Below are 72,089 nucleotides of genomic sequence, written 5' to 3'. Positions count from 1 at the left end.
CTGGACGTGAGAACTGCCAGTGGACAGGTTATGCGCATGCCAATGTCACAGCCTGTTACTATTTCTGACCCCAAGGGTAAAACTTGCAAAGTGTCAATTCTCATCCATCCAAACTGCCCCTCTAACCTCCTGGGACGAGACGTCATGACAGCACTGGGACTCAGTATCATTGCGACCCCAACAGGCCGAATGATTATTAAAAGACAAGATGAATTAATGGCAGGAGATCTTTATGTGACAGAAGCCCTGGGGTTCCCGCGCTATTATTGGTCCTTTGACATATCCCTGGGGCCCCCACATTGTGTCCCAGATACATTATTGAGACAAGCCAAAGCACTTCCACATCCCATTTACCGAGTTTATGCCAAATGATGGCCTGCATGTAACCATGCACAACAAACTGTCCCCTGGATTTGATCCGCAATATGATCAAAGATTACAGAAATGCTCACCAGCCCTGCTGTCACTGTTGTACATGTTTTCTGATGGTCAGGGCATGATTGGGGTGGGGGTGCGTATTCCCAGGGATGCTATGATATGTTTTGTCGGTTATTCTGACCCCCACATTTCCCTGGCAAAAACACCTGATGCTTCATGGTATGACGTAGGGCTGTTTGTGACATGATGTATGGCAGCGAGAGACTGGACTCTGACAAAAGATGGAGAAGAATACAGTTCAGGGCAGGATGCTTACCGATACAGACTAAACTGGATTGTTCCAGCACATGCCGCAACTCATATGCAGAGGGAAACTACACAAAGATATATTCGCTGTCAGAAAGTGACAACAATGACCTAGCCACAGTTCCTGAATGTCTGTGGTGTCAGAGACCTGCAGAGGTAGGGTGATAACAGGAATACAACCAATTCAGATACAACCTAAAACTGAATACAGACCTTGTATGCAACAGTATCCCTTAAAACCTGATGCTGATGAAGGAATAAGGCCTGTAATTGAGGCCTTGCTGTCTGCAGGAGTGTTGATTAAATGTCCACATTCACCTTGTAATACACCAATATTTCGAGTGAAAAAGGCACCCCTCCTCCATAGGATGGAGAATGGTGCAAGACCTTCAAGCGGTCAATGCTGCTGTGATCCAAAGGGCCCCATGTGTTCCGGATCCACACACACTGCTGAACTCCTTGAATCTGCAAGCCAAATAGTTTTCAGTAGTAGATATAAGCAATGCATTTTTCTCTATTCCCATTCATGAAGATAGTCAGTTTTGGTTTGCGTTCACATTTGACGGGAAGAGATACACATATACCAGATTGCCTCAGGGCTTTGCTGAAAGCCCTACTATTTTTTCACAAGCTATGGCGAGCAGTTTGGTGAAATTGATTCCATCCCATGGAAGCCACATATTGCTGTATGTTGATGATATTCGAGTTGCATCAGAAACAAAACGGGCCTGCACTCAAGACACTTTAGCCTTACTGACCTTTTTGCCACAGAACGATCATAAAGCCAGTAAGAATAAACTCCAGTATTGTCAATCACAAGTAAAATATTTGGGACATAATCTCACTGGCCACACTGTTCTTGAAGATAGAAAAACTACCATTTTGCAAGCTCCTAAACCACTGACAAAGAAACAAATGATGTCCTTCTTGGGCCTAGTCAACTCTTGCAGGCAGTGGATACCAAATTTTGCCGAAATAACAGGGCCGCTGTCAAACATGATTTATGAGGAAAATCTTCCCATGTCAGCTGTTTTGACATGGACGGAGCAAACTGAGCAGGCCTTCTGTGATGTTAAAAAGGCCTTAACTTCTACCACAATGCTGGCCTTGCCAGACTATAGCAAGCTTTTTGTTCAAATGTTGATTGCAAAGGAGATTTTATGACATCAGTTCTCACACCGCAACATGGCAGTAACCTGCGACCGGTGGCCTTTTACTCCTCCAGGCTGGACCCTGTGGCTAGAGCCTTGCCACCTTGTCTCCGTGCGGTGGTCGCTGCTTTTCTGGCTGTTCAAGCCTCTGCCAGAGTAGTTTTGTTTCACCCGCTGACGTTGAAAGAGCCACATGCTGTGTCTGCACTTTTGTTACAGACAAATATGACTTTACTCTCTCCAGCCAGACATTTGTCATGTATGACTATTTTGTTGTCTCAACCACATCTTACTGTGGAGAGATGTTCTGTTTTAAATCCAGCCAGACTCCTCCCTGTTGAGGGTGAAGGTGAACCACATGACTGTCTTGCTGACTCTGAGAAGATTCATAAGCTCCGTTCAGATTTGAGGGACGTCCCACTGCCAAATTCTGAAATTATTTTTGTTGATGGTTCTTGTAAGAAAAATCCAGATGGTACTAATGCTTCAGGCTATGTTGTAGCCTCAGCCGACAAAATCTTTATTGCTCAATCTTTACCAAACCATTTGTCGGCCCAGGCTGCAGAACTCATAGCCTTGACTGAGGCCTGTAATTTAATGAAGGGAATGCGAGTGACTATATACACTGATAGTCAGTATGCCTTTTTGACAGTCCATGTTTTTGCCCAATATTGGAAAAATAGAGGGATGATTACATCATCTGGGAAACCGGTTTTGCACAAAGATCTTTTGCTGTCTTTGCTGCAAGCAGTTCAGCTTCCTGCAGCTGTTGCTATTTGTAAGTGCGCTGCACATACTGCCAGTCACGACCCCGTCTCCTGTGGGAATCGTTTTGCAGATGAGACCGCTAAAGCTGCAGCCCAGGGTACACTGATGGTCCTGCTTTCTGCAACTGACAGCATAGATTTACAAATTCTTAAAGATATGCAATATCATGCTCTGACATTTGAAAAAGCTCTCTGGGAGCGTCACAATATTCACCAAAATGCTGACGGCGTATATGCCTGATCCTCGGAATAAACCGGTCCTGCCCCGCAGCTTTTTCAGTTGGGCTGCTGTTTTGAGTCATGGGTTGTGTCATATCTCAACGGGAGGTTGGACTGGATGGTTGGACTGGTTAATCATTATTTTTTAACATTCGGGTTTCAGGCATATGCAAAAAACTACTGCAGAGCATGTTTAATTTGTGTAAAACATAACCCGCAGGGAAATAAGAGGCCAAAATGAGGAGTAAAATTTCCAATATCTTAATACCCATTTCAAACAATCCACATGGATTTTATTGAATTAAACCAATGTGAAGGGAAAAAATATCGCTTAGTACTGATTGATAGTAAATGGGTGGAGGTATTCCCCATTAAAAATGCAGATGCTCTGACAGTTGTGAAGATTCTTTGTAGAGATATAATCCCAAGGTATGGGATACCTGAAACGTACAGTGACAATGGCATACATTTTGTAAATAAAATCATCCAGCATTTAGCAGATCACTTGAGAATAAATGCTAAAACACACTGTGCTTACCACCCTCAAAGTGCAGGTTTAGTGGAAAGAACAAATGGGACAGTTAAAAGTAGGCTTAGGAAATGCATGGAAGAAACAAGGAGAAATTGGGTTTATTGTTTGGATTTGGTGAAATTATACACGCACATAACACCCAGCTCAGAAACTGGCCTTACACCATTCGAAATTTTGCACAGCAGGCCCTATAGGTTTCCAGTCTTACAGAAAATAGCGTGGCCTGATAGTGAAGATGAGGGATTCGTTCATTATATGAGACAAGTGTTGTCCCATGAGAATGTTATACACACTAACACGATACCAGACTCTCCTGTTTCTGTGCAGGACCCTGTGAATCAGATCCAGATTGGCGATTGGGTGCTGATAAAGACCATTAAGAGAAAGAACTGGTCATAGCCGAAGTGGGAGGGTCCATTCCAAGTGCTGCTAACCACCCCCACTGCAGTGAAAATAGCAGAGAGGTCATCTTGGGTGCATCTGTCCCACTGCAAAAGACAAAGATACCTGAAAGATCCTGAATCAGACAAGTGGAACGACATGTAACAGTGTTGGCTGATGGCCTACGGGTTAAGCAACGGGTGGAGGCGTGTCTAACAATAAAGACCAAAAGGTGAACCAAATAAGACACCCGAACTCATCCAGGGTCCTGAGGCAGAGGAGAAACCAGCTACAACCGAGGAGAATCCTATCAACACAAACCAGGATGAGAAGCAGATGGACTACAAGCTTGAAATAGACCACCGAAGCAGACGGTGACCAGACCAGGAAGAGAAGTCGACGAATCTGAGTCTTTGAGGACAGGAGACGAGGGAGTCCTGTCCTATTCCTGTGTACCTGTGTTTAAAGAAATGTCAAGAACAGGACACAGGACAGAGCATGACACATTATTTTATTTTCACTTGCAGCATGCCTTACACATACTGATGATAGTACAGATTTATGCATTACATCTGAAGGGAAACAACATAAAAAGAGTTCCTGATTCACTCAGTCCCCAAAACCCCGAATTGCTGAACTGAGACTTTGAACTGTCGCTTTCAGTCCCTAAGCCCAGAACTGTCAAACTGTCAAACTGAAATTCTGAATTATCCCCAAAGAAAGAAGATAACCCCAAGACCAGAACTGTTGTCTCTCTCTCACAAAAACAAAAAAAGAGAAAAGAAAAAGAGAGAAAGGGAGAGACATATTAACAGACTGTTCAAAGCCTGTTTCAGCTATGGAAAGATTTGCTACTAGAGCAGGGTGCAAACTGCGCACTCTGCTGATGATTTTGACGATTAATGCTGTAATTGTGGTATTTACTGTGTGGTGGTATGAAAAAATATATGAACCGCGTTACAATTCAAATCAGAAACAAGTGAAACCACAAAGTTTTGAGTGGATGTTTGATACAACGCGTAACCCATATCAGATGAACATTTGATACAGATATGCTAAGTTTTTGGCTAATGAGGTGAAAGTGAACAATTGCTATGTGTGTTCCTTGATGCCTGTCTCTGTTGCACACCCACATATAAACCACTGCTGCTCCTGAATGTCAGCCTTTTGTTTCCATGTGTAGCATCAGCAATCGATCCCATGGTACTCAATCAATCAGTTCACCGACATACAGGCTCTTATATAACTACCAAGACACCAAAATACATATCGTTTAAAAATTTCTTACCTGCAGAAGGGTCACTTGATACGCCTGTGCACACAAATCTTTTCCTTGATCCCGAAACTCAACTCACCTGTTATGCAAACAACCAGCTGTTGTTTTCTGGTCCAATTACCAATTTGGGAAAGATAGCTAAGCTGTTGTGTGGAGTCATTTTTGGGCCGTGCACTCACCTGTCGGATGGAAGCTTTAATCATACCCAAGCTCCCTATGGGAGTAAATGTATAGATTACTTCCAAGCACTGGACCTGATGGGAACTTACGCTCAGGAGAACATGTATTGACTGTGTGGCCACAACGCCTTCATAGCCCTCCCAGTGGGATGGATGGGCAGATGTGCCCCAATTACCACGGCTCAGCACTCCTACGCCGTAGCCGCTCACCTCTCGACCAGTCATTGATTTAAGCGTGACTTGGCTCCCCATGACCCTATATGGGGAACAAATGTGCCCCAGGACGCAAAGCTGTGGTCCACAGACCAGAAGGTCCTGCCTGTCACTCTTCCCCTGGTAGGGCATGGGCAAGGTCATGCTACACGTGGAGACTCTAAATTACCAATTTAGCTATATGGTGAACTCCACTTTTGAGGTTCTTAGGGGCATAAGGGTGGAGTTGTCAGCTCTGAGGATCATGGAAATGCAAGATTGAATGGTTTTGGATCAATTAACTGCGGCCTCGGGAGGGGTGTGTGCCATGATGGGAGAGAGCTGTTGTACATTCATCTCTGATAATGATGATGGTGAGTCAATTGGTTTGGCTGTTCAGAATTTGACATTGTTAAGAAGCACTGTGAGTAAGGATTTTATTACAGATAATAGCTGGACCTCATGGCTCTTTTCTGGATCATGGTATCACATCCTGTTAAACCCCTGCTTACCCCAATTATTGTTCTGCTGAGCTTACGGAGTGTTAATTTATTGCATAATTCGTCTCGTTCGATCATTGGGTCAACAGATGATTTCCACCACAGTTAATGGCTTCCTGCTTGACCATGATTATATAGCTTTATTGCAGTCTGATGCTGATTCATGTCACCCCATTCAGATGGGAAAAAAATATGGTTAAGTATATTGCTTCCTCTGAGATGTTTCTAAGAAAATGACCGGGTCACTGAAAGTCCAGGTATGGAGGTGGTGACTTTGTGATGTTGAGACTGTAGACATTAATTTTGATAAACAGGTGGAAATGATAATTATTAATGTTTTTGATTCTGTCTTTGATCCTGTTCTTTATATATATATATATATATATATATATATATATAGGAATAGGAAGATATATACACACACGTGTGTGATTTCACTTAATATTCCTTTTCTCGTTAATTACTAAACTGTCTCACACTGTGAAATTACCTTTTGCTTGCATGAGAAGTGTGAGAGTGTAGACCATGTTTTTGCTAAAGCACTGATGTACATTTTAATTAGCAGTACAGCCTTGAGCAGAAAGCGATGTGACCTGTACACCAGCTCAGGGTTGACGCTGTTTTCTTCATGTTATGAGAAGATCTGTCTGAGAACAGACCGTGAGACTGGAGGTGGAGAGTCATATAACAATTTTCATATCAATGTGAGAGCAGACTACAAGTTGCCGCTGTGTTTTTGTATATTGTCTCTTCCATAAGTCTGTATGCAACTTTGTTTCAATATATACAGGAGGTGAGTGGCGGGGCCTTCAGAGCTGTCTGACAGACAGTGAAGAGGGTCATGTCTAGAGGTGGGCAATACCGGGAATTTTGGTATAGATCCGATACCAAGTAAATACAGGCCCAGTATTGCCGATATCGATACGATACCAATAGTTTTTCATATTTAAGCTTCATAGATCCAAAGAATCCAAAAGACCTAGGATAGAATTTTGCCAAACACTGTACGTGACAACAAAATACTTTATTATCACAATCAACATTTTTGTTTAAAAAAAAATCACTCAAAACAACTTAAAACAAAATCTCCTGAGGTAGAGGGCTGACAAACCACAATACAAGGGTGCGCTACTCCGTGTTGTGTGACACAGCGCATCGCTGCTCTCACAGACAGAGAGTAGACTTTGATGAATCTGCGTGCGCAGCAGTCAGTGCGTGTGGGAGATAAAAAAAGCTTGAGTATCAATCTTTGTACACAAGGATCATTCAATATCAATACCAGTGTTGGTATCGATACTATCGATATTAGGATCGATCCGCCCACCTCTAGTCATGTCTGCTGGCTCTCCCCGATTCAGGAAAGAAATTCAGTGTCTCCGTGTGATTATTCTCTGCAATAATTTGAGTTGTCTCTTTTACCAGGTTCAACTCTGATACTGATGAAGTGGTGGAGAAGAGGATTTTCTTAAAAAGAAGACTTGAAAGTTCAGCTACAATTTGCCAGAAAATACATCTGAGATGAAAGCCGAGATTTGATGTTTTGGTGAAAGAATATTTTTTATTTCTTCATAATTGATGTAAAGTCTAAGACATATTCAGTGACTTAGAAATGTTCATGTATCCATCTCCTGACTTGTGTGAAGAAAACTGGCAATAAAACTGATTATTCTTTACAGGTATTACACCAAAGAGTGGTATAATTAATTTATATCAAGGACGCCAATCATTGATAAAATGATCCGCACAGCCTGCAGCGCCTGTGATCCAACGTGCGCGCGAGTCTGGAATAAAATGTTACGCACAGCCTGCAGCGCCTGTGATCAAACGTGCGTGTGAGTCTGTAATAAAATGATCCACGCAGCCCGCAGCGCCTGTGATCGAACGGCCACGCAAGTCTGTACTGAAGTGATCCAGGCAGTCTGCAGTGCGTATGATCCAACATGCTTGCGAGTCTGTGGTGAAGTGATCCATGCAGCCTGCATCGAGTGTGATCCAACATGCGTGCGAGTCTATACTGAAGTGATCCATGCAGCCTGCATCGAGTGTGATCCAACATGCGTGCGAGTCTGTACTGAAGTGATCCATGCAGCCTGCAGCATGTGTGATCCAATGTGCGCGCGAGTCTGTAATAAAATGATCCATGCGACCTGCAGCGCCTGTGATACAATGTTTGTGTGAGTCTGTGATAAAATGATCCATACAGCGTGCAGCGTGTGAGCATCATCTGGCAGGGATCCATCCATTAAAATGCAGATCACAAAACATGGTTATATTCTTTCAATTTATATAATGGATTTCTTTCTAAATCCAGATAACACAAACAGCAGGTCTTGAAAAAAAGAGCAGAGAGACAGTGCTTTCTCGCAGTCTCTCTCTCTCTCTCTCTCTCTCTCTCTCTCTCTCTCTCTCTCTCTCTCTCTCTCTCTCTCTCTCTCTCTCTCTCCCCCCCTGTGTCTCGTGCTCAATGTTGAAACAAGAAATGGGGTGTTTAAGTATGATTGTGCATTTAAATGGCAATATTTTCTTTTTTGGGGAGGGGGGCACAATGGACTCTAAACTTTGCAATCTGATGTTCCCAGCCCTGATGAGGCAGCAGTGTCTCACTGTACATCTGGAAATGTGAGTGCCATTTGCTTTTCACTGTTTTGAGAAGGGCGCGCATTTTAAACAATGCAAAAAAGAAAAGGTAGGCAGGAGTGGACTGTGAAAAGGCAAAAAAAAAAAAAAAAAATACCAGCTAGGGTTACATACATGGCAGTAAAAGCTACAGTAAGCAATCGTAAGCAAGACTAGGTGTTGTGTGGGCCGCTGAAGAGGAGGTACTGCTGGCCCACTACCACCAGAGGGCGCCCTGCTTGGAGTGCGGGCTCCAAGCACGAGAGGGCGCCAGACCCAGAGGAAGTGACAGCTGTCACTCATTACTCCAGCTGTCACTCATCTACACCACCATATAAGCCGGACTGCAACTCCACCTCCCCGCCGAGAAATCGACTACCAGTACTAAGGTAATTTCTCTGCTGAATTTAAACTGTGACTTACGTCTGATCTGTTTGCAGCCGTTGTCCTGTGGTGCCCTTTCAACTGGGTTGGCGGTCAGTGAGAGAAGCGACGTCTTCGCCTCTCACTCCATCCAGATAAGTGGTTCCAGGAGCTGCTAGTGTGTTCCTAGGTTGGAGGTGGAGGTGCTTCCTCCCAACTGTGTTTGGACTGTTAATTACTGAGTGTGCGGACTCACACTCACACATCATCTTTCTGTTTTCTGCCAGCAGTACCAAGGTCGACAGCCGAAGACAGAGGCCACCTGGGGACTCGGGACTTGGCGGCTCCGGTGTTCTTCAGGCCGTTGGTGGTGGAGGCCGTGTGGGACGCGGCTTCTCTCTCATCGGGCGTCTTCTATCTTCAAGCCTGCCCACACGTCACCTGGTGTTTATTGACTGTGAATATTAAGACACGTTTCGTTGTGTAATATCACAACATTAAATTGTTACCTTTTGGCTTACTCATTGTCCGTTCATTTGCGCCCCCTGTTGTGGGTCCGTGCTACGACACCTTCCCAACAGGATTTCTCGGCCATCGTCATGGACTCCGAGGGGCGTCAACTCCAGCTTGAACGGCCAATGGAAGAGCCAGGAGCGCAGGCGTCAGCGGGAGGCGGGTTGAGTGAGCTGCAGCAGATCTTAACCGCCTTCAAGGCCCGGTTAGAATTAGTGACCGAGCAGAGTGTCCTCCTTAATCGGAGGGTGGAGGCTCTCACCGCCAGGGTGGAAGCGCGCGATCAGGGCGCTGCTGCAGCCACTCCTCTGGCTGGTCCTGGGCCTGTATCAGACGTTCCACTGGTCGTTCAACGAACCCCCCCACCGTCCCCTGAAGCATACATAAGCCCTCCGGAACCGTACGGGGGCTGTGTCGAGACGTGCGCGGACTTCCTCATGCAGTGTTCGCTCGTCTTTTCACAGCGCCCCGTCATGTACGCATCAGACGCTAGCCGGGTGGCTTATGTTATTAATTTGCTTCGAGGAAAGGCACGCGCATGGGCTACGGCGCTTTGGGAGCAGAATTCACGGCTCCTAACGTCTTATACTGGGTTCGTACAGGAATTCAAACAAGTGTTTGATCATCCCAACAGAGGCGAGACCGCTTCGAACGTGCTGCTGTCGATGAGACAGGGGCGCCGTAGCGCAGCCGAGTATGCAGTCGACTTCCGCATCGCGGCAGCGAGGTCCGGCTGGAATAACGTTGCGCTCCGCGCCGCCTTTGTAAATGGACTGTCCCCGGTCCTTAAGGAGCACCTACTGGCCAAGGATGAACCGCGGGAATTCGACGGGCTGATCGATTTAGTTATACGTTTAGACAACCGTTTAAATGAGCATCGTCGGGAGCAGGCCGGGGGGCGTGACCGGGCACGAGCCGTCCCTCCCCCTTCCGGTTCCGACAAGGTGACGTCGTCCCCACGCTTCACTGCCAGAGAGCTCCGTGTGGCTACGGCTCCCCCTGCTGAGGAGGCTAGGGACACGAGCAGGGCCAAATTAAGATCAAAAATCAGACAAAGGAGGCTGGCCCGCGGGGAGTGTTTTGTCTGCGGCTCTTGCGAGCACATGCAGAGGGACTGCCCTAAAACGGTCAATCTACAACGCCCGTCCTTAGAAACTGGGCTAAGGGTGGGTCATAACACGCACGCGGGAAAACCCCGCAAATCTGCACGAATCCCAGTAACAATCCTTTGTGGGGATTTAACCCTTCATGCCCCAGCACTGATAGACACAGGGTCTGAAGGGAATCTGCTGGACAGCAGATGGGTAAAGGAAGTAGGGCTCCCTCTGGTGGCTCTGCCGGCACCATTGCAGGTGCGAGCACTAGATGGCACCCTGCTTCCATTAATCACACATCAGACACAACCAGTGACTTTGGTTGTGTCTGGGAATCACAGGGAGGAGATAGTGTTCCATGTAACACCTTCTACCTCCCGAGTGATTTTGGGCTTTCCATGGATGGTGAAGCACAATCCCCGGATTGATTGGCCGTCTGGGGTTGTGACGCAGTGGAGCGAAACCTGCCACCGGGAGTGCTTAGGATCCTCGGTTCCTCCCGGCACCACGGCTAATGAGGAGGTCAAAGTTCCCCCCAATCTATCGGCGGTGCCAAGGGAGTACCACGATCTTGCTGATGTTTTCAGCAAAGATCTGGCACTCACTCTTCCCCCGCACCGACCGTATGATTGTGCCATCGATTTGGTCCTGGGCGCTGAGTACCCGTCCAGTAGGTTGTACAACCTCTCACGTCCGGAACGCGAATCAATGGAGACCTACATCCGGGACTCCTTAGCTGCCGGGCTGATCCGGAACTCCACCTCCCCGATGGGTGCTGGTTTCTTTTTTGTGGGCAAGAAAGACGGCGGACTCCGTCCATGCATTGATTACAGAGGGCTGAACGAGATCACGGTTCGCAACCGATACCCGTTACCTCTGTTGGATTCAGTGTTCACGCCCCTGCATGGAGCCCAAATTTTCACAAAATTGGATCTTAGAAACGCGTACCACCTGGTTCGGGTCCGGAAGGGAGACGAATGGAAGACGGCATTCAACACCCCGTTAGGTCATTTTGAGTACCTGGTCATGCCGTTCGGCCTCACTAACGCCCCCGCGACGTTCCAAGCTTTGGTAAATGACGTCTTGCGGGACTTCCTGCATCGGTTCGTCTTCGTATATCTGGACGATATACTCATCTTTTCCCCGGACCCTGAGACCCATGTCCAGCATGTACGTCAGGTCCTACTGCGGTTGTTGGAGAACCGGCTGTTTGTGAAGGGCGAGAAGTGCGAGTTCCACCGCACTTCTTTGTCCTTCCTGGGGTTCATCATCTCCTCCAACTCCGTCGCCCCTGATCCGGCTAAGGTTGCGGCGGTGAGAGATTGGCCCCAACCGATAAGCCGCAGGAAACTACAGCAGTTCCTAGGCTTTGCAAATTTCTACAGGAGGTTTATTAAAGGTTACAGTCAGGTAGTTAGCCCCCTGACTGCCCTGACCTCCACCAAGGTCCCCTTCGCCTGGTCGGATCGGTGCGAAGCCGCGTTCCAGGAGTTGAAACGTCGGTTCTCGACTGCACCAGTTCTGGTGCAGCCTGATCCTGATCGCCAGTACATAGTAGAAGTGGACGCCTCTGACTCAGGGATAGGAGCCGTGCTGTCCCAGAGCGTGTAGGCTGATAAAGTCCTCCATCCTTGTGCCTTTTATTCCCGCAGGTTGACCCCAGCTGAACGGAACTATGACGTCGGCAATCGGGAACTTCTTGCGGTGAAGGAGGCTCTTGAAGAGTGGAGACACCTGCTGGAGGGGGCATCGTTGCCCTTCACGGTTTTCACGGACCATCGGAACCTGGAGTACATCCGGACCGCCAAGCGGCTGAACCCCAGGCAAGCCCGCTGGTCTCTGTTCTTCGGGCGCTTTGACTTCCAGATCACGTATCGCCCCGGGACCAAGAACCAAAAACCAGATGCATTGTCCCGGGTGCACGAAGAAGAAGCCAAAGCGGGGCTGTCGAACCCCACCGAGACCATCATCCCCGAGTCCACTGTCGTGGCCACCCTTACCTGGGACGTGGAGAAGACCGTCCGGGAGGCCCTGACAAGGAGCCCGGACCCGGGAACTGGCCCCAAGAACAGACTGTACGTCCCACCAGAGGCAAGAGCTGCCGTATTGGACTTCTGTCACGGGTCCAAGCTCTCCTGTCATCCCGGAGTGCGTAGGACCGTGGCAGTAGTCCAGCAGCGCTTCTGGTGGGCGTCCCTGGAAACCGACGTCCGGGACTACGTCCAGGCCTGTACCATCTGCGCCAGGGGCAAGGCAGACCATCGGAGGACGACGGGACTCCTCCAACCCCTGCCAGTGCCTCATCGCCCCTGGTCTCACATCAGCCTGGACTTCATCACGGGCCTCCCGCCGTCCCAGGGCAACACCGTTATTCTCACGATAGTGGACCGGTTCTCCAAGGCGGCCCACTTCGTGGCCCTCCCGAAGCTCCCGACAGCCCAGGAGACAGCAGACCTCCTGGTCCACCACGTCATGCGGCTGCATGGGACATTGTATCAGATCGTGGTCCCCAGTTCTCTTCGCAGGTGTGGAAGAGTTTCTGTAAGGAGCTGGGGGCCACCGTGAGTCTCTCGTCCGGGTACCACCCCCAGACCAACGGCCAGGCAGAGCGGGCTAACCAGTAGTTGGAACAGGCCCTTCGCTGCGTCACCTCCGCGCACCCGGCGGCCTGGAGTCACCATCTGGCCTGGATCGAGTATGCCCATAACAGCCAAGTCTCGTCTGCTACCGGCCTCTCCCCTTTTGAGGCATGTTTGGGGTTCCAGCCCCCATTGTTCCCGCTGGTGGAGGGAGAGGTCGGTGTGCCCTCGGTCCAGGCCCACCTCAGGAGGTGCCGCCGGGTGTGGCGGACCGCCCGCTCTGCCCTGTTAAAGGCCCGGACGAGGGCCAAGACCCATGCGGACCGCCGACGTTCCCCGGCCCCCACGTACCAGCCCGGGCAGGAGGTGTGGCTGTCAACAAAGGACATCCCCCTCTGTGTGGACTCACCCAAATTAAAGGACAGGTACATCGGACCATTCCCCATCCTCAAGATCATCAACCCGGCCGCAGTGAAGCTCCGACTCCCAGCTTCACTGCGGATCCACCCTGTCTTCCACGTGTCCCGTATTAAGCCACACCACACCTCGCCCCTCTGTGCACCTGGACCTACTCCGCCTCCTGCCCGGCTCATCGACGGGGAGCCTGCTTGGACGGTCCGCAGGCTCCTGGACGTCCGTCGTAAGGGCCGGGGGTTCCAATATCTGGTGGACTGGGAGGGGTATGGACCTGAAGAACGCTCCTGGGTGAAGAGGAGCTTCATCCTGGACCCGGCCCTCCTGGCCGATTTCTACAGACGACACCCGGACAAGCCTGGTCGGGCGCCAGGAGGCGCCCGTTGAGGGGGGGGTCCTGTTGTGTGGGCCGCTGAAGAGGAGGTACTGCTGGCCCACTACCACCAGAGGGCGCCCTGCTTGGAGTGCAGGGCTCCAAGCACGAGAGGGCGCCAGACCCAGAGGAAGTGACAGCTGTCACTCATTACTCCAGCTGTCACTCATCTACACCACCATATAAGCCGGACAGCAACTCCACCTCCCCGCCGAGAAATCGACTACCAGTACTAAGGTAATTTCTCTGCTGAATTTAAACTGTGACTTACGTCTGATCTGTTTGCAGCCGTTGTCCTGTGGTGCCCTTTCAACTGGGTTGGCGGTCAGTGAGAGAAGCGACGTCTTCGCCTCTCACTCCATCCAGATAAGTGGTTCCAGGAGCTGCTAGTGTGTTCCTAGGTTGGAGGTGGAGGTGCTTCCTCCCAACTGTGTTTGGACTGTTAATTACTGAGTGTGCGGACTCACACTCACACATCATCTTTCTGTTTTCTGCCAGCAGTACCAGGGTCGACAGCCGAAGACAGAGGCCACCTGGGGACTCGGGACTTGGCGGCTCCGGTGTTCTTCAGGCCGTTGGTGGTGGAGGCCGTGTGGGACGCGGCTTCTCTCTCGTCGGGCGTCTTCTATCTTCGAGCCTGCCCACACGTCACCTGGTGTTTATTGACTGTGAATATTAAGACACGTTTCGTTGTGTAATATCACAACATTAAATTGTTACCTTTTGGCTTACTCATTGTCCGATCATTTGCCCCCCCTGTTGTGGGTCCGTGCTACGACACCTTCCCAACACTAGGAACGCAACCATACGCAATCAAACACCAACCTAAACAGGGACTACATCAAATCTGCGCAATTTTCCAGCATACTCCATATGCATTTTAGCACAACTGTACGCAAGCCCGTGTGAAAGGGGCTGAACATAACACACAGAGATAAATAACTAAAAAGACAATAACTGGAGACAACGGGTGAGTAGGAAAATAATAAACAAAATCCAACGAACACTGCAGATGAAGTGAAATAAACACAGAAATAAAAGACAACCTCGGACAAAAACATAACGAAAACAAAGAATGAAACATCCAAGATAACAAACACAAGACAATCACTACGAAACCATGAACAAAACCAAAACCAGAATGCAACAGATCAAAAACGAGGAACTCAGAATAAATCAAAGTACACACATAATGCAGGTAGAACACCGGGGCAACAAACCAGGAACTGACACAGACACAAACACAGATGATCCAAACATCTCACAAACACAAGACATGCAAGTGGGGCACATCTCAGACAGAGAACCAGACAGACAGACAACAGATAAGACCGGGGCTGACATGGATGATAGACCACAGTCTGATCACACGGACACCGGGAAGAGACCACGGAGGACCCACATGCACACATCCGACTCCCAAGAAGTATTTACTGAAAATAAAGTGTGAAGGACCTAAATGAGATAGTGAGGACTTTCCAGGCACGTAAGACCCAAATAAAGAAAAATGCTTAAAATGATGGGGGATTAATAAGGGCCATAGTTGGGGAGTCTGGGGGCCCAAGCTGAAAGCTTTTAACCATGCTAATGCTCCCCAGAAGCATTTACTGAAAAGCAGTGCTGAAGAGCTTCGCTCGTTCATGTCCACAGCATATACATATTAATAATAATAATAACTTCAGCTATTCATGTATTGCTTTCCTAGGAATCAAAGAACAATACAAAAGAAACTCCAATAATAAAATACACTACAACAGTGCACAAAAATTCCAAGATAAAGAGCTGAGTACAAAAAAAAAAAAGACTTGTTTTGATTGAGTGTTTCCAACACTGTGGATCAGCAGTCCATGTCCATACTGGCTGTTTTCTGTTCAAAGTGCATCAATAAACCTCCAATATGTTGTCCATCACAAGTTTATTTGCTCATAGTTATTATTTTTGGAAACTGAATGCAACCCCCGAGGAAATGCGTTAAAATGTGTGTTCAACATAAAGAAAAAAGAACGCCGGTCCATGAAAAATACCACAAAGTCACATCACAATTCTGATTCTCATTAAGATATTCCTGGTATTTTATATTCTGTGATTTTCACTCCATATTTACTAAAAATGCTTGATTTTTGGAGGAAATATTTTAAATTCTGAATAATTTTGAGAAGGATTTGTGGATTTCTGAAGAATGTATTCCATAAATGATGGGGTTGAGGCTACCCTGGATCAGATGGAACAGAATGGCAAAGACCTTCCTGTAAGAAGAGAACTGTGGGAAGCAATGCAGAATAATGGTTGTAAATCCACAAACTATCATGATCAAATAGACGGTGAGATGAGTGCTGCAGCTCTTGAAGGCTTTCTTGTCCAGAGATTTGTTCTTACTGGTCAGACAGACGACTGTAATCTTAGTGTACGTGAGAATGATGCTGCTTATAGAAGATGTAAATAAGACCACAGTGAAGGTGAGTCCATAGACATTATTGATTAAGACGCTGTCACAGGATAGTTTGAACAGTGAGGCGTTGTCACAGTAAAGATTTGTTATCAGAGTCCTGCATCTGTTGAGTCGGACGGACAGACCGATCAGAATCCCGACCAGAACAAAACCCACTCCCCAGGCAAAGAGCGACAGCTTCCAGACCATCTTACTGGTCATGATGGTGGTGTAGTGAAGAGGATTACAGATGGCCACGTATCTGTCAAAAGCCATAATCATGAGCACAGTGGGCCTCATGTATCAACGTGCGTACGGCGATATTTGAGCGTATATGGGGTGTACGCCAAAACGGCTGCGCTACTTGGCATTTATCAATGTGGTTGTTGGCCTACGCTGCGCTGAAAATATACACCAGGTCGAGAGGTGGCGTAAATTATACGCCAAAATGAACCAGCGCTGGAATCCACATAAAAATGAAAATGATCGGCCTGATAAACAGTGCCATCATACAAATCAATGCATATGTTACATAAATAACACTTTCCTGATTATACTACATAATAATTAATACAAATCCCGCTTTTGCGGGATTGCTGGTCTATCGAGCACGATCCGTGGCCAGAGCGCTGACTGCAAAGAAAGCACTGCACGCCTTTTTCTCCACAACCTGGAGCCACAGCAGCGCTGAGCTTAACTTTATGTGGTGTGATCGTGTTAGACTATGGAATTGATAATAACAACTGTAGTGTTCTCATTCCCTTCGCCCGTGCTGCAATCAGGTTGCGTCGTCTCCATTCGTTTGTTACAATAAAATAAATAAATGAAATACATTTTAAAAATAAAGAAATCTGACAAATTAGGTGTGTCTTATTAATTGAGCGAGCAAATATCCACATGTCAAGAATTACTGACATGTGAAAAGAGAATACAGTGGTCCCTCGCTATAACGCGGTTCACATTTCGCGGCCTCGCAGTTTTGCGGAGTTTTTAGTCCAATTTTGCATGCCTTTTTTTTTTTTTTTTCTTACAGTGTTCTGTGTTCTGCGTGTCTGTTTATAAGAATCTTCTCGCCCAGAAGAAAAAAGAGCGCCAACAACTACTCATAACTGTGTTTGTCACACGGAAACAGACACCTGCTGCAGCCAGGTGTGAGTGGAAAAAGGCGCGGCGCCACGATGAAGAGGCGCGATCTGTGAAATACTGGTCAGTCACTATTAATAATTTCTTATGTGTCCAACCTCGTACGTTGATCGTTAAAATTAAATTCGTTAGTTCTAAAAGCCATCATAATTATTTATAGGAAAACGTTCTATTTTTATTTCTCAAACAAATGTTTGGGCCTGAAAACAGTTTGGTCTTATTTTTCTACTAAGGTTTGAACTTTGAGAGTGTTTATGTTGTGTGTTGGGGGGTGTGGCTGGACATTTTGGTGTTCTTTTCTTTTCTTTGCTCTCCAGGTGGCATGAAAACTGATTTGTCTGTGGAGAAGGTGCTGGCTGAAGAGTCCTTCACCCTCATCAACATCATGTGCAGCACCTGTGAATGGTGCTCACGTGCAGCCTTAAAGACTTTCAGCTGAAGCAGATAATTGAATGGCGTTCTGCATTTAAGTCATGTGTGATTCAAGCAGAACTGCCGGGAACTCGACCTTGTGATGTTCGTTTGTGAGACGCTGAGGACCGCGCCTGGGTTTGACACATCGAGCCCGTGAAGGAGGAAGGGTGAGGGACACATGCTGTCAGCACACATCAGAGGTGATTAAGTGTTTGACTAATTGTTGATAGTAACTTGGTATTTTGTTACGCAGTATCTTTGAATTGTGATGAGAATTGTGCAGCTTGCTTCTCACTGCTGTGACGTGCGGACAAGTGATCCTCCACCTGTTGTGAGAAGCTGCTCATTTGCATAAAGCTCAAAATACAGACCTGAATGTGTTGCTGATAGTGTGTGTCTTTTGAAGGATATTAGTTGTAACTGCTGACTTACCTCACCTCTTCTATCCTTCGCAGAGAGTCGGTTTGTCGTGTCCACCTGGGGGGTGGTTGGCGGTGATAGTGGGTCCAGGAGCGCTGGGCTTCGATCCTTTTTGGCGCTGGAGAGCGTGCCAGCCTTCACTCCACCAGAAGGATGCTATTTCAGTTTTTACACTTTATTATGCACCAGCGGGTGAAATAAATAAATTGTTTTTGTTATTGGAACCGCTTTCTGGTTATTTTTAGCGCTGGGTTCCGTCTGACGCAGGTCCGTTCCTCAACCCGCGTCGACACATAACAGTAGTTCCCGGCCATTCCATAATGGACCCAGCGGCAGAGGCGGTTCCTTTTGCCGAAAAAATTCAAGAACACTTGGAGAAAATATGGGAGCAATTACAGCATCTCGCAAACCAAATTAAACAAACAGTGTTAGGTTTAAAACCACCTAAACATCATAAAACTGTAACAGAGAAAGACACAACAGTCAAATAAGAGTCAGAGAGTAGAATTCAATTGTAAATGCTCGCGAGGAGTGCAGCACAGAGACAAACTCTTCTAACAATCTCCAAACTGCACTGAACTCTGGCTACACTCTCGCTCTTTTTATTCAGGATGTCATACAGGTGCGGTTGTCAGCATACGTGGCATAAACAGTTGAGCAATCATAAACAGGTCTTGCAACTACAGTTGAGCAAGTCTTAGCAACTTCTGGTTTCTGCGATCTCAGGCTGCTGGTTTGGGGAAGGTGCGGTCAGGACTTCTCTCCTGGGCTCCGTTCTTCAGGTGTTATCTTCAGTCAGCACATGTCGGTTAACCTTTTGTTCTTTCCTGTGGTTGAAACCACATGCGTGCAGTAGAAACATCATTTGGCAACACAGCTAGTAACACAATTTGCAATACAGCATACTTTCTTTTGGAATCATATTCAATCTTTCCATTACAACTCTCTTTTGCACAAAAGCAATTCATATGATCATATACAAACATTTTCATTCCTTATTATTTATTTTATATTTTATTATATTTTTAATGGTTTGATAAGTTGTTTTGGACATCAACTCTTCTGACCTCGCTTTGCGACATCACATAAGTTCCTTTTTCTCTCTAACTGCAAGGATAAAAACAACTCATGTAATCATTCATTTGTAACATACTTTATCAAGAGGTCATCAAGAAGTCAGCAACAGACTTCTAACAGATACAATGAGTTTATTTCCATTACTAAAGTATTAATAAAAGAATGTATAATATAAGGAATATAGACTAGAAGAATGTATAATAAAAGAATGTGTGATAACTGACATATCCATATATACATAAATCCAACATTTCCCCCCTGTTTATCATGCATTCTTACGGTATAGAACATTCACCCATGAACAAAATTTATTCCAACAACCACTTCTTTTCAGATTTTCAGTTGTGGGATCATCCAACAGTGGTAAGGGTGCATTTACACTCGGGAGGCTTGGAGGTCATTGTCGTCATCAGGTTCACCGTAGTCACCTGGGTCTGGGAACAGGTCGGGCAAGTGCACGCTGTCATCAAAGTCATCATGACCGCAGCCTTCTTTATCATCTGTGTCAGGGTTGTCTCCTAAGAGGGGGTACATCTGAGCATTGTCTTTTCCTGCTGGTGAGATAGCAGTGGTGATCATTCTAGTGATTAGAGATCATAGACAGGGTATACAACAACATCCACACAAGGTCAAAATAGCAGCAAAGACAGCAATAGAGATGAGTGCAGATGAGACTAACGTGCGATATCTCCCAAACATATCCAACCACGAGTCCCAAAACGCAGTGTTAACTCCGCTGTGCTCCTTCATTTTATGATTCAGGGTGCGCAGACCCTCGATAGCCAGGGTCAGGCTGCCATTAGCCGCTGTATTGTTTGGAATGAACGTGCAACACTGCTCTCCAAACATGGCGCAAACCCCACCCTTTTCAGCCAACAGCATGTCAAGGGCTATGCGGTTCTGGAATGCCATCAAGGATGTGGCGGCTAGTTGGGAGCGCACTGCTCGGAATCCTTCCTCAGTCCAATTGCTTAATCTTTGAACATTGTAATGGATGTAATTGATCCTATCTACATTTTTGTTAACAGTACACCACCAACAAATAGAGGATTCAAAACCAGCTGCGATCTGATCAGCTAATTTATACTCATCTGGAACCCCTCTAGGGACCCCTATGGCGTCAATGTAAGTTGGATCTCCAGCAGTCTTCCATGCGTTTCGCTTAGTGCGGGTCCAATGTTCAGGGACGACTGCTTTGGCATTTAAAGTTAGTTCTTCAACAGTCATGGGCAACACTTATACAGGCAAAAGGAATGATACTAGAGTACAGTGACCCGAGGCATTGTTTGGTAATCTATCAAAAATCCTATTATCTCCACACCACCACCACACATCGCTTCTAGCAATGGGTTTAAAAGGGCTTGGTGGTGTGAGAGTGTGGCTACACCACACGGTCTCATTTAGTTCCCCTAACTTTTGACCAGTACCTGGAAGCTTAACACAGGTAAAATTTCCCTCTGCCACATCTTCAGAGAACAGGGGTTTATTCTTGGCCATGTTGGCCACAGGATAGATGGTATCCCAACTTATGCACCTGTGATTCAAAGGAATGAACGTGTTCACCATAATTTCAAGCAAACAATCGGAGGTCAAAGGGGCTGGTACTACACGCAGTATTGGACGAGGCCCTAAGCACACTACACAGTCTTTTTTGGCAGGTTTTGCTGCCTGCTCTGCCATGAGCAACCAATTGTTTCTTTGTCCACTAATTCCTGTGGTCACCAAAAACCAATCATCGGTTTCAATTTTCCCATTTATGATCTGAATTTTTGTCACAGACGTTTGTGGACCCAATGACAGTCCTACCGCTGTGGGTGTCGTCGGAGAAGAGTCAGTTCGTTTTGTTATGTTAGTACAAATTGAGAAGTCGGTATGTGGGTCAGTGTAAACACCGGGCCTGTACACAAATAATGTTAAATGATAACAAGATGCCTCTGTATATGAGTGTATTCTGGGAGGTTTTTCTAGAAGCGGCTGATCGGTAGTATTGAACGACAGCAGGAGATGGTTATCATGTCGAGTCAGAGTTAGTCTACGCTTCCACTCTTTGGAATGCTGGGTGGTAGGATATGGTGTCCAGTCACTACCAGTATACGTAAAAACTGTTCCCCAATCTTGATCCCAATCAACACTGGAGAGATACCATTCATGCCATTTCCAGTGAGTGCCGGAACTCATTTCTGGAGTAGCCTGTCCTCCCACCCGTATGATTGAAAAAGGTATAACAATTTTTGAAACAAACTGAGTGGCATTGTAACAGACATAAAGATCTCTGGTAATGACTGTATCAGTTGTAGTCGGGGAGCAAGGATTAGTGAACTGTCTGGCCCCAGCAGTCCCAGTACATCCTCCCCTACAAAAAGAGCGTCTCACTCTGTTGCGATTATAATTATCAATTGCAGGGTCATAATCATAATTGTTAACCGTAGGATCATACTCATGGATCACCTGTTCAGTTCTATTTACAGTGTCAATTGTCCAAGTTTCAGCCAATTTCCCCCTTAGGGGTATTTTTTTACACGAGTACCGTTGTGAAATACATGAGTACCATCCCCAATAGATAAGTAACAGGAGTACCACCTGTATACTTCCTGTGATACACATCAGTTTAGGTAAGGCCATCTTGTCAAAGCCGGTGTCAGCCTAAGTTCAGGTCAGTGGCAGTAAAAACTTCACTGGCTTTCGTGTCAACCCTGGATCTTAACACCAGAATCCCACACTATTACCAGACTTTGCTTCACTTCCCTTACTTGATTACCGGGTTTGCCCAGATGACCCTTTTAACATGTGTGAGGTGTACCCAAGTTCCTCTCTCTGCTATTTTAAGAGCTGTTGGGGTTGTCAACAGGACCTGATATGGTCCTTCCCACTTAGGTGAATGCCAACATTTCCTCTTGATGCTCCTGATTAGAACCCAGTCACCCGGTTTCACCAACAGGTCGTCCTGTGGAGAGATGGGGGTTTCTTCGTCAGTGGGTGTTTTCTGTTTCTCGAGCATTTTTCTCATATAATCTGCTAGGTTAGGTTCATCTTCTATGTCCCAGGGACTTTTAAAGTGAGGCAATTTAAATGGTCTTCCAAAAAGGGTCTCAAATGGTGTCAATCCTATAGTACTAGTGATGTTCATGTACAGCTGTACTAGTTCAAGACACTGAGTCCATGGTCTCCCTGTTTCTTCCATTGTCTTTTTGAGTCGGTTTTTTACTGTTCCATTTGTTCTTTCTACTAATCCTGCGCTCTGAGGGTGGTACGCACAGTGTTTTTTTTAGTTCAATGCAAAACATAGTTCCTATGTTTTTAATAACTTCATTTACAAAATGAGCGCCATTATCACTATAGATTCGTTCAGGTATGCCATAGCGGGGTATGATGTTTTTGCATAACGATTTGGCTACAGTCAATGCATCAGGTCGTTTGGTTGGAAAAAGTTCTACCCATTTGGAAAAGGCATCCACAATTACTAAACAATATTCTTTGCCCTCACTTTTACTTAGTTGAATGTAGTCCATATGTATAACCTGAAAAGGATATTGTGGAGTGGGAAATTTTCCTCTTTTAGGTCTCAAATTGCCTTGGGAGTTGTGTTTGGCACACGTGAGACATGCTCTGCAAAAATGTTTAGAGTACGTGTTAAATCCAAAGGTTGTATAGATGGCATTAATCTGGCTCATCATCCCCCCTGTTGAGACATGAGAAATACCATGGCTCAATATGGCAACCCATCTATACAAATTTTTAGGTAAAATGGGTTTCCCCAATGGTCAGCAATAAATGCCATCACGGATAGTAGCTCCGCGTTTAGTCCATAAGTCCTTTTCTACATCTGAACTCTGATGTTGCATATCAGAGAGAACTTGAGAAGATAAACTGTTTTTGTCAACAGGAAGTGTGACGTCCTGTACTGGGTCAACATGGAGTACACTAAGCTCTCCTGCTGCAGCAGCCTTTGCAGAAATATCTGCATAATGATTTCCTTGAGATACAGAGTCAGATTTCCCTGTGTGAGCTGCACAGTCCGGTCTGGATTTTGCTACAGTCTGAGTCGAATCTAGACAGTCATGTGGTTCCCCGTCATCAGGAAGTGGAATCAAAGTTGCAGGATTCAGTGTGGTGCATCGTTCGATTGTGACATGCGGTTGGGACAGCAGCGTGGCCATGCAAGACAGATGGCGTGCCGGTGATAAAAAGGTCATGTTGGTTTGTAGCAGCAATGCCGACACTGCGTGTGGCACTTTGAGGATTAGTGGGTGGAAGAGGACTACGCCAGCACTGCATTCCACAGCCATTGATGCTGCCACAACAGCACGTACACAATGGGGGAGGGCGCAAGCCACACTATCCAATTTGGCAGAGTAGTACGCAACTGGGCGGAGTTTGGTTCCATGTTGCTGTGTGAGTACGGAAGTCATAAAGTGGCCCTTACAGTCAATCATTTGTACAAAAGTTTTGTTATAATTTGGAAGTGCCAAAGCAGCTGCAGAGGTTAATGCTTGTTTTATTTTTGAAAATGCGTCTTCTGCTTCAGAGGTCCATTTAACAGTTGTGTTCATTGAAATGTCTTCAGTGTACATTAATCTGTTTAAAGGGTGCACAATTTGTGCATAGTCAGGCACCCAACTTCTGCAATAGTTTGTCAGGCCCAAAAAGGACATCACTTGTCGTTTAGTCAGTGGTTTGGGGGCCTGTAGAATGGCTGTTTTCCTGTCTGCTACGATTGTTCGTCCTTCACAACTCAAATTGTGACCCAAATACTTTACTTCATTTTTCCACAACTGCAATTTATTCTTACTGACTTTGTGACCTTCTTTCGCCAGGTGGAATAATAGAGCAAGAGTGTCTTCTACACATGTTGTTTTATCGGGTGAGACCAGCAAAATATCATCAACATACAGGAGAATTTGACTGTTTCCTGGTGGAACAAAGGATGCCATGCTGGCAGACATTACTTGCGAATAAATTGTGGGACTTTCACAATAGCCCTGCGGTAGGCGAGTAAACGTGTATCGCTTTCCCGCAAAGGTGAAAGCAACCAGAACTGACTATCCTTGTCTACAGGAACGGAGAAAAAGGCATTGCTGATGTCCACAACTGTGAAGAACGTAGCATAAGGTCGAAGAGAATTCAGCAATGTATGTGGGTCAGGTACACAAGGTGCCCTCTGGACTACAGCATTATTAACAGCCTGTAAGTCCTGGACCATTCTCCAACCAGTGGAAGGAGCTGCCTTTTTCACCGGAAAAATTGGAGTGTTGCATGGTGAATCAGGACACTCCACAATGACCTTTGCTTGAATAAGATCTGCTATGACGGGTTTGATGCCTTCCAATGCATCGGTTTTAATGGATATTGTCTGATACAAGGTCTGTATTCAGTCTTTGGCCTGATGACTACAGGTAGTGCTCCCTTGACTAGTCCAACATCAGTTGGCCCTGAAGACCACAAATGTGGCGGTACTTCCGTAAGGAGTGACTGCTCTTCTTGAGTTAGTACAAAATTTCATGCATCAGAGCTATCATCAGTATGAACTCCAACAGGAGTGTCGATTGGAAGATAAATTTGAGTCCTAGTCAACCCTGTCTGAGGGCTTTCCCAAATATCCCTAGTTTTCCTCACCCAATTGGTGGTTTTTTGTCCCATGTCCACTAGTGCTGATAAGCAATGCCAAGGGACAACAGAATCTTTGAACAGGGAAACGTGTGGTGGCCCGCTTTGTTTGTACAAATGCATCACAGCGTCCGATAACTGTTCCACTCCGCACGCCGCGTTGGAGATCCCATCACTGTAGATATAGGTCACCAACGGTCGTGGAGTAGGAAGAGTGCGTAAGGTGGTTTCATATTGCAAGTCGGGACCTGGCGTATTTTTGTACCACATAGTTATGTGGAGTTGTTCTGCTGACATTTCGTCCTGGACCTGTGTTAGGGTGTCCCTTCCCCAATTTAGGAGTAAAGAAGCAAAGTTTTGCGGTTCAACATTTGGAATATCCAATGTGTAATAAAACTTATCAGTTGCATCAGTGGTCAGGACATTAAGATCTGTAGGTTGTAAATCATTTTTTCGCTTCACAATCATATTATTCCCCTGAGGCACCAGTGCTAGTCTCAGTTGACAAAGTCCATCTCTGCCCAACAGATTAACTGGACATTCAGGCATCAGTAAAATAGGCATGTAACATGATTGTCCCTCAGGGTCCCGCAGCCATATTGGGTCAGACAGTGGGACTGGTGTAATTTTCCCATTTGCTGATCGAACCCAATATATTTCGCTTCCGCGATGGACACCAGGAATCTTCACATTACAGGTTGTCTTACAGGCACCTGAATCGCACAAGAAGGACACAGAGTGTCCATTCACCAAAAGCGTTATTTCTGGTCGGACACTTTCAACTGACATGAGTTCCTGCAGATCAAGATCAACAGGCATGTCTGGACCTAATTTTGGTGATTGGTCGGTTAGTCATTTACTCTGATGTGTGTTTTGTCCTCTGCGAGGACAGTCCCGAGAGATGTGTCCTTCCTCATTACAGATCCAACACTGTCGCGGCCCTGTTGGTGGTGGAAAGTCCTGTCTCTTCTGATTTCCCCTGTCATTGAATCTGTCGCTATTTTGACTCCAACGTGGAGGTCCACCTCTCTGTTCTATGTGTCGGCGTCCTTCCTGAAATCTTCCCTTGAAATTCCCTCGGCCTTGTTGACCACGATCCGGGTATCCTCTTTGATAATAGAGGTCCTCGTTTGGATCATCGGTCAGGTCAGCCAGGAAAACAGCAGGTGTTTTCCCTGTATTTTTCTTCTGACTTTGGACCTTATCAGCATGCATAGCATGGTCAACATAGTTATCTAACGTGGATGTGGGAAAATTTATCATGTGTTTTTCAATCCAATGTTTAACTCCCTGTTTGCTGTTTTGATGGAGGGCGTTTTTGAGTTGTTGTTCGTATACTCCTTCTTCCTGCTCTGGTACTAGACCACTGTTTGCACGGAAAACCTTTTCCATTCTTAACTTGTAATCTTCAAAAGGTTCATCGTCTTTTTGTTTAGTACGATTAATATCAGCATAATTAGCTTGTTTTTTGAATTTTTCTTTGATTCGTTTTTGTAACGCTGTCACTCGCTGGGTCAGTATGTCGCTATTATGTGGTAAAGCTGTGCCGTCGCCACTTGCAGGTGACCAATCTCCTTTTACAACCCCCCAGTATTTCTTTAAAGCTCCCATATAAACCTGCTGGACCTCCGTGCCATCTAAATTATATGAACCACGGAGGTTTTCTAAATCTCGACAGCACTGTTCAACATCTTCCTGAGGATCCGCCACCCCTGTTAATGCGGACTTTATGTCGTCCATTGTCCAAGTGCGGTAGACCAAAAGTGTAGGTCTTTGATCCACCGCCACATTTGGATTAGCTACTTGTATCATGGGGTACTGTTCTGTACCATCAAGTGAGTATACGGGTGGTGATTTTGAGCCCTTTAGTTTAACCCAATCCCACCCTGATGCTTCAGGTGCACTGGGAGGGGACAGAATTTCTCGTGATCGTGTCAAGGACCTTGTAACTGGTCTCTGGGGCGGCGGTGAGTGATATGCTGGTGGTTTGTCATCCGTTTGTTGCTCCAGGTCTGGATACAGACTTGGTTTTGTAGAATCAGTCATTTTTTCAGTTTGTTTTGATTCTGATTTGGTGTCATTTATCTGTTCCTTTTCTCCGCGTCTTTCTTCAACATACACTTGCACTCTTATGGGTGGACAGGTGGTTTCATCGTCCTCCTTTTTGTGCAAGAAAATTTCTGAATTTCGTCCTTCAGTCTTGTTTTGTTTTTCCCTGTCTTTCTCCCTACTCTTCCTCTCACCTTCTCGTCTTTGATCTGCAGCTTCCTCCCATGCAATAATTTTGTTCCATCCCTCCTTCATCATTTTCCACTCATCATTTTTGTTTTTCTTTTTAATAGATTCTCTTAATTTTGACAATGATGGTCTGTTTATTTGGCCGTCGAATCCATGTTTTGTAATCCATGTGTCTAAATATGAGACATGTGTAGGATCTTTTTGTTCCATAAATTTCCAATCTTTGTTACCTAGACGGTCCCGCGGATCCTGCCTTTGTGTCTTACTGTTTGACTTCCCCATTTTTACGTTATTTTTATCTTTTTTTTTTTTGTTTTTATAAAGATAAAATTTAGACCAGTGGGGTTTCAACACCTACAGTGTTCTAAACACTGGTTATGTGCTTTTTACGGGACAGCAAATTTAATTTTCCACCAGTCAGTGAGTTCCCTTTCTCCTCCCCGAAGGAAGCGGGAAATCCTTGCCTCTGCCTCTGACCAGTGGTCGCTGTTTACTTTCCCGTAATTTTATATAGAGGAGGATCTAATGACCCATCACTCTCATTCAGTCACCTTTATTACACTGTCACACTTTTTCACCGGTATTAATTTAGACGCCAGAGGAGCCCGTGCCTCCTAATACAGAGTTTAACTAGTTTGATACTAGAGGATTCTGTTCATCCTTACGGGGTTTAACTGCGTTTAACATTACCTGACATTGTCTAGAATTCTCAGGGTTTTAACATGACTTCCTGTCACTATTCACTGTCCTGTCCGTTTATGTGACTACCTGTCACGACACATACTTATAGTTTTTTTTTTTCAATTAAAATTCTACTCACTCAACCGCTGTCTTCCCCTCACGGATTAGTCTTCAACCTTCCGGATCCCAGCCGGCGGACCGAGCCAGTCCCGTCAAAGGGTCTCAGTACCTTGGCCAAGGATTTTCCTGGTGTCAGTCTCGTCCGCTGGAACCCTTCAGGTATGTTGACCTCCGGCTCGAAGGACCAAAGTAATGTTAGGTTTAAAACCACCTAAACATCATAAAACTGTAACAGAGAAAGACACAACAGTCAAATAAGAGTCAGAGAGTAGAATTCAATTGTAAATGCTCGCGAGGAGTGCAGCACAGAGACAAACTCTTCTAACAATCTCCAAACTGCACTGAACTCTGGCTACACTCTCGCTCTTTTTATTCAGGATGTCATACAGGTGCGGTTGTCAGCATACGTGGCATAAACAGTTGAGCAATCATAAACAGGTCTTGCAACTACAGTTGAGCAAGTCTTAGCAACTTCTGGTTTCTGCGATCTCAGGCTGCTGGTTTGGGGAAGGTGCGGTCAGGACTTCTCTCCTGGGCTCCGTTCTTCAGGTGTTATCTTCAGTCAGCACATGTCGGTTAACCTTTTGTTCTTTCCTGTGGTTGAAACCACATGCGTGCAGTAGAAACATCATTTGGCAACACAGCTAGTAACACAATTTGCAATACAGCATACTTTCTTTTGGAATCATATTCAATCTTTCCATTACAACTCTCTTTTGCACAAAAGCAATTCATATGATCATATACAAACATTTTCATTCCTTATTATTTATTTTATATTTTATTATATTTTTAATGGTTTGATAAGTTGTTTTGGACATCAACTCTTCTGACCTCGCTTTGCGACATCACATAAGTTCCTTTTTCTCTCTAACTGCAAGGATAAAAACAACTCATGTAATCATTCATTTGTAACATACTTTATCAAGAGGTCATCAAGAAGTCAGCAACAGACTTCTAACAGATACAATGAGTTTATTTCCATTACTAAAGTATTAATAAAAGAATGTATAATATAAGGAATATAGACTAGAAGAATGTATAATAAAAGAATGTGTGATAACTGACATATCCATATATACATAAATCCAACAACAGACGCCCCTGTTACGGAGCTTGCAGCGCAAGCCGTTCCGCTTCCTGCTGCCCCAGCTGCGGCACCATCGATACCGGTGCAGATAACTCCGTCACCCAGAGATTCGGCGTCCGAACCGATTATTTGTCATCCGGAGCCTTATGCAGGAGACGTCGAAGCCTGTGCTTCGTTTTTGATGCAATGTTCTCTGGTTTTTGCTCAGCGACCGGCTTCCTTCTCTTCTGATGGGAGCCGTGTTTCATATGTGACTAATTTGCTCCGAGGTGACGCCTTAGCTTGGGTCACAGCGTTGTGGAGTAACAACTCGCGGAGTATTCCGTGGACTTCCAGATTTTTTCTGCTCAGTCAGGTTGGAACGCCGCAGCTTTACGAGGAGTGTTTGTAGATGGGTTAAATGAGTCATTAAAAGATGAGCTGGCAGTCCGTGACGAGCCAAACGATTTAGATGAGCTAATATTGTTGGTGATTCGTCTAGATGATCGGATGAAGGAGCGTGGACGCGAGAGAGGGCGGCCATCAGAGCGGGTTTTTTCGTCTCGGGGCTTTCCCCGACACAGATCTGGGCCGCCTCTTCTTCGCCCCACTGAGGCTCCTCCGATGGGACCTCTGGCTCCTCTTGCTGACGAGCCCATGCAGCTCGGACGAGCGGAGGTCACTGTATTGCCCTGACATATAAGCGTCAAGAAAAATAATGGTGAAGTATCTCCAGGTGTTCTGGGACAGGCAAAATAACACACACACACAAAAAAAATCTTGTATGAGTTAATGTTTTGTTTTTTTTAAATAGGGGTTATAATTTGTTTTGGGAGTCAGAGGCGTGTCTGGTGGAGTGAATGTTAGGCGGTTAGAAGCCTGTCTGGGCTCACTTGATTGTTGTTTTTTATGTGTTTTTAGGTATTTTCTGTTTGGGTTGTTGGGTCGTTTTATTTTGTTGTTTTTTATTTCCCTACATCCCTAACCCCAACCTCACTTGCCCCAAGACCGTTCGTCTTGTGGGTCGTGGGGTGGTGCAGGTTGGTCACGCTGAGCATTCTCAGAAGACCTCTGCACCGGGGGGGGGGGGGGGGGTGTTAGGGGCGTTTTTCTTGATTTGGTTAGGGCCCGGTTCCACTCCAGCCTCGGTGAGCCTTTGTACCGTTCGTCATTGGTGTTGCCGGGGTGTGGTGCAGCGGGAACATACCTCAGTTGGAGGGGTGGGCCGATCTGTTGCCGTTCGCCATTTCGGTAGTTCCACCCCTCCCGAGAGGCTGGGGTATGGTCGAGTTGGGGCACCGGACGTATTTCCGGTTTTCCGCTGCGCCTTGGGGTTGGGGCTGGGTTAGTTTTTTTCCTGTTCCCTTCCCCGGCTTAATGTTTTGAGCTGTTCGCCAAAATTGAGCCGCCGAGGGGCTCTGGGAGGGACCTGGGGTCTTTCGGGGTGCCGGGGAAGGTGACAGGGTTTACGGTTGTTTTATTTTGCCCCCAGGGTTGTTTTTGGTAGTCCTCCGGGGGTTGGATTTTGATTTTGTTTTGTTTCCTTCCGGGTTCCACCTCCAGGGTTGATGGGACGGTCCTCTGGGGGGGAATTGGCTTGGGGCCGACTAGCCAAGTGTGGCCGGGTCTGGGGTTCCGGGGTTGTGGGGAGGGTACCTCCTGGGGTTGATGGTACGGTCCTCTGGGGGGCACCGTTTGCTCCATGTACACCTGGGGACCTTTGTGGGATTCTGGTTCTGGCTGTTCCTCCTGGAACTGGCGGTAAAGGCCTTCTGGGGGGGGTTGGGCTCTGCAGGTCGTTCTGGGGGGGTTGTTTGTTATTTTTCTTTTATGCATTTATGTTTGTATTGTGTTTGTGGGGCTGTGTTGGGTTTTTGCGTTTGGGTGTTTTTCTTTTCTTCCCGGGGTTGGATGGGACGGTCCCCTGGGGAGGTTTTGGGTGGGTTTTGTGTTTTTTCTTGTGTGTTGGATTGTACTGGGGACTGTTTTGGGGTTTTTGTTGATGCCAGCCGGCCTTCCAGCTGCGGTGCCCTGTCCTGCTGTCTGTGGTGGACCTTGGGAGCGTTGTGCTGTCTGCTTCCTGACGAGGACCCCGGAGGGAGGTGCTGTTCTCGGGCCTGGTCTGTTCGGTTGCCGGGAGGCTTCCCGTTGATGGGGGGGTACGGCTGGACATTTTGGTGTTCTTTTCTTTTCTTTGCTCTCCAGGTGGCATGAAAACTGATTTGTCTGTGGAGAAGGTGCTGGCTGAACACTTGGAGAAAATATGGGAGCAATTACAGCATCTCGCAAACCAAATTAAACAAACAGACGCCCGTGTTACGGAGCTTGCAGCGCAAGCCGTTCCGCTTCCTGCTGCTCCAGCTGTGGCACCATCGATACCGGTGCAGATAACTCCGTCACCCAGAGATTCGGCGTCCGAACCGATTATTTGTCATCCGGAGCCTTATGCAGGAGACGTCGAAGCCTGTGCTTCGTTTTTGATGCAATGTTCTCTGGTTTTTGCTCAGCGACCGGCTTCCTTCTCTTCTGATGGGAGCCGTGTTTCATATGTGACTAATTTGCTCCGAGGTGACGCCTTAGCTTGGGTCACAGCGTTGTGGAGTAACAACTCGCCATTGTTAGGATCCTTTAAGGATTTCTCCCGGGAGTTCCGACTGGTTTTTGACCATCCAGTGAAAATGAATACCGTTGCTCAACGGTTGCTGAATCTCAGGCAGGGGAGGTGGAGTGCGGCGGAGTATTCCGTGGACTTCCAGATTTTTTCTGCTCAGTCAGGTTGGAACGCCGCAGCTTTACGAGGAGTGTTTGTAGATGGGTTAAATGAGTCATTAAAAGATGAGCTGGCAGTCCGTGACGAGCCAAATGATTTAGATGAGCTAATATCGTTGGTGATTCGTCTAGATGATCGGATGAAGGAGCGTGGATGCGAGAGAGGGCGGCCATCAGAGCGGGTTTTTTCGTCTCGGGGCATTCCCCGACACAGATCTGGGCCGCCTCTTCTTCGCCCCACTGAGGCTCCTCCGACGGGACCTCTGGCTCCTCTTGGTGACGAGCCCATGCAGCTCGGACGAGCGGAGGTCACTGTATTGCCCCGACATATAAGCGTCAAGAAAAATAATGGTGACGTATCTCCAGGTGTTCTGGGACAGGCAAAATAACACACACACACACACACACAAAAATCTTGTATGGGTTAATGTTTTGTTTTTTTTAAATAGGGGTTATAATTTTGTAGAAGAATTTTTAGGTCCTTATTTGAACTATGATGAACTATCAAGTGTCCTGATCCGAACTGTATGTCCTCTGGTTGAACTAGCAGGTGTTCAACCCAAAAAAAGGGCTCTATTAGTCATTCAGTCCGTCAGGGGCTTTCCAAGGCCTCTTAGGTGCTTTCCCGCAGGCCACGTGCGAGGGGCCTCGGGCCAGCTGCACCTGTGGCTGAGGCCACGTGCGGGGAGCCTCAGGCCAGCTGCACCTGTGGCTGAAGGTCTTTTAAAAAAATCAGTTGTAAATCCTTCACGTTTTAATGGGAGCGTTTGTCACATTGAAATAATGGCCTAACACCTGCTTAGGGTTCACTAGAGGACGCTTCCAATAGAAAACCATGTCTTGGGAATGAAATAAATAAAAAAGTCGAAGGAGGAGCGATGCCCGCGGGTCTCCAATAAATAGATGAGCGCGGTTGTCACATATTCAGTCTCTCTAGTGGACTCAGTTTGTCTAAGCTCTGTGTCGAAGGCTTGAATAAACTTAAAAACTCTGTGCATTTTATCTTGCTTAAGGCTGAATTATTCTAAAGTGTTGTGTCCTTTTCTAGCATATCACTTGCAATTAGTTTGTGTTATCTAAAAGACGACATCCCGAGAAGACTAAAGACGAACCACGACAGAACTTGGCGAGCCAGCTTCAGGAGGGTCCAGGGGCATTCCGGCAGCCTGGGGCAGTCCAGCTCATCCCTCCAGACCGTAAATAACAGTGATCACGACTAAAAGGTAAGCAGAAACCTTTTATAACTTCTGCACGATCTGGAGGAGTGAGTCGGGATTTCCGCCCAAGTTGACAGGTGATATTTTTAATTGCCTCTTACCCAAAAGAACCTGGACTAAGAAAATTGATAAGAGACTAAAAAAAGATAAGATTGAAAATTATCAGGCCTTGTAGATAAAATGCTCAGAAGGTGTGTGTGTTCCCGGGAAAAAGAATGTCTGTGTGAGTGAAAGGTCAGGAATGTTCATGAACTCTGGTGCGGAAAAGAGTGCATGGAGAACTAACCTGGATGCTTGGGGAATAATTGGTGTTGAAATTCGTTACTAACGTGCCGGCTGATAGCATGTGCTGTAGGGGTTAATTTAGGGGAGTATACTGACAAATAGATACAAGGTAATACAAGGTTATTTAAAGGGTTTAACAGAGACTGAAGTGAAATAAGTGAGAAAAAGAGTTTAACAGAGAATACGTGCAGAGGAAGCACAAGATAAGCGCCTGAGGGGGCGCAGTAGAAATACCGTACGTGATAAAGAGATTTAAAGAGAAAAGTGCAAAGTAGCACAGCTGACAGTAAGTAAAAGAGCTCAATAAAGGACGTCATTTTTTAAGAAAAGAGAAAAACTATAAAAAAAATAAAATAAATAGAGAGTTAGTGCAGAATACATGAGAGTTAATGAAGCAGAAAATAGTGCAGTAAGGCACCAAATACACGCTTGTGGGGCGTGGGAGAAGAATAAGTAATTAAGTACACAGTAATATGAGTTTTTTATAAGAAAAGAAAAAGAGAATATTTTCAGTGCAAAGGCACATTAAGCTCACGAGGAGCTCAGTAAGTGGGAAAAAAGTAGAAGAAAGTGCAGAAAGGCACAGGATACGCACGCGAGGTGCGGTAAGGCGTAGAAGTAAATGAAATATTGTATGCTCAGAGAAGAGCTTGTGAAAAATAATATATATTAAGCACAGGATACGCACGCGAGGCGCGGTAAGGCGTAGAAGTAAATTAAATATTGTACGCTCAAAGAGTAGCTTGTTAAGAAAAATAAATAAATAAATAATATATGAGTTGCTGGCAGCGCCGGAGAAGCTGTCTAACGTGAAGAAGAGATACATACTTAAACAGAACACATTGGTGTTAAGTGAATAAAAAGGTTGTTTAAAGCCGCGGAGTAAAGGGTGGCAGAAGTCTAGATAGAGATATATAGAAAGTTGTTTTTAATAATTTTTGTGTATAAAGCTTTTGAAAATTGGTGTGTGGGAGAGTGGAGAGTAAGCGGGGAGTTGCAGGCAAAGCTGTGAGGGCTTGCAGGCTGGTTGACATACAAGATTAATGTAAAGAGTACGAGAAGGAGGAGGCGTTTAGACCCAACAGGAGGACTTGGGAGGTGCATGACAGGCAAAGAGAAAAAGTGAGAAACAGAGACAGTGGGGAAAAAAGACAGGAGAAGAGACTGCTATGTAAATACAGAGAAGGTAGATATTATTTCAAAGAAAGAAAACTAATAAACAAACATAGCAGAAAAAGACAAGAAGCAGAAAGTTAAAAAATTAGAAGGAAAATAGAAAGTCGGGAGCAAAGACATTAAGAAGTGTTAGGGTTATAAGAGGAGTAAAGAAATAAAATTGGTTATAAATCAAAAGAGTTAAAGCTTAGATTATAGTGAAAAAGCTGACAGACTGATCAATGCTTGGGACAGTCTTTGATGGGAGACTTAAGTGATGATGAAATAATACTCCCAGAACATTACTTGACTGACGGAGACATTGAAACCCAGGGAATCAGGACACATTTTTGGCTGGAAAGGACCTATTTTGACAGTGTAGGAGCAGAACATTGGCAGGACAAACAAGAGATCAATCAGAAATTATGGCAGATTACTAAGGTAATCAATCTGAAGCAAAAGAAAGAACAATTCCCTCTAATTAATTGGGAGCTGCTGATAAGACGTCTGTGGCATCAGGGTTTAACTCCGTGGCTGGAGCTGCTTTGTGCTGATCCTAATAAAGAAATTAGCATACCATTAAATCATTTAGTAACACTACCAACCGATCCAGGTGAAGAACTGTTTCCTAGGTTGACTCTGACTGTGGTCCCAAGGAAGGTTCGGTGGGAAACAGGTAAATTTTCATATTTAGTTAAAGAAAAAGAAGACGGGCATAACAGTTGGAAATTTAATCCTTTTAAGGGTTTAAAATACAAAACAGGTGTTAAGTTAACAGCTGGCAAGTTATTGGTCTGGATCAGGACAGCCCCTGAGGGACTACCAGAACACCATAGAAACACCTCACATAGCGTTTGTCAGGGTTACATGGGTAACTCTCAAGGTCAAGGTCGGGAAAGTACCCCGCTAGACTTAGTACTAAGAAAATATCCAGGAAAACGCACTAAGGCCAACCAATGTATGAGAAAGTGGCACAAAAGGTCACATGGGGGCAGGCAATGGCCTTTGGAGGGATCATTTGATCCGGTGATGTGTGAAGCAGTTGCGGTAGAAATACAGAAAAAAGAAATTAAAGATCAGCAGAAGAACGTGAATAACAACAAAAAACGCACTGAAGAAAAAGAAGTTTTGGCCTTGTTCAAGCAGGAAGCACAGAGGCTACAGCAGAAAAGAGAAAAAATGACAGAGGAAAGATCCAAAGACACTAAACCCAGTGCACCGAGCTGGGAAGCAGAGCCACCCCCATATAAAGGTCATGATATGGGAAAGACAGCTGGACAATTTGTATTAGGAACTCGTGAAGAGGACCAAGGCATGGATGTGGAGGGCAAATTCACACTGACACTAAAAGCTCGAGAGCCACAAGCAGACAGGTCCTCAGTCTGTCAAAAGGATCATACAAGGTCTCCAAGTCCGAAAGTAGGTGGTCGCTCACCACGACCAGCAGGGGGGGCCACAAATAACAGTGACACGGAGGCAGACGAGGATAAAGAGAGAGACCTGAAGGCTCCGCCTGCACATCGAGGTCCACTGAAAACCGTCCCCTCCCACCATAAGTCAGCCGACTGGACCTTCACAGGCTATAGAGGCTCCGAAGAGTGGCACAAGAGCTTCTGTGACACACTGGATCTGGCCAGAAGAGATAATGAAGAACTAGCTGAGCAGCTTCGGCTAGCGAAGGAAAGAATACAAAGACATAGGGATGCCGAGGAAAGAAGAATATTACAACAATCGACGCCCAATCAAGGGAATCACATTATAGAGCCACCCACCCGAAAAATTTCTGGTGAGATCGTCATTGAGAGTGCAAAAGAGGCCCAACTCAGGCAAAGACAACAATGTGTAGCCAAAGACATAGCGGCTTTAGAACAGGATATAACCAACTGGATAGACTGCCTGGAACCAGTCAGTCGCACTCGATCTGGAAGACAGTATGGAGCCCCCACAGAAGAAGAGGAGGATGAAGACCTCATATGCCCACTGGTGGTCAGGAATGGTCATCATGTGTATACCCCATGGAGCTGGACAGACATGGTGGGGCTGGCCAACAGGCTGCCAGACATCACCCAAGGAGCTGGGAGATGGATAACTGCCTTAGAAGAAGGCACTGCAGGGGTAACCTTGTCTTTAGGTGACATAAAAGCCTTGCTAATGCATGTCATGGGAAAACATGACACTGAAGAATTAGCAGGAAAGGTTGGACTAACACAAATGATGGGCACTAATCAACATGATGAAGTCCCCTTTAATCGCTATAGAAACTCCATGTGGGAAGGACTGAGAAGAAAGTACCCTGAGGTCTTGGATCCCTCTAAATTGGATGATGAGGAGTGGACACCTGAAGAGTGCCCAAAGAAGTTCCTGCACCGATTCCAGAAAAGATGGGCGGAGGAAACAGGAAATGCATGGAACCATTCTCCAGCAACTGAAATCCTGTTTAAAATAACTGTAAAAAAGGCTCTACCAGATGAGGTTCAGAAAGCCCTAGATGGAGTCGTGGGACTATCAAAAATGAATTGGGCTTTATACTCTGAGCATATTTGTCACCATCTTGAAATCTACAAGAAAGAAAAACAAAAAGAAGAAGATGCAGCAAAATCCCTGACGAAAAAATTGGTGCAGATGCAGTTGGGAGAGCTAACCAAAGTCAAGAAAGAAAAAACAAAGACCCAGGCACCAATGATGACCCCTGTTCCTTCTGAGCCGCAAGCACGGGCCTTACGGCAAACACTGCTGCCACCATACAGGCACCTGTGGTAACAGCCACACAGAGCCCCCAAGGAGCAGCAGGAAGCACTCCTACAGGAGAAGTCTCAGCACCAGTGGAGCATCACTATCACTACCATAGCACTGGCACACCCGGAAATGGACCCACCTACAGTCATGGGTGGAGAGGAGAGTCACGGAACTTTCAAGGTCAAAGAGGAGGGTGGCGAAGAGGATCTCGCCAACCTTCATTTGGAAGCAGATTCCAAAACTCAGCTCCCAGGAACAGTCAAGCGGGACCGCCTATGGGACCAACACCCCCAATAGGGGATCAACCCTCTAATGAGTGTTGGAGCTGTGGACAACCTGGACATCGAATGAGAAATTGTCCGGCCCGACCTTGGGTTGGACCCTCTGCCTATTGGCAATAGGGAGGCCTAGAGAAGACAGAGGGGGAAACGGTGGCATTGGCTATTTCGATGATACCTAAGGAAGAGCCAACCGTCACCGTTAATATACAAAACAGAGATTTCCCTTTCATGGTGGATACAGGGGCAACATACTCTTGCATAGGGAAAATGGGCGCTCATCTCTCCCTCTCTGGGTCTGTAATTAAGACCATCGGCTTCTCTGGGAAGACTCAAATAATACCTTTTACACGCCCACTTCCTGTAACGATTGCAGGAAAAACAATTGAAGCACCCCTGTTATACTCACAAAATACACCTGTGAATTTGCTGGGAAGAGACATTTTATGTAAGCTACAAACCCAGATAGTGTGTACCCATCAAGGACTGCAAATACACTTTCCTGATGAAGGACTCGCCAACATTATGGTGCTTATGGACATGGAAAACAAGGTCCGACCTGTGCAACCCATGGTATACTGGCTGAAGTTACAACCAGAAAATTCAAATCTCCAACTGGAATGGGAAAAATGGAAGCCCTGGGCAGAACAACACTATGCAGCAGTATATACACCTAGTTTACCTTTACATGTCACCCTGATGTTCGATGCCAAACAAGAACAGGCTGACTATGCATGCTGCTGGGATGCATTGATGAATCAACGGCTGTTTCACATAACCACCACAGAAATTTATTTAGGCCCCCAAGGGGCCGCAGCTTCTGTCAAGCTAACTTCAGCTGAACAACAATGGTATCAAGTGCCGAATGCCACGCCTCATGTGACCCTTTTAGTCTCAGAAAAGTACGAATCCCATGACCTAGGTCCAATGGTAAAGACAGCCTCAGAAGTTGAAGAATGGCAAAACATGGAAAGTCCACAAGTACATCTGTCAAAAGACCAGCAGTTTATACAAATTAATTTAAAAGTAAATGATGAGGCTATAGCTCAAAAAGTGGAGCTCAATCCTAGACCAGAGGGACAGATGGTGTTATTGGCCCAACAAGAGAAATTGTTAGAGCAAATACCACCAGTGGTGTGGTCCAAAAGCAAAACAGATGTAGGACTAGTAAAAACAGCCTTACCAGTAAAAATAAAAGTAAAACCGGGAGCAAAACTGCCTCACCAAAGGCAGTATCCATTAAAACCTCAGGCTATTGAAGGCATAAAACCAGTAATTAAGGGACTAATGGCAGCTGGAGTTTTAATAAAAACTGCAAGCCCATGCAATACTCCTATCTATCCTATCCCTAAAAACAATACCAAAGAGTATCGGCTGGTACATGATCTGCGTCCTATCAATGCAATAATAGAAATGGATGCACCTATAGTACCTGATCCGCATACTATACTATCAAGCATCCCTGCTGGAGCAAAATGGTACACAGTAATCGATCTGTGTTCAGCCTATTTCAGTGTGCCTGTGCACCCAGACTCACAACATTTGTTTGCATTCACATTTCTGGGACAACAGCTAACGTATACACGGCTACCTCAGGGACTGAACCTGTCCCCAGCCATCTTTAACAAAGTCCTGGCTGAAGATTTACAACACCTTGACATACCCAGTACATTGGTGCAATATATGGATGATCTCCTTATTGCATCAGAGACTCAAGAACAGTGTGAAAAAGATTCATTAATTGTATTGCATGCATTGGCAGATGGAGGTCATAAAGTAAGTAAGGACAAATTGCAGTTCTGCAAACAACAAGTAGAATACTTGGGAAGACAGTTGTGTGGGACCACGCGATGTATAGCCCCAAGCCAAGTGGAGGCTATAATCAAGGCTCCCAAACCCCAAACAGTGGGACAGATGCTTTCATTCCTTGGGATGGCAGGGTACAGTCGGCCGTGGATTTGTGATTATGCTATAAAAACTGCACCTTTGCGTGCCATGATTAGAGCAGTGGGGCAAACAAGCAATGCAGCTCTCCTCGTCTGGACAGATCAGGCAACGGGAGCTTTTGAGGCCCTAAAAACAGACATGCTATCTGCTCCCACGTTAGGTAACCCAGATTATGGGAAACCTTTCCATTTGTATGTTACTGAAAAAGCTGGATATGCTTGTGCTGTACTAATGCAGGAAACAAATGAAGGAAAACAACCATTGGCCTATTATAGTACAAAGCTTGACAACATTGAAACAGGATTGCCACCATGCTATCAGGGTCTAGCAGCAACTGCCTTTGCATTTCAAAAAGCATCATCCATAATCATGGGACATGCAGTAACGTTGTACACGTCGCATCACTTACATGCCCTGCTAACCAGTCAACGTTTTGTCTTAACACAAGCTAGACGCATTGGATATGAAGTTGTGTTGTCCGCTCCAGAAATAACAATACAACGTTGTCACACGGTGAATCCCGCCACCAAATTGACCACACCGTTAGATGGTACTCCACATAACTGTGTGGCAGAGACAGAGAAATTTTTGAGAGCCAGAGAACATTTGTATAATCACGCCATAGATGCAGATCTAACCCTGTTCGTGGACGGCTCATGCTTTCGGGATGCCGCGGGATTGCATGCAGGTATGGGGATTGTTAAACTAAACACGGATGGCGAGACCTTTGAATTACTGGAGTCCCAAGGAATTGATCAGCCTTGTTCAGCCCAACTGGCAGAAATCAAAGCCTTAACTATGGCTTGCCAGATAGCTAAAGATCAACGTGTTAATATCTACACAGACTCAGCCTACGCTTATGGCGTATGTCATGTACATGCAAACATTTGGAAACAAAGGGGATTCCTGAGAGCAGATGGCACCCCTGTCACTCATGGAGAAGCGATTTCCCAACTGTTACATGCTCTCTAATTACCGTCTGAGGTAGCCATCATTAAATGTGCAGGTCATCAAAAGAATAATAACATCATAGCTCAAGGTAACAACCTAGCAGATGACGCAGCTCGCAAAGGAGCACAAGGAGAAAATATGTTTCCCCTGCTAACCATCCAAGATTGTGCCCCACTGGTTTCACTTGACGCACTGATAGTGGCTCAAAGTAGGGCCAGTGGAGAAGAAAAACGAATGTGGGTTAAACGAGGCGCTATTGAGACACGCAGTCAGGGGCCAGCGGACAAGCTGTGGCGCAGTAGTCATGGACATTTTGTGTTACCCACCAATTTATTACGACATGCAATCATTTGGGCCCACGGACCCAATCATTGTTCGCGAGTCCAAATTATGAACAAACTAAAAGCTGTCTGGTGGTCACCATATATGGCAGCTACAGTGGACCGTTTGTTGAATGAGTGTGAGGTATGTGCACAGTACAATGTCCGGAAATCATTCACAGCCCCTTTAGCCCACATTCCGGTCCCTGATGGGCCATTCAGACATCTTATGATGGATTTCATAGACTTGGGAGCTGAAAATCGAGTTAAACGAATGAGATATGTTTTGGTAGTGATATGCAGATTCAGCCGATGGATTGAGGCAGTAGCCTCTGCAAATCAAGACCATAAAACGGTAGCCAAATTCTTGTGCCGAGATGTCTTTCCAAAATTTGGCATTCCAGATACTATCTCATCTGACAACGGTAGGGCTTTTGTAGCCAAGGTTACACAAGAAACATTCAAACAATTGGGTATCAAACAGAAGTTTGGGTGTGTTTATCACCCTCAATCAAATGGGGCGGTGGAACGGGCTAATGGCATTTTAAAGAACAAACTAGCAAAAATCATAGCAGACAGCAATGGCAAACTAACCTAGCTGGATGCGTTGCCCGCTTGCTTTATTGTCAATGCGCTCACAAACTAACCGACTAACCCATTTGACACCATTTGAAGCCCTTACAGGTCGGCCGATGCCTATTCCATACCTGAGAGGACCCTACGAAGGACCATCGCTGGAGCAGCTACAAGACGAATGGCATAATTATCTGAGACAGTTAACCCAAATACACAAAACTATCTTTTTGCAGGTCAAAGGTGCTACAGAAGACAGAGAAGCAGAGATTCTACTTGAAAATCAGAGCATCCAGCCTGGTGATCTGGTTTACATCAAAGTGTTCAAAAAGAAGTGGGACAGGCCCCGCCGAGAAGGTCCTTTTAAAGTTATTCTTGCCTCACGTACAGCAGTCAAAGTAGACGGTAAGGACACTTGGTTTCATTTAAACCACTGCTGTAGGGTTGGTGGCCCAGCGCCCCTGCGGCCTCGGCAAGCTCGTCTTGGCAGAGCCGCCGGGCCAAGGGGGGAAGCAAGAGAAGCCAGAGACCCTACAGCAGCACCGAGGGACAGCCACGCCTCCCTGCAGCCAGAAGAAGCACCGAGGGAAGGCCACGCCTCCCTGCAGCCAGGCGAACACCGGCCAAGGCGCTCACAGAGACTGATTGAACAAAGACGACGCACAGCTTCAGAGAGTAGTGGATCCCTGCCAGATAGAGCAGCGACAGACTCAGATGCAGACTCAGAAACAACTGGAGACGCAGGCCAACAGACAGACAGAAATACAGACCGACAGATAGACAGGCCACAGGAGACATCAGACTCGGACAGCAACTTAGTAGAATTACGGCAGAAGAACCACAGGAAGTACAACCCAGACAAAGCACAGATACACCACACATCCCTAGTGACAGCTCATCTAGTGACGGCTCACTCAGTAGCACATCTAGTAGCACATCTCAACAGTCATCAGAGCAATGATTAAGGAATTATTCAAGGGATTGACAATACTACTGGTGGTCAGTATGGGAGAAAATAGACATCCAAAACATACAACGGACTGTGCCGTGGCCATGGCCGCAATAGCAACTAAACAAGGCATTCTAAACACAGGAAAAACATATAATTTGGTATACATTAAATCAAAAGCCTACAAGAACATAGGAATACAGGGAAAGCTGGGGGATTACATATTAGGCGAAGCCATTAGCATCAAATGTGAAGAGGAGGAAACACTCAACATAGAGGTAATTTGTGATAAAGGAGGATGCAGGGAAACCAAGCAAGACATAACTGTTACAGTACATGAAGCCACAAAATGGGTAAAAATCAAACCAAGGAAAAAGAGGACAATTAGAAGCCTAGAAACAAGCAGTCACTTAGGGAGATGGGATCCCATTACAGACCTAGCCCGCACACAAGGGTTGAAGACCAATTTATTTTACCAATGGTTGAAATTTTCGGCTAGGCAGATTAGTGAAAAGCCATGCATAGCCTGTCACCGGAAGGGTGTGATACCTCAGGCTAAACCCCTACCTGATATCAACAACTGTTATAGGAGCCCCCAACATAACTCAGACCAAGCAGAGTGCTATACACAATGTGTTATGAAAATGGCAGTAGGTGATGAAAAATATGCTGCCGACAGTAAACTTTGTCCAGTGCCCCTAAGTACAGAAGGAACCGTTCCACCTATGATTAAAATAGAGAAAGGGATGATACACCCATTCTGTATAGCTAAAGGCTTAGTAGCACAATACATAAGCGATTGGCAGGTAGGGACGACCCAGTCAAAACACCACATACAGTGTATGCAAAAGCAGCAAGAATACAAACCGGCCAAAACAGCATGGAACATTACCGTCTGTCACACCCTGCCAGCAGCAGGCATACAGTGTGAACAAATAGTACCGGCCACAGGGGGGTCTGTAATTGGACTGAATCTCACCCATGCTTCATGGGTATCTACTCCAAATTTAGCTAAGGGAACGGTACCCTTAGCTGACATCTTTTGGATATGCGGACAAAGAAGGAAACTCCTGTCATCGCTGTCCCCTAATTGGAAAGGCCTTTGTGCTCCTGTGATGCTCACAGGAGCTATAACAGTAATTGAAATGCCAAATTCAATACAACCCATGCCACAGAAACTTCGCAAGAAAAGAGGAATAATGACACTTAAAACAGACTACAACGTCACAGTAAGAAACGGGATACCAGAAGGGATACCCCGACAATTAGAAGCCATAGACAGTAGCAGAGTTAAAGCAGATGAAGACGCGGATAAATGGGGATGGGCATTGGCTCTGTTCGGGGTTACTCCAAAAATCCGTTCTAGGTTCCAGGAGGTGCAGTGGATTAATTACTTGTGGTATAATCAGCAAAGATACCTGAACTGGACATTGGCAGCAGTAGGAGCCTTAACCGAACAGCTGCACGCCACCTCGCTAATGACAATGCAAAATAGATTAGCTATCGAGATGATGATGGCTGATGAACAAGGAGTTTGTATTATGATCAAAGCCACCGAATGTTGCACAGCTATTCCCATGCGTACAGGGGAAGATGGAAATTTGACAGAGCTCTTAGTCACACTTGAAGAGATGCAACAGGAACTGTTAAGTAACTCCATAGGAGGGAGAAATGAAACTGACAATTCTGGATACATTGTAGGGAATGGAATGAATATTGGCCCACTGTTTTCACTGTTTGGGGCTCTAAGGAGAGGGTGGATATCATGGAAAGACTGGTTATACCAGATAGGTGTAGTCTTGGCACTAACAGGGGTGGCGGTCTTGCTGGTAATATGTTGTGGTATTCCCTTGATAAAATTTCTGGTCAATAAATTGATTTCATCCACAGTAGGACAGCTCCCACTGTTAGCCATCCGAGCCCTGGAAGAAAGCACAAACGAAACAGACAGAGAACCAGAATATATGGAAATGGATGAAATACCAATTATCCTCCCCGACAGCCCCCAGCTCCCTAATATTGTGGCGTACACCCCAGATAGGGAGGACTGGGATGGACCGTGCTTGGTGATATTGTAGACGAGGAAGAAGACATGCACGCACATTTACATTCACACACATGCACCCACAAAAATGAGGGATAGGATAGACAATATCTGAAAGAATGACATGGAGCTGTAATAATGAACGTATATGTATATTACTAGGACACAGGAGTATGGCTGAGAGACCAGACTCCCCTGATCAGGGACCTATGCCTGATCTGCCTCTATCAAGTCTGATTGGACTCTCAGACCTGTTTGGAGAAGAGGATATACAGGAGGGATGGTCGAGCCATGATTGGTCGCCACAGCCGCCATCCATCCAGCAGCTAAACCAGTTGGCAACAGAAGGATCTTCATCGTTCCAGCACCTGGCGATGACGGCTTCACAGAATCTGCCTGCAGCAAGAGTCGGCCCGAGGACTCCACCATCACCTGAAGGACCCTTTGGACTCAGGAACACACCCCTTCCGCAGATGCCATGGAGACAGTCACATGTGCCAGTGGCAACGATACCCTCCAGGGGAGGCAGCCAAGGTCGGCCATATGCAGCAACTGCCCGAGTGCATCCTAGACCCAATTCACTGCTAGGACCTGTCCCCAGCTTTCCACCCCCAAGGCAGGAGAGATATTCTGATCAGCCCAGTGCCTCTGGAGGAGGATCAGCAGGGGTGGACCTTAGCCGAACTCACCCACCAGGACAGAGGGGAGCTTTGTACAGGCTGCTAAATGCCCAGTGTCCCAACCACTTGCCTGTGCGACAACAACAATACTCCCCCCACACACGAAATGCCTTCCCCCTTGTACTTCCTGTCCCCTGGACTGCACAACCTTAATCTGGTCATGGTCACCCCACTGGACATGGCAATCTTGGTTCGAGAGCTTCGTCTTCCACAAGAGTCTGTTCCAAAAACCTTGGAGCAGCTCCTGCCCCTCACAAATCACATTCCCCATGGGCTATTTGAGGAAATCATGCCACAACTGAGTCAGACAGCTGCATACCTGTTAAGGATACACCGTGACAATGCCAACATCTCTTGTGCTCAGGAGGGCCTCCATACTCAACTGTGTGGTCTTTAGTCTAGTATGGACATGCTAGCCAGCATGATGGCGCATATGGAAAGGGAACAGCTAGGGCTGGCCACCACCACCCTGAATGTGGGCAAGAATTCTCTGGGGGCCCTGTACAACCTGGCCAAGCAGCACAAGGAGCTGGAAAGATCCATCAGAGAACTGCGCGACTGTCTGAAAGCCAGAATTCCTGATCCTTCCCCAACTACCCCTGAAAGGCCAACCTCCCCATATTCCCCAACTTCTCCCAAAACTTCAGATGCTGAGTAAATGCTGAGGAGCGCAGACTGACGTAATGGCACTGAAAACGGACTATGATCTTGGTTCTTGAGTTTGAATTGCGGACTGGTTTCAGAAATCTGAGTGTAAATAAAAACAAAGAAGGATATATGTTAGTAACGAAGGTTGGGTAAATGTCTGTCCTTACCATCATCTGCGTAACACAGATAAAGCTAAATGCATACACATAGATATCACATTGCAAAGTTATAAAAAGGGGACCCTTACACGGCGTGTTTGTAGATTTAGTAGTAAAGATGCACCATAGGGACCCCTTTTTCTTAAATTATAGCATGCCTCAAGAGACATGCATCGCCTAAATTTGGCGTCTGGCCAAAAAGGGCATTAGAAAACAAGCTGAAAAAGAAGAAAAACAAAGTGAAGAATGATGAGAAATGGCCTATAATGAAAACCATTATATGATTGACTAAGGCAAATGACTTAAGGACGGACATGAAGGGAAACCATTTATGGTGTTTATCATTTAACTAGACATAGCTGCGCTAACCTTAGAATAGTTTCTTGATTGGTTGACTAAATAGTGGTAACGTAGGGGTTATTTGATGCATTTAAATAATAAATGTGTGACGCTTTAACAAAATAATATGTAGAACCAAGTATAATGGGTTGGAGCCTCTGGTTGAGTGAGACAATAGATGCCAGAAGATGATTGGTTGCACTGATGTCAATGTAAAGCCTTTACTTTGCCATGATTAAGAGGTTGCTGTCACTTGTTTTATGTGGCCATTTTAAGTGCCTTGAATTACACCAAAACTCAATGTTTGAATGTCACCTTGCGTTGATATAATCCAGCTAATTGATCACCTTGTGCCTTAGTATGTAGGTTCACCTGCACTTCAATATATTTACCGTGTGAAGTATCACTGATATTCATATCCGCACCAGAGTTATCAGTAATTCGAGTGATGTGTTTTTCTTTTTTATTGCAATGCACAAATGAGGATGTCTTGTCAGTAAACAACCCAAGAGTATAGTTGATGTAATGGGACTCTTTCGAGTCCCAGAGGAGGGACTGTAGAAGGATTTTTAGGTCCTTATTTGAACTATGATGAACTATCAAGTGTCCTGATCCGAACTGTATGTCCTCTGGTTGAACTAGCAGGTGTTCAACCCAAAAAAAGGGCTCTATTAGTCATTCAGTCCGTCAGGGGCTTTCCAAGGCCTCTTAGGTGCTTTCCCGCAGGCCACGTGCGAGGGGCCTCGGGCCAGCTGCACCTGTGGCTGAGGCCACGTGCGGGGGGCCTCAGGCCAGCTGCACCTGTGGCTGAAGGTCTTTTAAAAAAATCAGTTGTAAATCCTTCACGTTTTAATGGGAGCGTTTGTCACATTGAAATAATGGCCTAACTCCTGCTTAGGGTTCACTAGAGGACGCTTCCAATAGAAAACCATGTCTTGGGAATGAAATAAATAAAAAAGTCGAAGGAGGAGCGATGCCCGCGGGTCTCCAATAAATAGATGAGCGCGGTTGTCACATATTCAGTCTCTCTAGAGGACTCAGTTTGTCTAAGCTCTGTGTCGAAGGCTTAAATAAACTTAAAAACTCTGTGCATTTTATCTTGCTTAAGGCTGAATTATTCTAAAGTGTTGTGTCCTTTTCTAGCATATCACTTGCAATTAGTTTGTGTTATCTAAAAGACGACATCCCGAGAAGACTAAAGACGAACCACGACAATTTGTTTGGGGAGTCAGAGGCGTGTCTGGTGGAGTGAATGTTAGGCGGTTAGAAGCCTGTCTGGGCTCACTTGATTGTTGTTTTTTATGTGTTTTTAGGTATTTTCTGTTTGGGTTGTTGGGTCGTTTTATTTTGTTGTTTTTTATTTCCCTACATCCCTAACCCCAACCTCACTTGCACCAAGACCGTTCGTCTTGTGGGTCGTGGGGTGGTGCAGGTTGGTCACGCTGAGCGTTCTCAGAAGACCTCTGCACCTGGGGGGGGGGGGTGTTAGGGGCGTTTTTCTTGATTTGGTTAGGGCCCGGTTCCACTCCAGCCTCGGTGAGCCTTTGTACCGTTCGTCATTGGTGTTGCCGGGGTGTGGTGCAGCGGGAACATACCTCAGTCGGAGGGGTGGGCCGATCTGTTGCCGTTCGCCATTTCGGTAGTTCCACCCCTCCCGAGAGGCTGGGGTATGGTCGAGTTGGGGCACCGGACGTATTTCCGGTTTTCCGCTGCGCCTTGGGGTTGGGGCTGGGTTAGTTTTTTCCTGTTCCCTTCCCCGGCTTAATGTTTTGAGCTGTTCGCCAAAATTGAGCCGCCGAGGGGCTCTGGGAGGGACCTGGGGTCTTTCGGGGTGCCGGGGAAGGTGACAGGGTTTACGGTTGTTTTATTTTGCCCCCGGGGTTGTTTTTGGTAGTCCTCCGGGGGTTGGATTTTGATTTTGTTTTGTTTCCTTCTGGGTTCCACCTCCAGGGTTGATGGGATGGTCCTCTGGGGGGGAATTGGCTTGGGGCCGACTAGCCAAGTGTGGCCGGGTCTGGGGTTCCGGGGTTGTGGGGAGGGTACCTCCTGGGGTTGATGGTACGGTCCTCTGGGCAGCACCGTTTGCTCCATGTACACCTGGGGACCTTTGTGGGATTCTGGATATGGCTGTTCCTCCTGGAACTGGCGGTAAAGGCCTTCTGGGGGGGGTTGGGCTCTGCAGGTCGTTCTGGGGGGGTTGTTTGTTATTTTTCTTTTATGCATTTATGTTTGTATTGTGTTTGTGGGGCTGTGTTGGGTTTTTGCGTTTGGATGTTTTTCTTTTCTTCCCGGGGTTGGATGGAACGGTCCCCTGGGGAGGTTTTGGGTGGGTTTTGTGTTTTTTCTTGTGTGTTGGATTGTACTGGGGACTGTTTTGGGGTTTTTGTTGATGCCAGCCGGCCTTCTAGCTGCGGTGCCCTGTCCTGCTGTCTGTGGTGGACCTTGGGAGCGTTGTGCTGTCTGCTTCCTGACGAGGACCCCGGAGGGAGGTGCTGTTCTCGGGCCTGGTCTGTTCGGTTGCCGGGAGGCTTCCCGTTGATGGGGGGGTACGGCTGGACATTTTGGTGTTCTTTTCTTTTCTTTGCTCTCCAGGTGGCATGAAAACTGATTTGTCTGTGGAGAAGGTGCTGGCTGAAGAGTCCTTCACCCTCATCAACATCATGTGCAGCACCTGTGAATGGTGCTCACGTGCAGCCTTAAAGACTTTCAGCTGAAGCAGATAATTGGATGGCATTCTGCATTTAAGTCATGTGTGATTCAAGCAGAACTGCCGGGAACTCGACCTTGTGATGTTTGTTTGTGAGACTCTGAGGACTGCGCCTGGGTTTGACACATCGAGCCCGTGAAGGAGGAAGGGTGAGGGACACATGCTGTCAGCACACATCAGAGGTGATTAAGTGTTTGACTAATTGTTGATAGTAACTTGGTATTTTGTTACGCAGTATATTTGAATTGTGATGAGAATTGTGCAGCTTGCTTCTCACTGCTGTGACGTGCGGACAAGTGATCCTCCACCTGTTGTGAGAAGCTGCTCATTTGCATAAAGCTCAAAATACAGACCTGAATGTGTTGCTGATAGTGTGTGTCTTTTGAAGGATATTAGTTGTAACTGCTGACTTACCTCACCTCTTCTATCCTTCGCAGAGAGTCGGTTTGTCGTGTCCACCTGGGGGGTGGTTGGCGGTGATAGTGGGTCCAGGAGCGCCGGGCTTCGATCCTTTTGGGCGCTGGAGAGCGTGCCAGCCTTCACTCCACCAGAAGGACGCTATTTCAGTTTTTACACTTTATTATGCACCAGCGGGTGAAATAAATAAATTGTTTTTGTTATTGGAACCGCTTTCTGGTTATTTTTAGTGCTGGGTTCCGTCTGACGCAGGCCCACTCCTCAACCCGCGTCGACACATAGTTTACACACGAGAGAAAAGTGAGAAAATGTTCATGCCTGATTGAGAAAGTGTATAAAGTGGTTTTACAGGGTTTTTACAGCTTTAAAACGTCTATAATAATTGTAAAAAAAATAACGTTGACTACGTCGCAGTTTCGCGTATTACGGGCTATTTTTAGAACGTAACTCCCGCGATAAACGAGGGACCACTGTAACACTTTTTTGATTATACTACAAAACAATTAATATGATGGCCACTTTTGACGGTCTATTGGCACGCGTCGTGATTGGTGGAGTTCTTTTTCTTTGCCGTCTTCCTGGCTTCCATGTCGTAAAATGAGGGTGTGTCTGAAGCGGAGTCTGAATATTTATGGGCGTGTTCATTATAATTACGATTGTTTTCACCCGCCGCATTTATCAATATCACGTCAGGCGTACGCCGGAAATGGGCAGGTGCGCACTGCTTGATACATGTCACGGCAACTTTGGTGTACTTCAAATTTACACCGTAAATTTATGCCACAAGTGCGCAATGTTGATACATGAGGCCCAGTGTGAGCAGCAGTTGCGCTTAAGTGTACAACAAATGCTTGGATGACACACTCATTATAATTCATGATGCGTTCAGATGTGGACACCAACATGTCTGAGAGAAAACGTGGTATCGCGACACAGGTTCCCAGGATGTCGTTAAGTGACAGGTTACAGTAAAGCAGAAACATGGGCTGGTGAAGGTTCTTATTGATAAAAATCAGAAGTGTGATGCCTGCGTTTGCCACCATAATAAACATGTAGGTGAAAAAGACGACGACAAAGACGGCATGAACATAATCCTCAGCGATATTTAGTCTCTCCAGCTGTAGTGTCAAACTGTTGTAGGTGTAGTTTTCCATCGTCCTAAAACCACAATAATGAATCATTAAGGCCAAAGAAAATGTTGTCATCATCTGGAATTTAATTTATTTTTTAAAATTTGAATTCTTGAATTTGAATTTAAAGTGCACTTTTAGTGTGTGTGTGTGTGTGTGTGTGTGTGTGTGTGTGTGTGTGTGTGTGTGTGTGTGTGTGTGTGTGTGTGTGTGTGTGTGTGTGTGTGTGTGTGTGTGTGTCTCCTCTTACCTCTGGTGTTGTGAAGCTTTCGAGGTGGACCAACAGTTTTTATCAGCTCAATGACCTCATGGATCTCCAGCATGACTGGTGTCCAGTTGAAGGCGTTGCATCAGAATGATGTCATTCTGTTTTTCTTTAGGCAGCCGACTCAACTTCTAATACATGTTCTGTTGTCAACAACATGTGCGTGGACAATGATCATGATTATAACCCCATAAATCTGAACACATTGGAACGGTATGGAACATGGTAACTACAATAAAACTGAAGAGATTCTTGTGTTGATTATATTTTCCAAAGTGTAAGTTGCACTTGCAGAGAATCTTCCCAAAGACATCTTTACAGAACCAAAAGGTTGGCTTGACTTTTCACTTTTAACAAAGAACTGGACTGCCCAGACCATCTTAAGGTTGTAATGGGTGACACTGGTCTGACTCTGTGTTGTTACACAGCTTGGTACCAGACACCAAAAGTCTCCCAACCTCCCTTATCACAAAATGTTTGGAGATAGCCCAAGCATTTCCTGGCTGAATTTATGACACTTCAGGAAAACTTCAACAAACAGTCCCTATGGATCAAAAGACTCTTGTTCCAAACTGCACCTTGGTTACAGTCAGTGCCAGCTCAAATGGAATTCATTAGACAGTTTAATGAAACCTGTCCAATTCAGAGGATGTCCATATACCAACAGGACACTTTCTACTGATAACATCTCAATAAACATAGTGCCCCCATCAGTCAGATGGCCAAAAGAACAGAGGTCAAAATTCTTTCTCAAACTGCCTATACAATGACCAACAAAGGGATAAAAGGACTCAGAGCCCTCAGTATGCAAATGTACTTTTAACAAAGAAAAGAGAAAAATTGCAATTTCTTTTTTTGTGTTGCTACCAAAGATGACATTTCTATTCCAATTTAATCATTTATACGCTTTTTTCATGTGATCTTTAGTCTTCTTTTACATAATCTGTTGGTGCATGCTTCAGTGTTATGTTTATGAATATCAAATCCTAAACAGCGTTTTTGTTAACTACTTTCCTTTTTCTGGGATGTATTTAGAAGATGACTGTCTGTTTATACGTAAGTCAAAGAAATAAAGTTATAATAGCATGTCATTATTTTATTTGATGTAGTTTTCTCAAAATAACTTACTTGTTGTGTGTGGTCCTGCTACCTGCTCTCTCTCTCTCTTTCCAGGTGGCATTCCTTGTGAAGCTGATGAGCACACCTGTCTGCAATCAACCTGCCTCCGTATACACCCTGGTTCAACAGCTCATTGGTGCCAGAAACTCAGTGTTCATGACCTGGTATCTGCCATCTCTATTTCCAGTCCAATCCAATCCAATTTATTTATAGAGCACATTTAAAAACAACAAAGTCGACCAAAGGGCTGTACAAAGACATAAAATAAATAAATAAATAAATAAATAATCACATGATAAATAACAGTGGCAACAATAAAAGTTTTTAAAACAGTAAAATCATCAACCCTCTAGTCAAAAGCCAAAGAAAACAAATATGTTTTAAGATGAGATTTAAAAACTAGAGGTGACTCCGCCTGCCTGATACAGAAAGGCAGGTCATTCCACAATCTGGGACCAACAACAGAAAAAGCTCTCACCTCTAAATTTGAGCTTGGTCTGAGGAACTACAAACAGAGCTTGATCTTGTGACCTAAGAGAACATGATGGGGAATAAGGCATGAGCAGGTCAGACAGATACCGTGGAGCAAGATCACTGAGCCATTTAAAAACAAACAATAAAATTTTAAAATCAATACGATAGCAAACTGGCAGCCAGTGAAGGGAAGAAAGAACAGGTGAAATATGGTCATACTTCCGGGATCCAGTTAAAAGTCGGGCTGCAGCGTTCTGAACCAGCTGTAGCCGGGCAAGTGAGGCCTGGCTAATACCGGCGTACAGTGCATTACAATAATCAGCTGAGTCATAACAAAAGCATGGATTAAAATCTCAAGTGATGCCTTAAAAGTGAGGGCTTAATCTTATCTAGCTGCCTCAAGTGAAAGAAACTTGCCTTCACAACAGCACTGATTTGTTTATCAAGCTTAAAATCTTCATCCATTCTCACACCAAGGTTGCAAACAGTAGATTTAATACATTTTGTCAATGGTCCAAGGTTTACTGAACCACAACTACCTGCTTTACTTGGCCCGACCAGAAGAACTTCAGTTTTCTTTTCATTAAAGAGTAGAAGTTTGCAGACATCCAGTCTTTAATGTTCTCAATGCACTCTAGATGTTGATTGGCACCAAAAGCATTCTCACGCTTTAGGGGCACATAGATTTGACTGTCATCAGCATAAAGGTGAAATGACACCCCAAATCTATGAAAAACTGATCCTAGCGGAAGCAAATACAATGAAAAAAGAAGTGGCCCAAGAATGGACCCTTGTGGGACACCACATGACAGAGGAGCTGTGGAGGAAACAAAATCTCCAAGTCTTACACAAAAACTCCTATCTGTTAAGTAGGATCTGAACCATTCTAGAGCATAGCCCTGAATTCCGACCACATTCTTAAGGCGATCCAGGAGGATCTCATGATCCACTGTGTCGAACGCAGTGGTCAGATCCAACAACACCAAAACAACAGTGTGACCAGAATCAGTGGACACCAGCATGTCATTAAAAACCCTCATCAAAGCTGACTCAGTACTATGAAAATTCTTAAAACCAGATTGAAAGACCTCAGGGATCTCATGCTCATCTAAAAATGCTTTCAGCTGATTAAAAACAATTTTCTCCAACACTTTTGACAAAAATGGTCATTTAGAAATAGGGCAAAAGTTGGATAAATCACTAGGATCAAGACCAACCTTTTTTATTAATGGTTGAACAACTGCATGCTTCAGGCTAGCAGGCACTACCCCATTTATCAAGCTTCCATTGACACAACTTAGGAGAGAGGAAGCCATTGTGGGAAACACTTCTTTGAACAGACGCAGAGGAATAGGATCGTTGGTGAGCCAGCAGGCTTCATCTGACACACCACTTTTTCTAAACAGGAGAGTGTCACAGGCTCAAACTGATACCACATGGCTTTACAAGTGATAGAATCAAACGCATCAACAGATGGGGGCTAATAAGGGCCCTAGTTGACACAACCTTGTTGATGAAAAAGTTTAAGAAGCTTTCACACGCCACAGGTGAAGTTTTAATGCTCTCAGGCTGGGGAACATTAAGAGCCATATTCACCATGTTAAAAAGAACACGAGGGTTGTGTCTATTAGCTGTAACCATATCAGCAAAATAAAGAGCCTTAGCAGATTTTACACATTTCTGATAGCTGGACCTATGGTCCTTTAACATTTGAAAGGAACTTTGCAGCTTATCTTACAGCTTATTTCTGTATAGAGCCTTTCTGTCTGCATTCTGTCACAATATTTCTTGACTCACTGTTTGGCAAACTGCATGTTTCTAGTCACCTGTTCAAGTTTGGGTCTGAGTGATTGTGAGCAGCCGTCCTCATACTGTCTCTCCTCCCCCACAGTGGCACCACTCTCCGTCAGCTCCACAGGGGGCCACCTGGACCACGGACCACTTACAACTCCTCACCTTGGATCTCCACCTGCACACCGGGACTACTTGGGCTGCGACCTCCTGTTTCCATTGGCCATGTCTCCACTCAGCAAACCTCCCAATCAGTACACACCATTTATGCAGCATTTGTCCTTGTAATCATCCCTGTACAATAAATCTGGTTTACTTTATCCATTCAGCTTCCCTGCCTTGGAATGCAATCCTGCTTTTGGGTCGAACCCTTAACAGATGTTTCTGCCAACATCATGGACTCCGCAGGGTCAGACACAAAACAACAGGCTCTTTCGACCCAGGGTGCCTTCCTGGGTCAGCAACAGCAAGAACTTGCTGAACTGTCAGATCATGTTCAGGACCTCACCCAACAGGTTTCACACACACACACACCACACTGTCCTCACTTGCACCAAAAGTTGATAAGCTTACCTTGGTCACACCTCCTGCTCCGGTTTCCACTCCTGTTCAACTCTTACAGGTCTCCGCATCCCCCCAATCTAGTTCACAAACCATTTATCTGTCGTCCAGAACCACATTCCGGTGATGTTGACACATGCTCTTCCTTCCTCATGCAGTGTTCTTTTGTTTTCTCCTAGCATCCTTCTCCGTATTCCACCGATCTCAGCAAAACATATTATGTTATCAACTTGCTCCGGGGGGAGGCCCTCAAGTGGGCTACCACCCTGTGGAGCACAGATTCACCTCTACTTCACTCCTTTTCACTTTTTTCCCGAGAGTTTCATTTGGTTTTTGATCACCCCCAATGCAGCCATTCTGTTTCCCAGCAGCTTTTGTCCCTGAGGCAGGAGCAGCGGAGTGCTGTGGTGTATACAGTCGACTTCCGGGTTCTCACTGCGGAGGCCAGCTGGGACTCCGAGGTGCTGCAAAGCATCTTTCTTAACGGACTGTCGGAGGCTTTAAAGGATGAGCTGGTGGTCCGTGATGAGCTGGAATCTCTGGATCAATTAATCTCATTAGCCATCCGTATCGACAACTGGTTGAGGGAATGTTGGTGAGAAAAAAGTCGGAGGGCTGACTGGACTGCTGCCGCTGGGATCCCTCCGTGGTCTGAACCAGGCCCTTCTTTCCTGAGCTCCACTATTGTGTCCATCCCCAGACCTCCAGCTCCCCCTGCTGATGAGCCCATGCAACTCAGCAGGGCCAAATTATCACCACAGGAGCCCCAGTGGAGACTGGAGGCTGAGGAATGTTTATATTGTGGAGCCACTGGCCACATCCACAGTTCTTGTCCCGTGCGGCCAAAAAACAATGCTCATCCTTAGACTCCAGGCTACGGATGACATTCACAGGTGTTCAATCCGGATGCACCCAAATCCCGGGCACTCTGTTGTTTAATGACTGTTCTTTATCTATACCAGCACTAATTGACACTGGGGCTGAAGGGAATTTTTTGGATCACAAGGTTGTAATTAATTCTTGCATCCCTGTGGTGGCACTGGACATGCCCCTCTCAGTGCATGCTTTAGACAGCACTCCTCTTCCGGCCATAACACATCAAACTGAACTGGTCACTTTAGTGTTATCTGGGAACCACCGGGACACAATCCAGTTCTTTGTGTTTTCTTCTACGTCCCCCATAGTTTTAGGTCATCCCTGGGTTATCAAACACAATCCTCGGATTGACTGGCTGACGGGACTGTCACACAGTGGAGCGAGGCCTGCCACCGTGAGTGTCTTCGATTATCTATTCCGCCCAGTGTTGTGGTCAAGGAGGAGGTCACCCCCTGATCTGTCTGTAGTTCCCACAGAGTATCACGATCTTGCCAAGGTGTTCAGAAAGGATCATGCTCTGTCACTCCCCCTGCACTGTCCCTATGACTGCACCATTGACTTGCTTCCAGACACGAAGTACCCAGTCAGTCAGCTCTACAATCTGTGGCACCTGGAACGCGAGGCAATGGAGACATATATCCGGGACTCCGTGTCAGCTGCACTGATACGGCACTCGTCGTCCCCACTCGGGGCAGGCTTCTTTTTTGTCGGGAAGAAGGATGGAACCCTGTGCCCCTGCATCAATTTCCGGGGGCTGAACGCCATAATGGTCCCCAGCCGGTACCCACTCCCCCTACTGGACTCTGTGTTCAGCCCCCTGCAGGGGGCCTTGATTTTTTCCAAAGTGGACGTCAGAAATGCCTATCACCTAGTCCATGTCAGGGAGGGTGATGAGTGGAAGACAGCCTTCAGCACACCTCTTGGACATTTTGAATATCTGGTCATGCCCTTCGGCCTCACAAACGCTCCCGCCACCTTCCAAGCTCTAGTCAATGATGTCCTTCGGGACTTCCTCAACTGGTTTGTTTTCATCTATCTCGACAATATCCTTATTTTTTCTCCGAATCTCAGTGAACATAGCCATGTGCGCCTAGTACTCCAGCAGTTGTTGGAGAACCGGTTGATTGTGAAGGCCCAGAAATGTGAATTCCACCAGTCCACCATTTCCTTCTTTGGTTTCATTATTTCTTCCAACTCTGTCAAGCCTGAGCCCAGTAAAGTCACTGCTTTGACTCAGTGGCCAGTTCCGACCTCCAGAAAGCAATTACAACAGTTTCTTGGCTTTGCCAATTTTTATCGTAGATTCATTCGGAACTTCAGTCTTGTTGCCTCACCTCTCACAGCTCTCACTTCCCCGAAGGTCCCTTTCCAGTGGTCCGCCTCAGCAGACAAAGCCTTGTGAGACCTCAAACACCAGTTCTCCATGGCCCTGATCTTACTCCAACCTGATCCAGACAACCAGTTTGTAGTAGAGGTTGATGCCTCCGATTCTGGTATCGGTGCTGTCCTGTCTCAGCGGGCTGCCAATGATGACAAACTCCAACCTTGTGCCTTCTCTTCCCACTGGCTGACCCCTGTGGAGAGGAACTATGATGTTGGGAATCAGGAACTCCTGGCGGTCAAGGAGGCTCTGGCAGAGTGGAGACACTGGCTGGAGGGGGCCATAGTTCCATTCACTGTCTGGACAGATCACAAAAACCTAGAATACATCAAAACAGCTAAACGTCTCAATTCATGCCAGTCCAGGTGGTCTCTGTTTTTTGGACGCTTCAATTTCAATGTGACCTACCAACCCGGAACCAAGAATGAAAATCCAATGCCTTATCCCGCCAGTTCAAACTCTTGGATCCTCCCTCCACATCAGACCCAATCCTGCCCCGTTCCATGGGGGCCCTCAACTAGGATGTTTAGAGAGTTGTCCGGGAGGCTTTGGACAGACACCCGGACCCTGGAGGAGGACCTCCAGGGCGGCTTTTCATTCCACCAGAAGCACGATCAGAAGTCCTCACCTTCTGTCATATTTCCAAGCTCGCCTCTCATCCTGGGGTCTCCCGTACTTTAGACCTGGTACGTCAATGCTTCTGGGCGGATGTGCGCGCCTATGTTCAAGCCTGTACCATCTGCACCAGGGGCAAGTCTCTCCATCGTCCACCTGCTGGTTTTCTTCACCCACTTCTCACACTGAGCCGCCCCTGGTCCCAAGTCTGCCTGGACTTTGTCATGGGACTGCCTCCATCCCAGGGTAACACTGTGGTCCTCACGATCGTGGATCGGTTTTCCAAGGCGGCACACTTTGTGGCTCTGCCAGCTATTCCAATGGCCCAGGAGACTGCTGACCTCCTAGTCCACCATGTGGTGTGGCTGCATGGCATACCCTCAGGCATGGTGTCAGACTGAGGTCCCCAATTCACCTCTCTGGTCTGGAGGAGCTTCTGTGCAGCGCTTGGGGCCTCGTCAGTCTCTCCTCTGGTTACCATCCACAGAGCAATGGTCAGGTGGAACGGGCCAACCAACACCTGGAATCCACTCTGAGATGTATCTCGTGCTCCCACCCGACCGAATGGAGCACCCACCTTCCTTGGGATGAGTATGCTCACAATTCTCCGATCTCCTCTGCTATTGGATTTTCTCCTTTTGAAGCCTCGCTTGGCTATCAACCTCCTCTGTTCCCTCTGTAAGAAGCGGACATTGCTGTTCCATCTGTTCAGGCCCATCTAAGGCGTTGCCGTCAGGTGTGGAGGACAGCCCGGTCCGCCCTCCTGCAGGCTAAAGAACGTATGGAACGTCATGCCAATCATCACTGCACGTTGGTCCCCGTCTACCAGCCAAGGCAGGAGGTGTGGCTGACCTTGTGGGACATTCCTCTGCAGAAGGAGTCTTCCAAGCTCGCTCCTGGCTTCATTGGACCATTTGTAGTTGATCGGGTGATCAACCCGACCTCTGTGCGAATCCATCTACCTCGTTCCCTGTGGATCCACCCGGTCTTCCACGTGTCCCGCCTCAAGCCTGTCAGTTCCAGTCCGCTGTGTCCTCCTGCTCCACTGCCTCCTTCTGCCTGGATCGTTGACAGTCATCCAGCCTGGACGGACAACAAGATGTTCATCGGCGAGACCGGGGTTTCCAGTATCTGGTGGTCTGGGCGGGTTATGGGCCTGAAGAACGCTCCTGGGTCAAGCGGAGCCTCATCTTGGACCCTTCCCTCTTCCGGGACTTCTACTGGGAGCATCCTGATCCACCCAGTAGGTCACCTAGGGGCTCCCATGGGGGGGGGGGGGTACTGTTGTGTGTTTCTGGTGTAAGCAATCTGATGTCAAGTGTGCAGAGCTTATAGCCATGTGCGAAGGAGTACGGCAACTTGGTTCCGACGGATTGTTTGCTGTTGTGACGATCTGATCTTTACATGGTTGTATACATTTCTTTTATTTCTGTTTAACACAAGTGTATCTACCCTAAATGGTTTACTCTTAGGAGTTTTTTTTTTAACGACTGTTCCTACCAGTCTCATACTTTGTTTTTCAGTGTAACTTTTAGGTCATTAATCTCCTCCTGTGTGAACCTTGCTTGGCTATACTCTTGAATTTTCTGGTGCACAAAGTACACTACTTTACGTAAATCCTGCATGATTTACGTAAAGTCGTCAGACTGTGGTTAGGTGGAGGAAGCCACGTAGGGCTTGGTGCCCGGTTGTGGTACCCCAGTCACACTCGCCACTGCGAACTGTGAATTGGTTCTCTCCCTTGGATATGCCTAATGTGAGTTCTTTGAGCCCATGGGTGACTTCCACTCCTGTCTCCAGGCTGAAACGCTTTAGTAATAGGGGATTCTATCACCTGCAAAGTCAGGTTACAGACACCGGCTGACGTTAAATGTATTCCTGAGGCCAGACCTCCCGACATTGCTTCCCATCTTAGGGTTCTAACGCTGCAGAAGGGTAGACAGACTTAGGAGCATGACACGAGATATAGTCACATAGTTATTCACATTGGTACCAATGATGTCAGGATGAAGCACTCAGAGGTCACAAAAATGGACATAGAGAGGACTTGTGACCTTTCCAGAAAGATGTGTCAGTATTGATTAATAGTCTCTGGTCCTATCTCCTCCCGGGGTAATGATGAGGTATTTAGCAGGCTGACATCGTTAAATAGGTGGCTGGTGCATTTTGTACACAGCAAGTCTTTAGTTTTATTGATAACTGGCCTTCGTTCTGGGGCTGCTGTGGCTTGCTGATGCCGGATGTCTGCAAACATAACTAGAGCTCTACAGGGAAGGTAACATTAGGATTTTACAGCAGGCCACGGAGCAGGTGATTAGAGACCCTCCAAGGTTTATGACAAAGGTGGGTGTGCAATCCATTAGCTTCATGGGGAAATCAGTGCAGAAAAAAATCCACTATGGTGATAGTGCAGTTTATCCGCAAGGACGGAAATTCAAGAAGTTGAGACTGTGGCCTGCTTCCGTAGATGTGTCCATAAAAATCATAGAGGGATATGCTTTGCAAACTTAATACCCATTACTACATTGGATGATGTTGAAATTGAGGATGGCCCGTTGGCTGTTCCAGCAATATCAAAGATTTCATGTCTGCTACCTACAACTTGCGTGGAATGTCTCAAACCTAAATGTGCTTCCAGGCATCTTATACAACCCCTGGAAATAATTATGGAATCACCGGCCTCGGGGGATGTTCATTCAGTTGTTTAATTTTGTAGAAAAAAAGCAGATCACAGACCGGACACAAAACTAAAGTCATTTCAAATGGCAACTTTCTGGCTTTAAGAAACACTGCAGAAATCAGGAAAAAAAAATTGTGGCAGTCAGTAATGGTTACTTTTTTAGACCAAGCAGAGGGAAAAAAAATATGGACTCACTCAATTCTGAGGAAAAAATTATGGAATCATGAAAAACAAAAGAACGCTCCAACACATCACTAGTATTTTGTTGCACCACCTCTGGCTTTTATAACAGCTTGCAGTCTCTGAGGCATGGACTTAATGAGTGACAAACAGTACTCTTCATCAATCTGGCTCCAACTTTCTCTGATTGCTGTTGCCAGATCAGCTTTGCAGGTTGGAGCCTTGTCATGGACCATTTTCTTCAACTTCCACCAAAGATTTTCAATTGGATTAAGATCCGGACTATTTGCAGGCCATGACATTGACCCTATGTATCTTTTTGCAAGGAATGTTTTCACAGTTTTTGCTTTATGGCAAGATGCATTATCATCTTGAAAAATGATTTCATCATCCCCAAACATCCTTTCAATTGATGGGATAAGAAAAGTGTCCAAAATATCAACGTAAACTTCTGCATTTATTGATGATGTAATGACAGCCATCTCCCAGTGCCTTTACCTGACATGCAGCCCCATATCATCAATGACTGTGGAAATTTACATGTTCTCTTCAGGCAGTCATCTTTATAAATCTCATTGGAACGGCACCAAACAAACGTTCCAGCATCATCACCTTGCCCAATGCAGATTCGAGATTCATCACTGAATATGACTTTCATCCAGTCATCCACAGTCCACGATTGCTTTTCCTTAGCCCATTGTAACCTTGTTTTTATCTGTTTAGGTGTTAATGATGGCTTTCATTTAGCTTTTCTGTATATAAATCCCATTTCCTTTAGGCGGTTTCTTACAGTTCGGTCACAGACGTTGACTCCAGTTTCCTCCCATTCCTTCCTCATTTGTTTTGTTGTGCATTTTCGATTTTTGAGACATATTGCTTTAAGTTTTATGTCTTGACGCTTTGATGTCTTCCTTGGTCTACCAGTATGTTTGCCTTTAACAACCTTCCCATGTTGTTTGTATTTGGTCCAGAGTTTAGACACAGCTGACTGTGAACAACCAACATATTTTGCAACATTGCGTGATGATTTACCCTCTTTTAAGAAATTGATAATCCTCTCCTTTGTTTCAATTGACATCTCTCGTGTTGGAGCCATGATTCATGTCAGTCCACTTGGTGCAACAGCTCTCCAAGGTGTGATCACTCCTTTTTAGATGCAGACTAACGAGCAGATCTGATTTGATGCAGGTGTTAGTTTTGGGGATGATAATTTACAGGGTGATTCCATATTTTATTCCTCAGATTTGCATGAGTCCATATTTTTTTCCCTCTGCTTGGTCTAAAAAAGTAACCGTTACTGACTGCCACAATTTTTTTTCTTGATTTCTTATAGTGTTTCTTAAAGCCAGAAAGTTGCCATTTTTTTCTACAAAATTAAACAACTGAATGAACATCCTCCAAGGCCGGTGATTCCATAATTATTGCCAGGGGTTGTATATGCTACTCTGGAGCCACCCCTAAACCCAAACAGTCCAACCGTCAACCCCACTGAGGTCCTTAGTCTAGCTTTCATTAAATAAGATCACTGACCTCAAAATCATTGTTGAATAATGATCTAATTATGCATCATCACTTAGATATGATTGGGTTATGTGAAATGTGGCTTAAACCTACAGCTGTCCTCCCCTTAAATGATGCCTGTCCACCGGCATATACATTTAGTCACGTCCCTCATGATGCGAAGTAAGGCGGGGTGTTGCTCTTTTTTTATAAATCTAGGTTTAGCTTATTAGCTGTTGGGGGTCACAAATATAACTCATCTAAGCACCTGATTCTCGACTCTGTCCACGATGCTATGTATTGCCAAGGTCAGAAGATTAAAAATCAGCCATATTAGTTTGTCATTGTATATAGGCCCCCTAGCCCATACTCTGAATTCTTAGATGAATTTGGTGTGTTCATCTCTAACTTGTCAGCAAGTGCAGATAACATTTTTATAAACATGTTTATAAAAAAAACACTGAATGTCAATTCTGAGGCTGTTCTGTAAATATTCATTCATATACAAGAACATTCAGGTTCTGAGTTGATCAAAAACTTGTTCTGTAAATAGTTCTCTTATAGGCCTTTCACAGTGAACATGTCAGGTCAATGCATCAAAGCTTTCCAATGCGTCGTGACGTCAGTTGCTTCGCTTCGGAAGCGGCAAGGGGGCGGAGATTGCTACGTCACACTCTGGCTGTTTCCACAATCTGAAAAAAGTTCAGCGATCGCCATCTTGAATTTGGGTCACCTGAACCACAAAAAAGCTTTAAAAACAGCAGTAGAACGATTCTCCCATCACCCTGCTGGGAGAAGCTTTTTTTCAGCTACTTGTCAGAGTGACGCCGACCGAGGAAGGACTGACGACTTGGGATATCGATCGAACCACGACAGCAGGCCAACCCGCAAGGAGAAGCCGGCCTTCAGGCATCATCACTGGGCAGACTGAGGCAGGCAGCCGGGGTGATGGAGCAAACCCACTCAGTCCGAAATCTTCCACTTTTTGGATATATGCTAAGTCCCAGTATGCCCAGTGGAGTTTAGTTCTGCAGCTTTATCGAGGTGAGAATAATATAAAAATAAAACGTGACATTTACTGCACTGCTGTGCACTTCAAAAACTTCCATTGATATGCTGAACACCATGAAGTCCAGTCGACCACCACCAGAACACCACCAGAGTTCAAAACTGCAGAAGAGACCTTCATCTGGTCCCGAGAATCCAGCATAACATCACCTGCTTCTAAATAAAAGGCTCTTTCAACAGCAACTATTATATTATTTTTTAAAAGCTGTTTCATTTTATATTTTAACAATAAATGAACGGATCATTAAAAATGTCCACGGAATCAAAGTCAAAAGACATTTGCACAGGTAGAAGCTCTACACCTATTGTGCTCAAATTCATATTTTAGAAATGACTCTGTCCTGATAACAACATTAAAGGTAGTTATATATTTTGACATAATTATAAGTTGAAATGACTATAAAAAATTCATCATGAGGTTTATGTCACAGAAATCCTACTTTACAATCACACTGCAGTCATTGTTAAATTATTTCCTGTTGCATTTTTTAATAAACATTTGTATTTATTTACAGTGTCTTTTTTCTGGTTGAACTGAGATATAAATAATATACCAGACTTAAAAAATGTACAAGTTTCCATGTTATTTTATTTGTCTAAAAATTAATGTCCAAGGGTCCTTATGTTAGACTAGAAATTATCTAATCTGAAATAACAGGTGGTTTTAATTTACAGATGAAAGGTTTCTAAAGAACCATTTATTGATTTATTTAGCTATTTTAACTTCAAGTGTTCTAAACTTTTTTTAACAGTAATCAGAAATTTTGAGGTAACAAACAACAACAAAAAACATTTCCATTTCCTCAGAAAACTGCTCTATAAATGAGCAGTCCTGTGACACATTTCTGTTTTGTACAGATCAGTTTTTTCTGCCACTAGTCTTCCGTGTTTTGACCCCACGCGTCGTTCCTATTGGACAGCACGAAGCTATGTCACAGCTCAGAGCATCGAAAGCTGGATTGGGTTGAACTTTAACCGCGTCAGCCTGCTGACAAGCGGCAATGTGCGCTCCCGTCAGAAGCTCCGCTTCTGACCCGACGCTTCTGACGCATCTAAAAAGCAATGTGTCTTATTGAAAATAATGCTTTTTAGACCGATTTTTGAAGCCTTTGACGCTTCTGACATGTTCAGTGTGAAAGGCCCATTACTTTTGTGATCAAACTCATTGATTTGAATCTCAATTTTGAGGCTGTTCTGTAAATAGTTTTCAAATAAACAAAAAAATATAGCAACTTCTGATCAATCCATATCAATTTCAGACTGAAAATAATGTACAGATATAAGCCCCACCTATTTCCAGCTAAACCACGCCCACTTCCTGTTTAAGCCCTGCCCACGCCGAGTACACATACAGATATATTTAGATGGTTGAACAGATACAGATAGTGGTGTACTCTCTCATCCCTAATGTAAACTAAACGATTCAGTGGAATTTGTGTCGGCTGTTGTGCTACCTGGCTCTCAGTTAGCTTAGCTAAGTGGCAGAACAGTTATAGTGAAATACTTACCCAGACTTGCTTGATGTGCTGGTTATGAGGTTTCCACCATTTGAGACAAAGTCAGCAGAGCATAATATGTTGTTCATCGTCATTTTATGAAGGTAAATAGTAACATATTCCTTTGAAGCGGACGCAGGAGTTTTGTCATCAGCTGCTTCTGTGTCGAGTGTGAAGGGGCGGAGCCACTGCTGCATTTAGGCTCACGTCCACTGAGTGTAAAAATTTACTAAATTAAAATAAATCACGGACAAATAAAGTAGCGGCAGGCGTATATCTCAATGCAGTGAAGTACTTTTTTTCATGACAAATGTAAATGAGTAAGAGTAAAAAGTACTCACCTAAACACCTAGTCGGAAAAGTACAATTTTTTAAAAACTACTCAAGTACATGTAACAAAGTAAATGTCGTGCGTTACTACACCTGCTTGTGTGATGCACGTTCCTGGTGCGTGCACACTAACATCTGTAACATGTCTTGTAAATTCCTTCAGAGGTTAAATCTGCTTTCTCATTTTTACATTTAGAAGTTTTTATTTCCCATTAACCTTTACAAAATATATGAGAAACATATTAGATTTAACAGGAAATAAGCTATCTGAGCAATGGCTGTTGCTTAAACGTCATCAAATAAGATCCATTATGTTGCTTATTACCTGTTTATTTGTCCACTATGATTGTTTTTCTAACTTAAAAGCCAGTGTGTTGCACATCACAAGATGATGGCTTCCTAAAAAAAAAAAAAAAAAAAAAAAAAAATCCACTGTTCCTTTTTGATCCATGTCCATCTGATGTTGTTTGTTGCTAAAACTTCATCAAATAACATTCAATATGTTGGTTATTACCTGTTTACTTGTCCATCTTGATTATTTTTGCAATTTAAAAGGTTGTATGTTGCAAATCACAAGATAACGGCTTCCTAAAAACAAAAAAAGAAAAAGAAAAAGGAATCCACTCTTCTAGGGATGAGCGAGTACACAAGTATCTGTATCTGTTCAACCATCTAAATGATCTGTATCTGTAATCTGAATGGGTGGGGCCTAAGCCGGAAGTGGGTGTGATTTAACCAGAAATGGGTGGGGCTTACATATGTACATTATTTTCAGTCTGAAATTGATATGGATTGATCAGAAGTTGCTGTATTTATTGTTTATTTGAAAACTATTTACAGAACAACCGCAAATGTTGTGAAAGTGTAGTGACACGGACCCACAACAGGGGGCGCAAATGAACGGTCAATAGATGAGCCAAAAAATAACAATTTAATGTTGTGAATGGTGCACAACGAATACACAGACAATCTCAGAATATGATTACAGTCAATCCACAAAGGTGACATGTGGGCAGGCTCGAGGATAGAAGACGTCTGTCCTGAGAAGAGCCGGAACCACACGATTTCCGCCGCCACCGAACCTGGTGAATACTGGAGCCGCCAAGTCCCGAATTCCCAGGTGATCACCGTCCCCGACAGTCGGATCTGGTACTGCTGGCGAAGAACAAAGACAGTCAAGTGTGGGTGTGTGTACACCCAGTAACAACAACGGTGGGAATGCCACCTCCACCTCTCACTCAATATGCTGGTGAGTACCACAGTGATTCCTCAGGGGAAAAGAGTGCCGTCCTGCACTCACTCAGCCCCCACAAACTAAGGACCGGTACTCCTGCAAACACTCACAATAGACAGATTATTAGTTACCACAAATGGCTGAGGATATTACCTCCATTGAAGTACGATATCTCGGCGATGAGGTGGAGATGATGTCTGGGTTTTATGGAGTGGGATGATGAAGAATGAGTGACAGCTGTCAGGACATAATGAGTAACAGCTGTCACTCCCGGCTGTGTCCGTGGCGGCAGCGCCCTCTCGTGCCTGAAGCCCGCACTTCAGGCAGGGCGCCCTCTGGTGGTGGGCCAGCAGTACCTCCTCTTCTGGCGGCCCACACAACAGGACCCCCCCCTCAACGGGCGACTCCTGGCGCCCGACCAGGTTTATTGGGGTGTCGGTGGTAGAAATCGGCCAGGAGGGCCGGATCCAGGATGAAGCTCCTCTTCACCCAGGAGCGTTCTTCGGGTCCATACCCCTCCCAGTCCACCAAATATTGGAACCCCCGGCCCATTCGACGGACGTCCAGGAGCCGGCGCACTGTCCAAGCCGGCTCCCCGTCAATGATCCGGGCAGGAGGCGGCGCCGGACCGGGAGCACAGAGGGGTGAGGTGTGGTACGGTTTGAGTTTGGAGACGTGGAACACCGGGTGGATCCGCAGTGAAGCTGGGAGCTGGAGCTTCACTGCGGCAGGGCTGAGGACCTTGAGGATGCGAAATGGGCCGATGAACCTGTCCATCAGTTTCGGTGACTGTACTTGTAGTGGGATGTCCTTCGTCGACAACCACACCTGGCGCAGTAGAGAACCGTCGTTTCAACTCCTTGAACGCGGCTTCGCACAGATCCGACCAGGTGAAGGGGACTTTTGGAGAGGTCAGGGCTGTCAGGGGGCTAACTACCTGACTGTAGCCCTTAATGAACCTCCTATAGAAATTAGCGAAGCCGAGGAACTGTTGCAGCTTCCTACGGCTTGTTGGTTGGGGCCAATCTCTCACCGCCGCAACCTTGGCCGGATCAGGGGTGACGGAGTTAGAGGAGATGATAAACCCCAGGAAGGACAAAGACGTGCGGTGAAACTCGCACTTCTCGCCCTTCACAAACAGTCGGTTCTCTAACAACCGCTGCAGGACCTGACGTACATGCTGGACATGGGTCTCAGGATCCGGAGAAAAGATGAGAATATCGTCCAGATATACGAAGACGAATCGGTGCAGGAAGTCCCGCAAGACGTCGTTAACCAAGGCTTGGAACGTCGCGGGGGCGTTGGTGAGGCCAAACGGCATGACCAGGTACTCAAAGTGACCTAACGGGGTGTTAAATGCCGTCTTCCATTCGTCTCCCTTCCGGATCCGAACCAGGTGATACGCATTTCTAAGATCCAGCTTAGTAAAGATTTTGGCTCCATGCAGGGGGGTGAACACGGAATCCAACAATGGCAACGGGTATCGGTTGCGAACCGTAATCTCATTCAGCCCCCTGTAATCAATGCATGGACGGAGTCCGCCATCTTTCTTGCCCACAAAAAAGAAACCTGCCCCCATCGGGGAGGTGGAGTTCCGGATCAGCCCGGCAGCTAATGAGTCCCGGATGTAGGTCTCCATTGATTCGCGCTCAGGTCGTGAGAGGTTGTACAGCCTGCTGGACGGGAACTCAGCGCCTGGAACCAAATCAATGGCACAATCGTACGGACGGTGCGGGGGAAGAGTGAGTGCCAGATCCTTGCTGAAGACGTCAGCAAGATCGTGGTACTCAACCGGCACTGCCGTCAGATTGGGAGGGACTTTGACCTCCTCCTTAGCCTGTAAACCAGGAGGAACCAAGGATCCTAAACACACCCGATGGCAGGTTTCGCTCCACTGAACCACCACCCCAGACGGCCAATCAATCCGGGGATTGTGCTTCAACATCCATGGGAAGCCCAAAATCACGCGGGAGGTAGAAGGAGTTACAAAAAACTCAATCTCCTCCCGATGGTTTCCAGACACCACCAGAGTTACTGGTTGTGTCTTGTGTGTGATTAAAGGGAGGAGGGTGCCATCTAGTGCCCGCACCTGCAATGGCGAAGGAAGCGCCACCAGAGGGAGCCCTACCTCCCTTGCCCATCTGCTGTCTAGCAAATTCCCTTCTGACCCCGTGTCCACCAGTGCTGGGGCTTGAAGGGTTAAATCCCCACTCAGGATTGTAACTGGGAGTCGTGTGGCAATCTGTGTATGTCCCACGTGGATGTTTTGACCCCCCTTAGCCCAGTCTCTGAGGGCAGTTGTTGTTGTGGCCGTTTGGGGCAGTTTTTTCTGTATGTGCTCCTTTGAGCTGCAGAGAAAACACTCCCCGCGGACCAGCCTCCTCATTTTGGCCCTGTGCGTTTCCCTAACAACGTCAACAGGGGGAGCTGTTGCCCCACAGAGCGCTGCGGCTGTGGAGCGTGGGGAGGGCGGCCCCTTTTCGAACCCGGAAGGGAGAGGGACGGCACGTATCCGGCCACGTCCTTCGCCTCGCTCCCGACGGCGTTCCTCCAACCGATTGTCTAATCGTATAACGAGATTGATAAGCCCATCTAAATCCCGCGGTTCCTCCTTAGCTACCAGATGCTCCTTCAGGACCAATGACAGTCCGTTTATGAAGGCGGCGCGGAGCGCAACGTTATTCCAGCCGGACCTCGCAGCCACGATGCGGAAGTCGACTGCATATTCGGCTGCGCACCGGCGCCCCTGTTGCATTGACAGCAGCATTGTTGAAGCGGTCTCTCCTCTGTTAGGGTGATCAAACACTGTTCTGTACTCCCCCACAAACCCAGTGTATGCTGATAACAACCGTGAGTTCTGTTCCCAGAGCGCCGTAGCCCAGGCGCGTGCCTTACCCCGAAGCAAAGCAATAACATAAGCCACCTTGCTGGCGTCAGACGCGTACATCACGGGTCATTGTGCAAACACGAGCGAACACTGCATCAGAAAGTCTGCGCACGTCTCCACACAACCCCCGTACGGCTCAGGGGGACTTATGTATGCTTCAGGGGATGGAGGGGGGGTTTGTTGAACGACCAGTGGAATGTTAATACCCGGCAACGGGTCGGCAGGAGGAGGAGACGCAGCAGCGCTCTGATCGCGCGCTTCCACCTGTGTGGTGAGAGCCTCCATCCTGCGATTAAGGATGATGTTTTGCTCGGACATCAAATCCAGCCGAGCGGTAAAGGCGGTGAAGATTTGCTGCAACTCACCGAGCACGCCTCCTGCAGACGCCTGTGCACCCTGCTCTTCCATTGGCTGTCCAACAGATGGATGACGCCCCTCGGGATCCATGACGCTGGCCGAGAAATCCTGTTGTGAAAGTGTAGTGACACGGACCCACAACAGGGGGAGCAAATGAACGGTCAATAGATGAGCCAAAAAATAACAATTTAAAGTTGTGAATGGTGCTCAACGAATACACAGACAATCTCAGAATATGATTACAGTCAATCCACAAAGGTGACGTGTGGGCAGGCTCGAGGATAGAAGACGTCTGTCCTGAGAAGAGCCGGAACCACACGATTTCCGCCGCCACCGAACCTGGTGAATACTGGAGCCGCCAAGTCCCGAATTCCCAGGTGATCACCGTCCCCGACTGTCGGATCTGGTACTGCTGGCGAAGAACAAAGACAGTCAAGTGTGGGTGTGTGTACACCCAGTAACAACAACGGTGGGAATGCCACCTCCACCTCTCACTCAATATGCTGGTGAGTACCGCAGTGATTCCTCAGGGGAAAAGAGTGCCGTCCTGCACTCACTCAGCCCCCACAAACTAAGGACCGGTACTCCTGCAAACACTCACAATAGACAGATTATTAGTTACCACAAATGGCTGAGGATATTACCTCCATTGAAGTACGATATCTCGGCGATGAGGTGGAGATGACGTCTGGGTTTTATGGAGTGGGATGATGAAGAATGAGTGACAGCTGTCAGGACATAATGAGTAACAGCTGTCACTCCCGGCTGTGTCCGTGGCGGCAGCGCCCTCTCGTGCCTGAAGCCCGCACTTCAGGCAGGGCGCCCTCTGGTGGTGGGCCAGCAGTACCTCCTCTTCTGGCAGCCCACACAACAGCAAAATTTAGATTCAAATCAATGATTTTGAACAAAGAGACCTATTTACAGAATAAGTTTTTATGAACTCAGACCAGAATGTTCTTAAGTGTATGAATGAATATTTACAGAGCAGCCTCAGAATTGAGATTCAGTGTTTTTGATGACAATAGTAAACCAACTATTTTACAGAACATGTTTTTGATGAACTCAGAACATGAATGTTCTTAAGTGTATGAATGAATATTTACAGAGCAGCCTCAGAATTGAGATTCAGTGTTTTTGATGACAATAGTAAACCAACTATTTTACAGAACATGTTTTTGATGAACTCAGAACATGAATGTTCTTAAGTGTATGAATGAATATTTACAGAGCAGCCTCAGAATTGTGAGTCAATGTTTTTGATCACAATATTAAATAAACTATTTACAGAACAGACTCAAAATTGAGATTCAAAGCAATGATTTTGATCACAAAAGTAAGAGAACTATTTACAGAACTACAATTTACAGAACTATTTACAGAAGTTTTTTATGAACTCATAACATGAATATTCTTAAGTGTATGAATGAATATTTACAGAACAGCCTCAGAATTGAGAATGTCAGAATTCAATGTCTTTGATCACAATAGTAAAGGAACTATTTACAGAAGTTTTTTATCAACTCGGAACATGAATATTCTTAAGGGTATGAATGTGTAACAGAACAGCCTCAGAACTGACATTCAGTGTAGTATGAAATTATGAACTAAGTATGCATGAACAAGAGTTGTCATACTCAACACAACTTTTTTTAATTACTATTATTATTTTTAATTTTACGAGGGCTGTCAATAAAGTATAGGTCCTTTTTATTTTTTTTCAAAAACTATATGGATTTCATTCATATGTTTTTACGTCAGACATGCTTGAACCCTCGTGCGCATGCGTGAGTTTTTCCACGCCTGTCGGTGATGTCATTCGCCTGTGAACACTCCTTGTGGGAGGAGTCGTCCAGCCCCTCGTCGGAATTCCTTTGTCTGAGAAGTTGCTGAGAGACTGGCGCTTTGTTTGATCAAAATTTTTTCTAAACCTGTGAGACACATCGACGTGGACACGGTTCGAAAAATTAAGCTGGTTTTCAGTGAAAATTTTAACGGCTGATGAGAAATTTTTAGGTGATACTGTCGCTTTAAGGACTTCCCATGGAGCGAGACGTCGTGCAGCGCTCTCAGGTGCCGTCGTCAGCCTGTTTCAAGCTGAAAACCTCCACATTTCAGGCTCTGTTGATCCAGGACATCGTGAGAGAACAGAGAAGTTTCAGAAGAAGTCAGTTTCAGCATTTTATCCGGATATTCCACTGTTAAAGGAGATTTTTTTAATGAAAGACGTGCGGACGGGTCCGCGCGTCGGGATGCAGCCGGCGCGGTGCGGCGGCACACGAAAAACACCTCTGTGTTGATAACCATTTGTAAAATCCAGGCGGCTTTTGATGACTTTCAGTGGAGTGAGTATATGAGAAATTGTTTAACAGCTGGACATGTTCTAACTTGTCCTTAAGGCTTCCAACAGAGGTGTTTTTCCTGTGGCGGAGCGTCGCGGCGGCTGCGGGCCGACGCTGCAATCCGTCCGTACGTCTTTCATTAAAAAAAATCTCCTTTAACAGTAACTAAGTAACTAAAAACGTAACTAGTAAAATAACTTAGTTACTTTTACAATTGAGTAATCAGTAAAGTAACTAAGTTACTTTTTCAAGGAGTAATCAGTAATCAGTAATTGGATTGCTTTTTCAAAGTAACTGTGGCAACACTGGTCTTGTCAAATGCACTGCATACGTTATGAAACAAGTTCACCAAGTAATGTTAAAAATAGATACAAACCAAAACAGAGGCAAATTGAAGAAAAATTAAGGAGCAGAGCAACGTGAGCTAGAGTCAAGCCAAACACAGAGAGAGATCCTGTGTGTGTCTGTGTCTGCGCGAGAAGCTGCAAACAGACATGTCTGTTGTTAAGGATACCACGCTTCCCCACGTCCGAAAGGACCTGGAAGTGTTCCATGTGTGTTCATGAATCGTGAGAGACACAAGAAAACTCAGAATTCAATTTGCAA

At 45.9% G+C, this 72,089-nt stretch overlaps 1 protein-coding gene across 1 annotated transcript; it reads right to left on the bottom strand.

The window, feature by feature from the left end:
• Positions 1-15,967: 15,967 nt before the first annotated feature.
• On the bottom strand, positions 15,968-50,372 carry LOC117516767 (olfactory receptor 52N5-like). The gene is made up of 2 exons (XM_034177620.1): positions 50,011-50,372; positions 15,968-16,556 (listed from the first exon to the last, which is right to left on the bottom strand). Exons 1-2 carry the CDS (start codon positions 50,352-50,354, stop codon positions 15,968-15,970), a joined length of 933 nt encoding a protein of 310 aa, XP_034033511.1. The 5' UTR covers positions 50,355-50,372.
• Positions 50,373-72,089: the final 21,717 nt, after the last annotated feature.

This window comes from Thalassophryne amazonica, chromosome 9 (assembly GCF_902500255.1).
Source record: "Thalassophryne amazonica chromosome 9, fThaAma1.1, whole genome shotgun sequence".
NCBI classification, from domain to species: Eukaryota; Metazoa; Chordata; class Actinopteri; order Batrachoidiformes; family Batrachoididae; genus Thalassophryne; species Thalassophryne amazonica.
This window is presented reverse-complemented; position numbering and strand designations above follow the sequence as displayed.

What these genes read in the sequence shown, in the direction of transcription:
- LOC117516767 (XM_034177620.1), bottom strand. Translation starts at nt 50,354, where the DNA reads ATGGAAAACTACACCTACAACAGTTTGACACTACAGCTGGAGAGACTA. An exon ending in GCAACTGCTGCTCACACTGG is followed by an intron (nt 16,557 to 50,010) that starts GCCTCATGTATC and finishes TTGATACATGAG; the next exon opens with GCCCACTGTGCTCATGATTA.